At 36.0% G+C, this 69,502-nt stretch overlaps 4 protein-coding genes and 1 pseudogene across 6 annotated transcripts; 1 reads left to right on the top strand and 4 right to left on the bottom strand.

The window, feature by feature from the left end:
- Window positions 1–11,151: 11,151 nt before the first annotated feature.
- LOC146148679 (uncharacterized) lies at window positions 11,152–13,070 on the bottom strand. Its single transcript, XM_083388088.1, has 2 exons — window positions 12,395–13,070; window positions 11,152–11,591 (listed from the first exon to the last, which is right to left on the bottom strand). The coding sequence occupies exons 1-2, from the start codon at window positions 13,068–13,070 to the stop codon at window positions 11,152–11,154; spliced, it is 1,116 nt and encodes a 371-aa protein (XP_083244214.1).
- A 1,705-nt stretch (window positions 13,071–14,775) lies between these two features.
- On the top strand, window positions 14,776–33,740 carry LOC146148680 (LIM and senescent cell antigen-like-containing domain protein 1). 3 transcript variants are annotated; one of them, XM_083388361.1, is made up of 9 exons: window positions 14,776–14,906; window positions 26,080–26,242; window positions 26,312–26,378; window positions 26,442–26,634; window positions 26,823–26,900; window positions 26,967–27,107; window positions 27,182–27,333; window positions 27,446–27,521; window positions 33,396–33,740. In XM_083388361.1, the coding sequence occupies exons 2-9, from the start codon at window positions 26,087–26,089 to the stop codon at window positions 33,508–33,510; spliced, it is 978 nt and encodes a 325-aa protein (XP_083244487.1). In that variant the 5' UTR covers window positions 14,776–14,906; window positions 26,080–26,086; the 3' UTR covers window positions 33,511–33,740. The 3 variants fall into 3 exon arrangements, with proteins under 3 accessions (XP_083244487.1, XP_083244485.1, XP_083244486.1); XM_083388359.1 differs by lacking the exon at window positions 14,776–14,906 and adding an exon at window positions 21,357–21,972; XM_083388360.1 differs by lacking the exon at window positions 14,776–14,906 and adding an exon at window positions 22,432–22,814.
- LOC146148681 (ankyrin repeat domain-containing protein 39-like) lies at window positions 33,715–34,522 on the bottom strand. Its single transcript, XM_083388362.1, has 3 exons — window positions 34,190–34,522; window positions 33,923–34,129; window positions 33,715–33,859 (listed from the first exon to the last, which is right to left on the bottom strand). The coding sequence occupies exons 1-3, from the start codon at window positions 34,379–34,381 to the stop codon at window positions 33,815–33,817; spliced, it is 444 nt and encodes a 147-aa protein (XP_083244488.1). The 5' UTR covers window positions 34,382–34,522; the 3' UTR covers window positions 33,715–33,814.
- An 8,126-nt stretch (window positions 34,523–42,648) lies between these two features.
- On the bottom strand, window positions 42,649–43,645 carry LOC146148682 (uncharacterized; annotated as a pseudogene).
- A 1,012-nt stretch (window positions 43,646–44,657) lies between these two features.
- LOC146148683 (cilia- and flagella-associated protein 206-like) lies at window positions 44,658–59,030 on the bottom strand. The gene is made up of 14 exons (XM_083387080.1): window positions 58,759–59,030; window positions 56,388–56,560; window positions 56,134–56,240; window positions 55,915–56,073; window positions 55,767–55,851; window positions 54,777–54,906; window positions 54,039–54,158; window positions 53,855–53,958; window positions 51,609–51,703; window positions 51,383–51,532; window positions 50,923–51,116; window positions 50,297–50,437; window positions 46,712–46,855; window positions 44,658–44,980 (listed from the first exon to the last, which is right to left on the bottom strand). Exons 1-14 carry the CDS (start codon window positions 58,948–58,950, stop codon window positions 44,885–44,887), a joined length of 1,890 nt encoding a protein of 629 aa, XP_083243206.1. The 5' UTR covers window positions 58,951–59,030; the 3' UTR covers window positions 44,658–44,884.
- Between the last annotated feature and the right edge of the window lie 10,472 nt (window positions 59,031–69,502).

A 69,502-nucleotide genomic window follows, 5' to 3' on the forward strand; every position in this document is an offset into this window, starting at 1 on the left:
GTTCTAATCTAATTCGGATTTTTACAAAACTGCTACTTTGTCCAATGGCATTTTTATTCACTCAGTTGAAACACAGAATTTCCATTAAAACTCTTTGGTTGGAACGACTTGTATGTAATTTTTGCAGTCTAAAAAGCATAAAAATTAGCACACACATATTTACCATTCACATTCTTAGAAGAATAAATTGCGATTAAATTAAATTGGTGGTATGTGATTCTAGTTCAAATTTAAGGTGAAATTTGTTTTTTTAAGAATTCGGTAGTTCTAATTCTAATCTAATTTGAAAAACCTCAAAACAATATAATTCTAATTCTAATCTAATTTAGAAAAACCAAAATGCTCTAATTTTAATTCTAATCTAATTTTAAAAAGCTGAAATAAATCTAGTTGTCCAAGTCTGGCTAGATGGGGGAAGGCAGACATAGTGTTGAGAGTTGGCTGGCACTATCAGATTCAGTTTAGATAGGGCAGGATAGGTTTTCTGTGCCAGCATCATAATTTTAGCTAGGCGTTTATTTAGGATTTGAGGTAGACTACCGGGGTGTCGGTGCGATCAAAAAATGCACAGAGCTAGAGATTCCAGTTAAGATTGGGGAAAAAAAGAGAATGCCTGGCGAACATGCAGAAGATGCTGGCCTTAGTGTTGTTGGAGAAGTAAGACGATGCATGTTTCAAGCTTTGGGCAGATTTAAACTTGAAGCTGAAACTAGGTTTACCGGCATACACCAATTGAATGATATGTATGGATTTTTGAATCCTCACGCGCTGCTGCAAAGCGATAGTCACAATGGATTTACCAACGCTTTTAAAAGCACTTATGACGACGAGGTGGACTTTTTGGAGTTAGCTGTGGAAATTGACAGATTTAAGAGGCTGGTGCGAAGCAATAAAACCACGTTTGATCGTAATGCAACAGCGTTTGATGTTTTACAGTATGGTTAGCTAAATAATGATTGGACACCATTTATGCTTATGTAACTTTATCTTACCATTGGTGTTTTAATTGCGAGCTGTGAGAGGAGTTTCTCAAAGCTAAAATTGACTATCATATCTATCAATTCTTTCTACAGAAAGAGACTACGGTTCAAATTTCAAAAACGATTTTGAAGATATTATCACTGATTTTGCTTCGGCAAAAGCTCGAAAAGTTTTATTTTTGGCCTTAACGCTGAGACAGTGAGGCTTATTTCTCAAGCAATATAGAACTTCTGAGACGCGGCACATTATTTGTAATTATTTTTATTGAAAAGATTGCTTGAACATGAAACTATTGTAAAATTTGCTGCAGTCTACTTAGGGCGGCATTTTCAACGAAAGCCAGGGGCGGCAGCATATGCTCCTACGCCACTGCAACGGGCACTCTGGAGATTACGACGTAGATTGACTAGATCGAGGTTATAATTAGGTATGTAATTAAGCCTCTCGATTTGGTAGGCCTAGTTTTGGGCAGATCTAGATTAAGATTTGAGGATCTAACTGGGGCTATATGCTAGTGTGAGGCCTATTATTTTTTTAATAAAAAGCCTATTATAATTTATGAGGTCAAAAATTAGCTATGACGTCAAAAATTACGTTATAATTTCATTTAATATTATAACGTCTGCGTCATCGAACGCAGATACTCGCATTAGAAAGAATCTAAAACCATACCTTAGTAAGCTAAATGTTGAATGTACATAACAAACCTTCTGTTTAATGAAAACAGTACTAAACAGAGGTGAATTCAAGTTAGGCTATACGAAAATGCACAAATTTTACTCTCCGTTTTAAGGGAGTCTCCTCAGACCAAAGGTGACGTGCGCATGAGTAGCCTATATGAAATACTAGACGAAATACCCGGCGTTGCCCAGGTGAAATAGAATATTTACCGGTTATTCGTAAAATCTTAGTAAAAGACATAACTAATGGAAACATATTTTTTTAAATATCATAACAAATTTGCTTATGACTAAACGTTTGAACTACGTGTCACTAAATACAAATCATATGTTTCTAAGCCCTAATAATTTTCGATATTTCTTAGTATAAGTACCGTACGTTCACCTTCAGTCGCATATTTTTGCGTTTTGGCTGCAACTGCAGTGACTTTCTCTTTTTTATTCATAAACAACCAACTGCTTAAGCCGTTATTTGTCACGCACCGAAAGGAGCGCAATTGAAAAAAGTGATTGTTTGATCATAATTAATTACTACAGTTTTTGTAACAATGAGTTCAAGTCACAAGTTAGGGAATAATTATATCTGGAAGCATTTTGTTGCCGGAGTGGAGTTTAGAACTTTAGATACAAACGAATCATTGTGCGACGCCCCTGAAAAATTGAATCGACGACGCACCCGGGCGTCGCGACGCACAGTTTCAGAGCCTTTGGTGAACGCTACCAAAACAAATTTAGAAAAAAATCATTAATTTGAAAAAGGATTTTTAATTCTCTTTTTATTCATTTATATGTCTTGCTTGTTCCACATGCTACGTAAATAAAAAAGTTCATCAAAGCTTAAAACGCTTACTTTTTGTCAGTGCAACCAATACGTTTTAGTGTATACTTTGCTTCAAGCTGACAGTTCAAATCAAAGTTCATAGAAATTAGACAAGTTGTGCAACTCAGATTCATGCGCGCTCAAATCAGGGCTGCCACTCCTTGGGATTTTTCCCAAGATCTTGGGATTTCAGCCTAGACCTTGGGATCTGGGGATATCTGTTCCATATCTTGGGAATTTTAATTCATAGCAGGTTGAAATTACAAATACTTTTTTTGCTTGTATTTAAGGACTCATTTCCTAATACGAATAAGGAAATAGCTATTTACCAGCTCGTGGGTTTACTTATGTGACGTAACAGTGCTATTACTTGCTTGTTAGACGAAACTGTTCATTTACTATAGCTTGTGTGACGGCGCTAATTAAACAGACCCAATAGACGATGATAATGAGAGCTATTAGAGGGGTCGACAACCTACCGCCGGAACCGGCCCTCAAATGTAATTCATCCGCCCCGCCGCCTATTTAACAAACTAGACACGAGTCAATTTTACTTTTTGACTATTTTAACTATACGTTAGTGCAAAAAAGTGTCGCGCTTCGCGCGAATGATCTTTGTGCATTCGGTTTGTTTATGCTTTGATGCTGTCTTTTAAACTATAGAACTCAAGGCTGGCTATTGCGTTGCGGACAAACCAAAAACGGATTAAAAAATATCAACATTTTTGCATTTTTGGCAATGTAATGAAAAACTTACAAGAAATTTATAAAAAAAACACGGTTTACCTAAAAAAAAATCAAGCTCGCTTCGCTAGAGGTATAAAGTTATCGCGTTTCTTCGAAGTAGGTTTATTACACTTTTCATTAGTAGTATGTATGGCGAGGTGTGGACTCGAAAAAACAATTTACTGCCTCCTTGAATGCAATCAAACACGTCAATTAAGTGCAAAAAAAAAAATCGAGGCCCGCCTGATTCACAGTTGTTCTAACATTTTAATATCACGCTTCTTCGTCAACTTTGTGTGCGGCCCGCAGAGACCTTTATCAGTTTGGTATTGATCCGCGACTAGAAAAAGGGTTGCCAAAACTTGTGTTAGAGCTTCAATACACATGGGTGCATACCACAAAGTCCGCCACAGTCTCTTATATTTCAGCTTTTTTAATCTTGGGATTTTTTTCCAATTCTTGGGATTTTTAGACATGAAACCTTGGGATAAATTGAAAATCAGAGTGGCAGCCCTGGCTCAAATGTTTCCCAAATCGCCTTAATTTATAATGGGCGCTTATGGGAGCAAAATAGAAAATCGTCGTTTTTAACTTTGTTTGGCAATTTTGTAAATTGTAACGACCCAATATACAAACGCATATGTATAATGAACGGAATTAAGTTGAAAAATGTTACATTTGTGTGTTATATCGCATTAATTTGGTTAGATTAGCGTTCGAACGAAAAGGTAGCAACTATACAGGTTTAGACATTTTGTTAGGTAAGACTCTATTTACCCGGATCACTAAGTAGGTAAATGCATTATTTGGGTTAGGGTGGGTGAAGTATTATAACTAAATAAATAATATTTGACCCACCTACACCCAAACGCTAACTCACACCCTAACCCAAATTTTGTGTGTTAAATGCATAACTGTGGTACGATTAAAGTGTATGCCTACTCCAGTGTGCCAGGCAAATAGCCAATATGTACAGTTTTGGTTATTTACCCGGCTAACAAATTACTTAAATGAGTTAGAAAATTAATCATGAAAATAATGCAATCAAAATTAAAATGGCCAATTATTTTTGTAGTTTTCCTATGAATCGGCAACAAAATGCAAGATATCTTCACTGCATCAAGAGGGTTTTTTAAAAGAAATTATAATTTTACAAAAGAATTGCATTGTTTTTAAGCTACACTGTAAACATGAAAAGTAAACTTCCTTTCTTTAAGTTTGATTTTTATTGTTTATTTACATTCTTGAAAATTCATTTTTAATAAAATTGTGTGTTTATGTGAAATTATAACAAATGTTTGCAATTATTGTGATTTTGTAGTTATTTATAATGATTTGTTTATTTTAGTTGAAGATTAAAACTTGCCAATATAAAAACACAAAGACTGTTAAAAAAACAAACAATTTTTTTAGTTCATTTTATTATAAATTCCATTCTTTCACAAATAGTAAAAACAGTGCACAAAATAAATAACAAAATGCAATCACAAACATACTGAAAAAGGGGAAACCAAATGACTACAGAAGTGGTGTGGTATAAAATCAGTTGCAATAGACATTGTTGACAACAAGCATAGCTGGCAAGGTAAACCCACAAAATAAAAATTAAGCTTGTTGTAGGAGAAATTAACATTGACCTCCGTTGATAAATTGTTTCCTAGTGATAGGGTCTATTTGATCACTTACTTGATGCTTGCTTTGGCCACACCCTTTGCAATTTAGGAGTGTTGTGCTGTGCAAGTTCCACTCTGTTTACACTTTGAAACAAGCTTATACCAATAACTAAATAAGTCTTGTTAGACAGAAAAATAAACTGCAAAGGTTGACTAGGAACAGAAGACACTGTGCGATTAACCTTCAGAGATATGTCGTCCATAAATTCAGTTTTCAAAACTGTTTCATTTTTAGAGAAATTTTGTATAAAAAATATTGTTTCTTTTACCCTATTATCAACTTGTAAATCCATTGGTTTTATAATCCCGCTGTAAAAAGATGAAAAATAAAAGTTTGCTTACAACACACACAAAGCTCTTATCCATTACGGGTAATACTAATTTACGGAATGATGAATGGTCGGAATGGTCGGAACGCTCACTAATTTACGGAATGGTCGGAACGCTCACTAATTTACGGAATGGTCGGAATTGTCGGAATGGAATGAATAGGGCCGAAACTAATTTGATGAATGGTCGGAACGGAATGAACTGTCGGAATAGAATGTATGACGCTGTAGTAGCAGAATGAACTGTCGGAATGAAAAGAACGAAGCTGTAGGAACAGAATGAACTGTTGGAATGAAATGAACGAAGCTGTAGGAACAGAATGAACTGTCGGAATGAGATGAACGAAGCTGTTAGGGTTATGGTTGGGGTTAGGGTTAGGGTTAGGGTTAGGGTTAGGGTTAGGGTTAGGGTTAGGGTTAGGGTTAGGGTTAGGGTTAGGGTTAGGGTTAGGGTTGAACTTTCGGAATGAAATGAACGAAGCTGTAGGAACAGAATCAACTGTCGGAAAGCTTCGTTCATCTCATTCCGACAGTTCATTCTATCCCGACAGTTCATTATGTTCCTACAGCTTCGTTCATTCCATACCGTCAGTTCATTCTATTCCGACAGTTCATTCTGTTCCTACAGCTTCGTTCATTTCATTCCGACAGTTCATTCTGCTACTACAGCGTCATAAATTCTATTCCGACAGTTCATTCTATTCCGACAGTTCATTCCGTTCCGACCATTCCGACCATTCCGTAAATTAGTGAGCGTTCCGACTATTCCGACCATTCATCATTCTGTAAATTAGTGTTACCCTCCATTGCCAAACTAATAATTACAATCTATTCCAATGGACAGCACTGCCTTTTAATGTATCAGGTCTCCTTAATGCAGGCTTTAAATAGGAACAGTTACTTGAAAATTTAAATTCTTGTGTGCATGGTTAACCAAAGTATTGCATCAGGGTTGGTAGCCGAGGTCGCATATACGGGCGTTTATGTCGCATATACGGGCGCTTGTAGGTCGCATATACGGGCGGAGATGTCGCATATACGGGCGTTCGCATAATGTCGCATATACGGGCGAATTTCTCTACCGAACATACTGTGTGGTTTAAGGCGTCAAAACGGCGTTCGAATAAATTTTAGTTGGTCATTATAAGGTGTTTGTGTTGCCTGACAGTTATGACGTCATATTATGTCTTCATAATTACGCCACACTAATCTAGTGGTGTAGTAAATTACCATACTGTAATACTGACGGTCCTAACGATTCTTGCTAACAAAATACAGCAGCTGCCAATTAACACACTCAAAATACATTTGTATTGGATAAATAAAAAATATAAACAAAACTATAAAACAAGACTATAAATTAGCAAACGGTTTATATAAGGTTATTTTGTTACATCATACATTCGATTTTTGTTCTGGTAATGTATTTCACATTTTGCTTGATTTCTTGTCGGTTAGCTGACCGTCATAAAATATGGATTTGTCTCCATGGTAAATTTCGATATACAGCGAGCCAATCCAAAATTTGGCAGCAAAATCGTATAATCTTTTATTTAAAGAAAACAATTACTAAACAACTACAGTAAAACGTAAAATAAAATACCGCGAAATCCAAAAAAGAACGCAACGATATTGCAATAATAATAGTATACTCACTTGCGGGAGGCTATTTGTATGTTTAAAACAACAGATAAGTAAATGAAAAATAAATAACAGGCGTAGTATATATCAAACTAGATTTTTTCATTAAACACAGTGTTTCTACTGAGGACCGCGACTGATGTGACAAGAAGGATTAGGAACATAAAAAATGAATTTATTTAATTTTAAGTTAAAAAAATTATTCGAACGCCGTTTTGACGCCTTAAACCACACAGTATGTTCGGTAGAGAAATTCGCCCGTATATGCGACATTATGCGAACGCCCGTATATGCGACATCTCCCCTCGTATATGCGACCAACAACCGCCCGTATATGCGACATAAACGCCCGTATATGCGACCTCGGCTACCAACCCCTCTCAAGTATTGAGGACGACAAATCATGATCCTGACACATCACGCTAATATCGACTATATTTCGGCCATTTTTAGGAAAATTATATTTATTTTGATCTAAAATGTTTAGTTTGATTAGTATTAAGTATTGCCACTCATCCAAATGTTTTTAATTGGTCAAAATCGTTAATAAATTGCGATTTTTTGCTTTTCCGGCATAAGCGTCTATTGCAATTTGGGAAACAAGATGGCGTCCATGTCGCTATAACTAAGAGCGAGTTAGCTGCGCAACTTGTGATTTCTATAGAGACTTTGGTTCAAATAGTTGTACCTTGAGTTAAATATCAGGAAGGAAGGAAGCTGATCCATGGCTCAGTAGTTATTCTATTGCTGAATAGCTACAACTATACAATATAGGTAAGACAGTTACAATATAGGCGAGACAGAGTTTGAAATGTCGGAATGTTCGATAGCATGTTGCACATTGCGATATACAGCATTTTAAGCAACAATCAGACTTTCTTATAGTCTGATTTCATCCGGATTCCGTTATACCATATAGCTGAGCGTCTTGGACCTAATTTGATTTTTTGACTTACCTTTTAAAAGAAGTATATCAGAATAAGTAACCCCAATATCAGACAAGTATCCATAGCAAGATCTATCTTATAATATGATATGGGCATATGTGCAGTGTTTTTTTTTATATAGCTTATACAATAATTGTAAGCTTATGCTGTTATTTCGCATCCACCATTTATTGGCACTCTCAGATAAAATGTCTAGAAAATATTATCAAGGTAAGGCTATTTTCAGGGCTTGTCCTTTGTCACAAACTTTTAGGATAGATATCCTAAAGTTGCTTTTCTTTGATGGCAAACCTAAAACTCGTACAGCAAAAGCTTTAGATGGTATCCTACCTAAATGTATAAGTACAAAGCATGAATTACGGTTCCTCTCCTGGAATGTTTCGCAGGAAATTCCCGGGATTTCCTGCGAATTAACGATCCCGAATCCCGGGAAATGTTTTCTAATCCTGGTTATGTGGTGACCTAGGGATTGCTAGGTTTTTATTAACTGAATTTTAACTAAACATTACCTGCAACTAGGGATGTTCAAAGTAGAATCCCAAGGTATTCTAGAATATTAGGTTTCGAATCTAGAATAACGAATCCAGAATAGCGAATCCTAGTATATTTTTATGAAATTATCTAACCTTGGTTTTGTTTGGGGAAGGGATTAATTTTAATCTACCCCACAGGGCCTACAATCACAGCAATAAATCGCCCAAACAATTTGCTAACATGTGTACATTATAATAAAAAAATCTCCCATATGTTTAACATTCTTGACAACTGTCATTTGAAGCGATTCTGTTAACTGTATTATGTCAACTGTCCAGGTTGTTGCCAAAACTTATATTTTTGCCAATAGTGAGTACAATGAAACACTGCACACAGAAGTCTTAAGCAATTCGGTCCTGTTTTTGAAAGCATTGTTGGGTTTTAGTGCTTCTTTTTTGACTAACATGATCTATGCAGTCAAATAATTTACTGCAAAGAATACAAAGTTACTATTGACATAACGAATTCTTGATAATTACGCTGTGCATAACTGCATAACCTCGCTGAATATTGGCCTAAAGTGGACCTTAAGTAACCCTATAGCACATTTTGTAGACGGCCAGCACGTTTTACAACATAATATTACTTTTGCAACTTAACACGTTTAGGGAATTTGCGAACTCCACACCAGACATTACACGTTAGTCACTCGCCCAATAATGCTTGATTGACACATAATTATTAGACAAACGTTATCGCGAGACGCGGTAATTGGTCGCCCGAAAAAACGCTGACACTGCACTATGAGGTTACATTTAAAGCAAGCACTATAAATTGGTCACCGCAGCGACAGGCCAACTTACCACACGCGTTTGTATAATTAGGCGCGACAATCGGCGGTAAAACATTAAATTATATCGGTTCCAATTACCCGAAATAAACGGCAGAATTGGATTCGATATTCTACTTTAAATACCCCTACCTGCAACACAACATGTCACAAATAAACATAGCGTAATAAATAACATAGAATAAGGTACATGGCACAAATTTACCACATTTTTCTTTTCCGCTCTAAATAATGAAAGTACACTGTACACCCAACAAAAAGCATCGTTTCATTAAACAATTTTAAGGGTTCATTTTTCCAATCCCCAAACCGAGAAGGGGGTTTCTGAATTCTGGATGAACGCCTCACTTGCAAACCAGTAGGCGAAGCAGGTGGAAACGCATAAGGAGATGGTGAAGTAGGAGGTAACTCATCTGTACGATGAGCCAAATCTTCTACCGATGATCTGTCCAATACAGATTCTGGTGTAGTAACTGTAGATGGCCTAGTAGTATGGGGAGGCGAATTGGTAGAAATTGGGACTCAATTTTCAAGAGACTCGCCAAAGGATTCTGCATCTGGCAGTGGAGGGACTTCATGGTCTTCAGGGCAAGGAGCTAAATCCTGCACAGACACTGTCGATTCACGCCCCCCTGGAAGCCGAATATGTGCAAAACTTTGATTGGATTCCAGCAAGTCTAACTCATCAATTAAGGGATGTCCTTTATTTCGCACAAAACATCTCATCAAAACTTTTCCAGGCTGGAGCAGCCATGATGGTAATGATCTTCCCAGCATAGTTCTTCGTCCGAAGTTTAAGAAAAGATCTTACGGAATGAAGGGCCTCCACCAAGATTTCTTCCCATCTGTCTTCTCCCAGACCCCTGTCCTTTAAAAGGAACCGTTCGCCATATGGTTTGGTTCACTCTTTTACATTGGCTGTTACCAGTAGGATGATAGGGAGTAGTCCGACTTGGTACCACTCCTCTATCGGTCAAAAACTTTTAAAATTCACCAGAAGCAAAGGCTGTGCCCCGGTCACTGTGGACGAAAGAGGGTAGACCAAAAAGAGCAAAAAGCGGAGTTAGCGAAGCTATGACGGTTTTGGTAGTCATGTCAGAACAGGGAATTGCAAAAGGAAAACGGGAAAACTCATCCACCACAAAGAGAATGTAATGTCTTCTACCCCTGACAGGTCCTTTAAAATCAATGCTAATTCTTTCCCATGGAGCAGAAGCTTTGATTAAAGACTCATTAGACTTGCGGTGAAAACGAGGTTTTACTTCGGCACAAACTTTACATTCTGCACATGTTTGCCGAACCTCATTAATAGAGTAAGGTAAGTTGCGCGCTTTTATAAAATGAAGTAGGCGTGTTACCCCAGGGTGCCCCAATTGCCTATGGATTTGGACTAGTCCAGCATTTCCCATGAAACATAGAGAAGAAATTCTTGAAAGGGCATCAGGAGCAGTGTTTAGTTTACCAGGACGGTGGTGAACGCGATTTGAAAAGGCCCCCAGTTCAGCTCGCCACAGCTGGAACTTAGCATTTTTAATTTTACCTGGGCGCACAGGATCAAACATATAAGAAAGAGCACGCTGGTCAGTCAATAATGTAAAGGTGTTACCATGCAAGAAATGACTCCATTTTCTCGTAGCCTCCATAATAGCTGTAGCCTCCTTCTCCACGATACGGCAGTTGAGTTCGCTTTTTGTAAAGGTCCGTGAGTAAAAAGCGACAGGGCGACCACATTGGTTCAGAGTAGCGGCCAGTGCAAATTGGGAGGCATCACACTCCACAGTAAAGGGTTGACAAGGATCAATATTTTTCAGACAGGCGGAAGCCAAACTTTTCTAAGCTCTGCAAAAAAAGCTCTGCAAAAGCCATAGCTTGTGGTTTAGCCAATGGGAGAGCCTTTTCCTGAATGGCTTTGACAAGGGGTCGAACCTTATCTGAAAACTGATGAACCCAACAGGCATAGTATGCAAATAGACCCACAGCGCGTCGGAGTTCAGCAAGTGTTTGAGGCACAGGCATGTCCAAGAGTGGCTTCAACCGCTCAGGATCATGCTGGATTTTACCAGGTATCCCAACAGTTGAATTTCCTTCTTTGCAATATGTGACTTTTCTTCGTTGAAGGTGAGGCCTTCCTTCCCGGCAGCATGTAATAGGGCTTCAGGATTTCTGTCATGTTCCTCCTGTGAGTTTCCCACCACAGTTACATTGTCCAGGTAGGCAAACGTTTTTCTTAACCTATATTTTGAAATGATTGCATCTATTAGTCTTTGAAAAACAGATACTCCGTTGGTCAGTCCAAAAGGCAGTCTTTCATACTGATATAGTCGACCATCGGCCTCAAAAGCGGTAAAAGGTCTATTTTCTTTATGCAGGAGAATCTGATGATAGGCAGAGCGCAAATCAAGCGTGCTAAAGAGTTTACCTTTAGCAACAGCATTTACTTGATCATCTATCCTGGGTAGCGGATATGCATCTAGAAGTGTAAAGCGATTCACAGTTTGAGAGTAATCAATGACCAATCGACGGCGGTGATTACCACTCTTTGCAACCAAAACTTGTGCACGCCAAGGACTTCTTGAAAGTTCAATAATCTCCTCTTCTAGAAGTTTTAAAACTTCCTTACGGATAAAAGATTGGTCATCAGCTGAATACCGACGTGATTTTACAGCAATAGGTCTGAATCCCCTTTCTAGATCTTTAAAGAGTCTAAATGGTTTCACATTGGCTGCAGCCACGCTACAAGTGCTATTATTTGGGTAAGTAGGGAAAATGTTAAGAAGAGGATGAGGACCCTTAAAATGAAAGAACGCCCCTTTATGAAGGCCGAGAAATGATTGTCCCAGAATAACTTCAGCACATAACTCATCAACCACCTCAAATGTCAGAGAATAGCAGGATTTATTTAGCCACAATGCCGTACAAGTAGTGCCAATTACCTCAGCTGAAGCCTTTCGTGAAGCCATACCTACTTTGGATCTTTGCCCAGAAACAGGTAAGTGATGTTCCTGACATACTCGACTATCCAAGTAACATCCAGTTGCTCTAGAATCCACCAAAGCGTTTAGCATCCTGGCAGCAAGGGAGACTTTAATAAGTGCAGGATATAAACCTAAAGGTGGATCAGGGTGCCCATTCATCATATATTTGAAAGAATTTGTGATCCCTTCTTTCTTATTCTTGACAAGTACTTTTTAGCATAGTGACCTTTGCGACCACAGGAGTTACAAGTGGCTTCTCTAGCTGGACAAGAGGAGCGGCCTACAGGATGCTAAGAACCTCCACAGTAGAAACAATCTTTCTTAGCTATTGCAAAAACAGTGGACTCAGGAGTCTCTGAGGCTGCAATGGTCACATTTGTAGTTTCCTTAATAAAGGTCACGGCCTCATTCCTTGCTCGTTCTAACACCAAAGCTTTATCGAAGGCTTCTTTACAGGTAACCTTATTTTTCTCAAGAAGTCTTTGTCGGATGTCGGGGGCTACCATGCCACTAATAAAGTAGTCGCGAACCATTTCTTGTCGATAAGTATCTGCATCGACATCCTGAAAATAACAGGATTTAGAAAGCTCATGCAAAGCATACATGAAATCAGTTAGGTTCTCATCCGGTTTCTGTTTTCTCACCATCAATAAATGACTAGCTACTGTGATGTTATTTTCTTTCAGAAAAACTTTGTTAAGAGTCTCTTTAGCAGATTGAAAGGTTTCACAGGATTCTACATAGGAGTAGAGTTTGTGCGATATGCCATTGACAAGGAGGTCTAATTTTTCTTCTGATGATAAAGTAATAACACCACCTGTTTCTTGGCTGGTTCCACTCCGATGGCTATTTTGTGTTTTCTCAATGGCTCGAATAAAACCATCAAATGAACGCCACCAATGTTTATACATTTTAATGGCCTCTGGGTCATTAGGATCAAGTTCCAGACGGTCTGGCCTCATCAGTCTCTCCATGGTGATTGGTAAAGCGCAAGGTCAATGTTAACAAATCAGTTAATAAAATTGTGGTGACCTAGGGATTGCTAGATTTTTATTAACTGAATTTTAACTAAACATTACCTGCAACACAACATGTCACAAATAAACATAGCGTAATAAATAACATAGAATAAGGTACATGGCACAAATTTACCACAGCAACATACCAAAACTTAAAAAAAAACAGCGGAAAAAACATAATTAAATTTATTCTACCAATAAAAATGCGCCCTGCATGCGCTTTTTTTTAAATAAAAACAAATAAGGGTGCAGCTTTTAATGCGAGAAGGTCTTGCAAAATTGCAGAAGCAATACTGCAGAACATAAATGAGCTTAATTAAATGTTTTGAACTAATATAAAATAATTTTAAACATTATTATGACATAATTAGGTATAGTTTTCTCTTCAAGATTCCTGGGAAATTTCATTTTTCAATCCCGTTTCCCAGGAGTAAAAAAATCCGGGAAAAAGAGGAACCCTAGCGTGAATAGCACATAATGTTGACTATGATTTCAGATCTGGGATGTTTGTCAATAGGTTTGCATTTAGAACAATGTATTTTTTATTTGAGGTGTATTTTAATAGTGTACTACTGAGTTGAAACTAATTCTCCAGTCGTGTGCCAAAATTTGAACTTAGGGACCCGGCTAATTCTTCCATATGAAATGGATTGTGTACAGCAGTCAAAATAGCCTTATTTCTAATATTGAATCATCTACATGGCTGAACTTTATATTTTCATTATGATGTTAGGTCAACGGTTTATAATTATTTTTGTATAGGAAACCAAGATGTAGAATAAATGGTGTTAGTTTATATTGATTCCCAAGTAGAATAATTAGGTCCATTGGACACATCGCTGCTCGGGCCGTAGCATGAAAATATTGAGTTATCTTAAAATAAAATGTATATATAAATAACACATTGGATTCAATGAGCTCTAATAAATTTGGTTAAGCTCTTTCAGTTTTTTTTCAATATACCCTACTAGCACCCCGAGAAATCAAATATTCTCACCAATGACTTTCCTATATGTTACACAAGTTGGGTGAACTTCTGACCTATATTGCACACTTTCACCCCTCTTTTTTGGGTGTGCACACACCAACACTTAATCTGCCATATTTTGCAGGCGGGCCCTGCGTTGCAATATTGCTGACCCCGGTTTTACAAACTTTTATTAGACATGTAAATATGTACAGTACCTTACCTTGCAAATTTTCCCTTGTGCTGAGAATCAAAGTTTTTTTGTGAATAAAACAATTTGTGATGTTTATTTTACTAGAGGAGCTTAAACTTTTAAATCAGTATTTCGATCAGGCTAAGCTTGACATAAGGATACAAGAGCGCATATTTGTGATTCTAGATTCATCTGTTACTTAAATGATACAAAAAAATCTCCTGAACTGGGATTACAATGAATTTACATTTAGGTTCTTGAAACTTTTTCTGCAGAGTTTGCATTCGCTATGAAACAAACATACATGCCTTAATATATAAACTGGTTCTAAGTAAAAAACATTTTGTATTGCTCATTAGAAATAGGAATTGTTTTTTTTTGGCTGGTTTATATCATGTTATAATCACTATTTTGCTGGTTTGCATGATGTATTTGTATGTTAACAGACGTTTTTTATTGTTATAAAAATTGATAATGATATTTACTTCCTTTTATTTGTAAAGGCCAATGCTGCATTATGTTAGCAAAATAAATATATAATCCAGATTTAACATCAATTCTACTGTAGAAGATATTTAGCAAACCCTGGAGAACTTCAGAACATACTTTTCAAGTAAAGAAGAATAACTAAGTAAGTATAGGCCTAAACTGTTTTTATACCTTAAGCCTACTAACTTAACTTACGATGGAATAAAGGTCCTGATAAAAAAATAAACTACTGGCAATTGTGATGTGTATACCATGCAATGTAGTTGGATAGGTACTAACATAGGTGCCAAACGTTGGTCTGCAGAGCGATTTTAGACGCCCTACATTTCTGGCATTTTATCAAAACTGGATATCACTTTCCACCGATATCACTTTATTAATTATTAAACTATTATTTTGCACATTAACTTGGCGTGATGCTAAAACTCAATTTTTTTCATCAAAAAATGGGTAAGTTGTTTGTTGTACAGGAAAATTATATCATATTTTCGTACTAAAATATTGGCCAAAGTATCGGCCTACATTTACCGATACCGATATATCGGTAAAAGCCAAATATTGGCCTATATTATTGGTAAACTGATATATCTGTCTATCTCTAATCAAAACTTCCTAGAATTAGAACAAGTTACACCCAATATGTAAATCATCAGGCCTGCAACCTTTTTACAAACTGGGCATGAGGCCGTCCCCATATTTTTTTAGGTTGTTTACCTTTGTGTAAGTGTAATTTTTTACAAGAATTTTATTTATGCATCTGGTTAGCAGTGCCCTAGTTATTTTAATTAGACTAATTTTCAAATGTAAACAAAAACTTTTACTTGAAATTTATTATTATAATTTAACGTTGGGCTTTGACTCACATCTAGAAAAAGGTTGCTGAACCCTGATGTAGTCAAGCCTATAGGCTAATGAGAATTTTATGTTTGGGGTAAACCAAAATGTCCATCAAAAAAGCTAAAATATACAGTATTGTTAACCTGTTTTTTTCTTACTTTAATATGCCATATAACATACTGCTTAGGTGACAAAACAATTCCTAAATCTTAAAAACACTGTGACATTCGCACGATAAAAAAATGGTACGCATAGCAGGGTTTTTTTCAAGGTTTTGTTTGGGTGACCGCTAAGTAGTTTTAAGAGACCGCAAGTGTTTCATTTAAGTACCAAAAATGTGCAAGTCCAAAATTTGGGAAACCGCTGGAGAAATTTGGGGAACCGTTTCGGTCCCCCAAACACCTTAAAAAACACTGCGCATAAGCATTCAGTGAAGACCAATGTAAAACAGTTTGTCGTAGCAATTACAACAATAGAGGTATATATGCCACAAAATTCGAGACTACTTTTCAGACGGTATGCTACGACCAGCAACTTAATTGCTGTTATTATGAGTATTGTGAATAGTAATTGTGTTTTGGGTAGGTAGTATTTTGTTCACTGACAGACACCGTTTAGAACCTAAATCATTTCTCTGTTATGGCAGAGTACACCAACTATATGTTGTCCTTGTTGTTTTATCGCGCGCATTTGCAATTTGTTAGAGAGACACACTGGATTTTTTCATTAGTAATTGATATACAGAAGCGCTAAATCTGATTCGCAAGTACTAGGGCGATTTTTATCTTGTCTTTTTAAAAATAATTAAAATTTTGTCAAAATTTACATGTTGGATAAAAATTAATCAAAATTATCAAAATCATTTACAAAATGCCATAAAATCCTTACAAAATTAACAAAAACTGTAATAGGCTAGTTATGAAATTGTCGTTTGGTTTACATTGTATAAAAATTTTGTTTTGAATTACATTTAACAACATTTAAACTGTTAATGTATTATATTTGCATTAGAGCAATATACAATATAATATGCAGTGGTTCTCAACCAGGTTGCCGCGACACTCTGGGATGCTATTTCTAAAGCTCAAGGGTGCCACCAGATATTTTGAAATATTTATGAATTTGATTTTTGCTATTAATGCAAAGCCTTTTACTTTTTGTGTATGATTAGAGTACAATGAATAAAAATGCTTTAGGATCACCGAACTTCGACTTTGCTTTACTAAGTTGTGAATCTCAGATTTTGACAAATGTATTTAAGAGCATATGCTTTGTGTTCTTTTGGGTGGCATTTCCATGAGATATGCGTTTTAAACCTGAAAAAAACTTATTTGTGTTCCACTGATCATCAGTAAAACATCAAAAGCGAGTGACTGACAATGCAAAGACACTAATGCAGTGGTTCCGAAACTTTTTCGGCTCGCAGCACACTAAACAAATCTTAACAATTTCGCGGCACACTTTTAACAGAACAACAATAGGGGTAATTTTACAGTTGCCCGACAAGCGATATGTAAATGTCTCAAAATTATTAATTTGTAATGAATAGTGGCAGTGCATATTTAAGTCTAAAATATTTGCGTGTATGCCTATTGGTAATACAAATACTCTCTTTTCCAAAATTACAAAAAGTTTCGCGGCACACTTGACAATCTCTAGAGGCACACAGTTTGGGAATCACTGGTTTAAGGTAATATATTCCTAAAATATGTCAAAATTTTTCATTTTTGAAGTAAAAAAATTATCACCCCTAGGTAGTTATCACTAGTAAATAAGCATTTTGTACATTTAAAGAAAAAGCACACTATATTTTTGTTTGGTGCCTGTGGCACTAACTAAGAATGCTCGGTAATATCTGATTAGAGCAGATACCTGATGTTAATTGGTAGATTCGGTTCTTGTCAGTACTAGGATGGTATTTTGCCCATTATTTTCCAAATTAGGATAGGGATTTTAGCCATGGTTTGCAATCAACCACAGCTATTTTAATTTTATAGTCAATATAATAAAAACTAGTAGTTTAACAACGGGATAAAACTAAATTTCCTAATGCTAAAGCAAATTGATGCCAAACTAAGACTGTTTGAACAATTTTATTTTTATGTACTATTCTTTTGGAGCACTGTAATGTTGCTTCAACTTGGTTGGTATTGTATGGCATCGCTATTGTTTTTGTAATTGACTGAATGATTTTGGTAAGCCTTTCTGAAGACATCCAGTGTACTATATAATTAATTTGTGTCTTTATCTTGAGCCATTATGACTCAAGGGCCTGATTGAAGAATACACTTTGTGTGTATGTAGTTTCAGTTGCTAATATGCGCTGTTGATCCTCTTTGATGAGGTTGTATGTTCAACAGGATGCAGCAGGCAGTAGTGCTAATTGTCATTTCTGACTGTGCTCCCCTCTAAGCTCGTGTAGCTCAGTTGGTAGAGTGACGGTCCTTGCATGACCGGAGGTACAAACCTCAACACAGTTTTTTTTGTAGCCTGGCCTTGCTTGGGATATAATCCTGAATAGGCTGACTGATTTTGGTAAGCCCTTACAAGGCACCGGTGTAGTAAAAACAAGTTTATATATATAGTTTTTGTATTAATAATTTTTGTGCCAATGTCAACACTAGGTGGTTGGTTGGTAGCTAATGGTTACACCAGGCTGAAATTACTGCTAATTTGGATTAGCCATAAAAAAGATATATCAATGCCCAGCCAATTAAGTTCACAAAAAACACACAAAACAACAAATTTGTTGTAAGTATTAATTGCAAGCAAACAAAAAGGATCATCTTTGCGCCATGCATATCTCTAAATGAGTAAACAAACAACCTTTTTTAGGCCCTATTGTTAAGATCTGGAATACTGGCAGCAGAAAGAGAAACATTATTATGGTGTTTGAATTACGCATTTCAGCATTTTTTGTACTTTATATAAAGCAATCAAAGTTGGCTGATGTGCAATATTGTTAAGATGTACTGATCTACAATGTAGTGTTAATGTTTTTTTGGCAGGGGAAAACATATGGCTTTACTTCAATTAAGGTTGGATTTGAAAAAAATGTTGGAGTTTCTATGTAGTGTAGTCATTTGACTTGGATGTATTAACTAGAAAAGTGTGGTCCTTTTTATTTTATTCCGAAATGATACCCAATGCTTGGACAAAGGTATTGCGTCCCTTTGATAACAATTGAAGTCATTACTTTGCTCAAACTAGCAAACTGTATCATTCACAGGCTTTATCAGCATGTTTTTAAGCAAAAAAAAACAATATTGGATCGCTGGATTGCATTTTTATTCGTTGCTAATTTTCTATGTTATATTGGGATCTTATTTATCCAAACAATACGAAATACGTAAAATAATGCGAAATTAAACCATGTGTGAAATTAAAGTATCACAAACCTGTATTTCGGTGTATTCAGTTCATACTCAGTCTCACAAATTTAATTTTTGCATTCCTTTTATTTTGAACTGTTTAGCGATACGCTTGGCAACCTTCCTTGGCGCTGAGTGCTTTCTTTCTGCTCGATTGTAGTGCAGTTTCATATTGCGTTGTATAGCATTAACATTCGTCGGATGAAGACCAAGCGAATCACACGCATTTTGAGCACAGCTTGCAATCTCAAGTGTTAGAGACAAGTTGTAGCCAATGCGAGGACTTGGTGTACATGTGTTTTTGCATTATACTGATGTCATAATGTCCAATAAATGTCTTGCTTAAGAGGTGCACCTTTGTCCCGAGGTAGTCTGCGAAGACCGCGGAGCAGCCATAGACTCCGAGCAAAGCTAGGCCGAAAAAGCACAAAAGAAAAAATAATATCAGCTCGAAATAAAGAGATTAAAAGTTCAATTTACTCAACTTCGGTATTAAAAACCAATCAAAACGAAGCTCAAAGAATATGCAAAATACTTCGACTATTGTCAAGTAAAGACTACTGACGGAAGTGGAAGATCGACCAGTTGAATTGAGCAAGCCAGCGAAACTCTCTGAAGAGGTGCCCACCATAAAAAAATGTGTTGTTGAGATGCAATACACCGGGGATTTGCATCCATCCCTTGCCGAGACAAGTGTAGTAGAACAACCAACGAATTATCACGCCAGGTATGGAAAGCTCAGAAAGCTTGTTTAAAAAGCAAATAGAATGGGGAAGCTCAGTTATGCATCGAGGCATAGGAAACGGTCGGAGATGCCGAGGTTGTGAAGTGCGTGGAAGCATATCATATACGAATTGGTTTAAAAACAACGTCAATACACCATACGATCTTAACAGGTTGTAGGCGAACCGCAGATTGCCCAATACGTGCGACCCAAACCTTACGCAGACAAATTCGAGCGGCATGCGTTTAATAGGTTCATAGCGATGACCTGAGTTTTTCTCGAAAAAAATAATCAGCCATTTTTTGCCCTACAAGCATTTTTTTCTACCTACTTGGTCTGGTATGCAAATAACTATACATCTAACTTACAACCTAAAGTGGGGAATAACATGTGGCAGTAATTATAAAACAGCGCCTCGAAATGCCCTGACCGTGAAAAAGGTAATGCTTATGAAAGCAGTTAACCGCAAGCTATAACAACTGGTAAAAACTAAGTTTATAAATCAGCAAGTATTATTTTAAGAAAATCTAACAACAAACTGCGAGGTTGGTCTATACAATAAAAGTAGCACTCGAAATTGTGCCAATTGGAATAAGTGTAGTGTTATAGTGATGACCTGGTTGACCAGCACTGTTTTTTAAATGGTTGTGTACCAGATAACAAAAAAAATGTAAGAAAAGTTCCACGTAGAGTAGTGAAACGGCTTTTCATTCGTTTTTATTATTTTCTAACATAGAAAAGTCGAACGTTCCAATAGAATATTAGCACTGTGTTAGCATTACATGTTAGCTTTATATTGACCAACATGGACTCAAGCCATAAGACCGAGATTATAACAACATCAACGTCGGAATAAAACACAGTTCGGAATAAGACCGAAATAGGTGGTCGTCGACTCGTCGTACCGTCTAAATCGAAATAAAAAAAATCCGTCGGAATACGACCTGAATGGAACCGGGCCTAATACTTTACCTAACCCCAAACCCCACCCATAAATACTTTACTAACTCATCTTATAATTTCGACCCTAACCCATTTTCTAACCCGACCCATAACCCACCAATAACCCTTAACAGGACCTAAAATCCGGTGCCAAAACAGAGGCACCCTAATGGCGCTTGTCAAACTAGGGCGTCCAAAACGGCCGATGCCAAACCGACGGCCCCCGATCGTCACATACCTTCTACCTACAGTTCAGGTGTTATTTAGGACGTATTTCGACAGATTTAGGTCTTATTCAGCCGGTTTGATGTTATTCTGTACTGCTTTATTAGTCTCTATTATGTCGTTGGTCTTAATACTACGGTTTATAGATTTTTCTGGCTTAGATATTGTTGCTTTTTAGGTCTTATTGTGTGTTCCCGTTGTTAATTAAGTTTATTGTTGGTTAAAGGTAACTTTTGCAGAAAACAAATGACGGATAAATTGTGTATTTTGTGTTGTTGTTTTATTAAAGCGAACAGAATCAAACCACAATAGTATGCACGCAGTCGCAACGTCAAGAGTGTTGCCAGAATGTAACTTCCATATATGGTATAAACGTCGGCGCGTTTTGTGCGAAAAGAAATTCCATCGTGTCTGTTCAGCAAACCACTTGCGCCTAAAGTCACAGTCGAAAAATGGCAGACTGCAGAACATCGTTAAAGGGTTTTCTTTGTCGTACGGTTGCTATTTGCTCATCAAAAGATAATATGGTGGCAGTCGACACTGCTAATTGATAATTTTTTTTTATTTACTGCTTTTGTTAGGTACTGATACAGCTGTAATGGAGTGTTTCGAGTTTACAGCGCAATTGAAAACATTTATATGATGATTTTCACCAACCTAAATATAAAGTTGCGTTTTAAGTATGCAACTTTTACGTTTCTATGTTAACGTTTTCTATATTCCACATCAATCTAATTTAGACAAGCGAAATTGGCAATCTTGAGAACAATGACGTAATAAGAAGCGGAAATGGATATATTATCATGGATAGCGCCAATTATGGTCGTGCGTGTATTTTGTTAGCACGTTTTGTTTTGTTCTGTCAGGCTGTGAGCAATAAGGAAGGCTATTCAGTTTTTTCATTCGCTTAAAATGTATAACAATGGATCAAGCGCCGACGTTGTTGTTTTGTCAATCAACAAGGCAAAAGAACCAACCCCAGTAGTTGCAGCGGAAACGTACGAATTCGAGCAAGCCCAGGTAAAGGAAAAGAAACGGACCGCATCTCAAGGAGAGGTCGATGTAGGTGGATTGAGGCACATTGATTCGTTCAAACCTTTAATACCAAGGTAATCGCAGAAGCGTTATTTACATATTTTCCAACAACAGTATCTCTCTAACATGCGGAATTTTGCATGAATAGTATATATACCCAAATTAGGCTTCATAGGCTGTTATAAGATGTCATATTTGACCGCTAAAGGCAACAATTAGTGTCCAGCCTTCCAGTTATGGTATTCAAATGCAAATTATACGGGCATTTTAGTAATGTTTATCTATTGAGTGATTGTACCTAATAATTTCCAATATTTTTTAAGTGGTAATTGAAAGTTCTTCTCGAGAGTAACGGCACTAAACTAGTTAAGAACCACTACATAAGACTGTTTTTTCTGATGCGCGCCCTTTCGAGTGTGTACAATAGCGTCACTTTTGTTTGAAGTAAACCAAGCAAATACGTTCCGGTGCGTTGCTGCCTGTTGGCGTTTTTTCCTTGTCAGTCGTTTGCCAAAGTGTTTTTGTATGTGAACATCAATCGAGCGCAGTATTATATGCAACCTCTTCAGTGTAATAATACGCTGAATTTTAACTTATGTACAATATTATTTGAAGCAGAATATGTGTTAGAGAACAGTGACTGACGCACCAACAAAAAAACCCACAAGAACAGTTAAAATGCATTAGAACGTGATACCGTTATTTATATATAAAGTCTACTTAAAACAGTTGCAACTTTGCGTCCTTTGATTGATAATGCGAAATTATACATTTTCTACAAATATGCGATAAAGTAAATTTAACAAGGTATGTCAGTCAACGGCAACGCCCATCTAAAAAGCTTTGAGTTAACTGATTCAAACCTATTTCGAAGAAGAAAAGACCATGAAAGAGAACATAAAGTGGAAAGTTCAAGGTGTAGTATAAAAGCTCATTGTATGCACAGGATAGAAAATAATATATAATTTTAATGATTTCTTAAATGCGCACCCGTTTTGCCCATTTTTTGTGGTCGTTGCTATGTTCCTCGGTATTAGGATGCACAAAAAGTGTGTAGCTCAGTGGTGTCTTCAACTTTATTTGTGCAGTTTACGATAAGATGTGGCACCAGACCTAACAAGTTTTGCTACGTTTTGTAGTTTAATTTTTAGGTTTTTCGTTGTAAGTTATCTAAAAACAGACTTCACTGTTAACATTTTAACAAAATATTGACAAGCCTAAGGCAGGCCTGCACATCATACCGCCCGCTATCTAATATTAATTGTTTTATTTTCCTTTGTTAATTTTAGTTGCTTTTATAGTATGTTTTAGTCTTTCAAGGGGGATTAGTTCAGCCTAAAAACCCCGTGCCGTACGAATCGTTATACCTTATGGTAAAAGTTTTGTACCAACTCAGCTAATGTATTTGAAATATGAACAAACAAAGCTATAGGCAATATAACCCTATTTAAATCTCAAGTTTTTGCAATCCATAGCTTTCACGGATTTATTAGCCTAAAAGGTTCCTGAGGCCTAAGGGCATGTGAGACCCACGCTCGGCACCTATAGCACATTTATAACTAAATATTTGTAAGTCTAAAGCAATAATTCTCAAACTGTATGCGGCAGACCTTTTGTCAGTTTGCAAAAATAACCTATAGATTCGTATTACAAATAAGCATGTACCGTAGACAAGCATGCGAGACTTAAAAGTGCACCTTCCACGAAATAACCGATAACATTTTGGTATTTACTTACTACCTTGCTGCAAATTTGTTGTTCTTTTACAATGTGCCGCAGGTTGGAAAATGTTGCAAATCACTGGTGTAAGGCCGTATCGGACTCTACATTCTGCTATGCCTTTACTGTTAGGGAAATCTATTGTCGTAATAAAATTGCAATATATGCATTTTAACGCACACAAATACAAAATGAATAAAATTTTAAAATAAACAGTAGCACGTTGTGCTTCTATATATACGCTACTTAACAAAATACCCGGTGTGACCTAGTTTAATTAGGTTGTTAGGTTTCTCAGGGGCGAATATTTTTTGAGTCAATACTATATGCGCAAAAGTCGTTTATAAATTGACAAAAACTGTAATGGGCTTTTTAAAATTGTCGTTCAGTTAAACATTTTATCAAAATTTAGTTTTGATTTGCATCGAACAACATTTTAACTAGATTCTATATTTATGGTTACGATTGACCTACTCCAGTGTTTGTTAACCTATAAAATTGTGTCCCCGAATGCAGTAGTTAAAACGTGCTAGATTTATTGAGATCAGTCCAGGGCAAGCTTTCTGCAAAGTTTTAAGAAAACTGTAAAAAAATACGAAGACATGGCTCAAATTACTTTCTTCTGAATTTATTATATTATATATGTTATTTGTCATATTTTGTTCACTATTAAAGTTCAGTTTATAAATGCGGTCGCAAAAGCTTCGCTGTCATATTTACGATTACGATTCGGGTCGCCGCGAAAAAACTGTTGAGGAACATTGGGCTATGTGGTGTACTGAAGCCGGCAGAATTACCCACGCAAGTCTAGATCATCGCATTAGGTTGGAACCTTCAGATAGTTGTGTATCTCTGATTTGGACAAATGTATTGATCAGTATTTGCTGTGTCTTTTTTCGGTGGTGATTTGCAATTATCCCATTTCCTATTTCGATAATTTACTAGATTAGTTTTTGCAATTCTTTTTGCGTTGTGTTTAACATTTGTTTCTAAAATAACCTGAGTTTGGTTTTCTTTGGCATTTGTGTAACGATTTAGTTTTTTGATCTACTCGTTTTCACCAATACATTGTTAGTTAAAATTTATTACGGCCCGCCGAAATCTTTATGTATTTGGCTTTCTAAGGAAACACTATAATGTTTCTCCACAGCGACTCGGTTAACAGCAAAGAGCCACACCTTGCACATGAGCAGAAATGAATATCAATCTGCTTTTTTATCACTTACAAACACACCTTACATACTAGCAATAGTGCGTAGACTGCATTTAGCGATTGTTATTCATACTGCACCACTTATGCTTTAAATTCCATCAAGCTGTGTAAGTTTCTAAAGGCTTTTTGTCAGCAAACAACTATAAGATGTAGGCTACGTTTTTCTATTCTAAAAAAATTTTAACATACAAGACAAATTGTAAAGACAATCGAGTATCGCGCAAAACGCGAAACAATTTGTATTAAATATTTAACATCGGAAAGAATTATTACACGAAAACGAACACTGGACATTCTAAAAAACTCAAATAAAACCTAAACGTATAAGAGCTGCAAAAAAACTAGGTTATGGGTGGCCAAATCGCGTCACGCGAGTCACATGCGGTTTTTTAACGAGTTGTATGCAGCTTTTAAGTTCATATTAAGATTTTTAGGATGCCCGGTGTTAATTCGCGTGTGTTTTTTTGCATTTGTAACCACTGAGGTGTTTTTTTCCGGTATGTTCTATTTTTCCCTTAAAAAATGCTTAAATGTAGCCTCCGCAAGATTGTTAAGTACTGAATTACAGTATATTTTGCGAAGCAGTCTAGATCTCACAGGGAGTTTCGAAAACCTGTCCTATTAATTAAGTGAACATTATCTATCGTGCAACATGCTTTAAAGACAACTTGCTTGACTTAATTAATAAAGAATAAGGTTAAGGCAAAGAACGTCTTAAGATTATTTGTTTAGTGCAAGCAGGTTTTGATTTCTTACATACATGTGAATGATGTGATAATACAGGTCCTTTCCCCATTAAAATCAGCTGCAAATGGTAAAATGTCGCTAAGCGCCTTTACTATGCACAATATACATGTTTTTTTCGTTTTTACCAGTGAACACAAACATTGAAAAGGTTATAACTCACATTACCGGCAAGAGAAAGCCAGAATGCTACCTTGAATATATTATCATCTATGTTTTATGCGATGCAGTTATACATTAAGCAACGCTGGAATTTTAGCGTTTAACACAGTTGCTAACTTTAGTATTTAACAGCCTGAAAGTTGCTAAAGCGTCCCTAAACATTACTTACTAAGTTACAAACTTTTTTTAAATTTGTATAACACTGATAATACCCCATTCAAACTTTGTGGGATAGTTTAAAAAATGTTGACCTGGATTTTTACCGACAACAAAACACCTTATTAATGTCAATTTAATTAAAATATGCTTAATTAAACTCTAGTATTAACTTTACTGTTTGTAGCGTGAGTATGACAAGTCAACTTGCCCAGGCAGTTTGTGTACGATGCAAAGGCGGATTTTCACCTGTTGAACAGATGGTCAATTCAAATGGGGAAATTTATCATGAAGAATGCTTCGTATGCTCCCAATGTTTCCAGAAATTTCCAGAAGGGTTATTTTATGAGGTTTGTATTTTAGGTTTGGTCTGTATAGTATGACTTTATGTGTTATATAGAAACGCTTTTGTTTCACAGTTTGAAGGTGTCAAGTATTGCGAGCATGATTTTCATATGCTGTTTGCACCATGTTGCGGAAAGTGTGGTAGGTAATAGAAGACTAAAAATGAAAAAGTGAATTTAGTCAAATTTGTTTTGTATTCTTCAGAGGAGTTCATTGTTGGAAGAGTTATCAAGGCTATGAACAACAACTGGCACCCAGACTGTTTTACTTGCCAGCTTTGTAACTCGCCACTTGCTGATGTTGGCTTTGTGAAAAATGCTGGCCGTAGCTTATGTCGGCCGTGCCATAACCGGGAAAAAGCACTCGGTTTAGGAAAATATGTCTGTAACAAATGCCAGTAAGTTTTCCTGGTGTTTTAAGTTAGAGCAATAGGCAATATAACAGTTTTATATTTAAACGCAGAACAAAATAAATATTTCAGAACAAAATAAATAAATTTTTAAATATGTTGTTTCCCCTTAAGCAACCGTATTAAACGATGATAGGTTGCATAAAAAATAATTTAATGTTGTTTTTCTTGCATAGCACAATCATCGAAGAAGAACCTTTGCGATTCAAGGGTGATCCATATCATGCGTTCCACTTTAATTGTGACAGCTGTGGGTAAGTATAACCTACCACATTTGTTGCCTTCAAATGTCACCTATGACACTACCAATATTTATAAAGGAAAGAACTCACATCAGATGCTCGAGAATTACGGGGTGAACTGTTTTGCCTTCCTTGCCACGACAAGCAGGGAATACCAATATGTGGAGCGTGCAGACGGCCGATTGAAGAACGAGTTGTTAGTGCAATGGGCAAGCACTGGTATGTTTACTAAATGCAATTTGTTCTACAAATTTTATTACTATTTGTAATTTCATTTTGACATTTTTATGAAGGCACGTGGAGCATTTTGTGTGCGCGCAGTGTGAAAAGCCCTTTCTTGGACAAAAGCACTACGAGAGAAACGGTCATGCTTATTGTGAAATGCACTACAATCAGCTTTTTGGAGATGTTTGTTATCACTGCAATGAAGTAATCGACGGCGACGGTAATTGTTCAGTAATTTTTCTAGAGAACTGATTGACTTTTTTATTATTTTATTTCTAGTTAATCTGAAATAAAATGTTTTATATTTTTAATTTTTTCTTTTAAAATTTTAGTGGTATCAGCACTGAATAAGTCTTGGTGTGTCAAGCATTTTCAGTGTACCTGTTGCAACACGAAGTTAACCCTCAAGTAAGTAAAAATTCCAGTTAGTAAAAAACGCAGTATGCTTTGTCAGCTATTGTTTGTTTAAAACTATTTTAGATTATTATTAATATTTATGGACCTAAACAACCTAGGGTTTGGGGTTCATAAATAGTTCAAGGCGGGGTCAAGCTCTACTTCAATATTTAACTTTTTTATAAGGACTTAAAACGCAAATGTGCTTATTTCTAAGAAACGTGTTTATTTTAGAGTTGTGTGCTTATGTTGTCTTATTTTAGTTTCTAAAAGCGTTCTTTATCAATTTTTTATTTAAATATACCAAGTTATTTAACCCAGTGCTTTTCAACCTTTAAAATTTCCATCCGCACTTTTTTATTTCGAAAAATTTTCATCCGCACGAAACAAGCACAGTAAGTTTGCAATTTTTTGTTTTTTTCCTTTAGTTTATTTTCAATGTAAGGGTTTGTGTATTAAAACCATGGGCCTTGACCGATTTAAAATAGATAGCTTAAACTGCAATGAACCACTACGAGACTATATTACTGGATCTGTAACGCATAAGTGGGCATACCAGCTTATTTGATTACTGTATTGCACATACAAAATAATAAAATGCACCATTTTATCCGCACGACGTTTGTCATCCGCACTAGAATTTTTTTCATCCGCACAAGTGCGTACCATCCCACGGGTTGAAAAACACTGATTTAACCCAGATTATAACAGTAATGCATTAAATTACATAATAACAATGGATTGTGATTGTTCACTCTAAATCTAAAAAGTACATTGTAGCAGGTTGCTTTAGCAATCAAGTAAACTTTCGGCTTGACGTGAGGACTGGCATTTTTGTGTCAGTACAGACAAAATGCTAAATCAGCCCAGAGGCTATGGAAAACACAATGTTACTACAAAAAAAATTGCTAGATGCATTACAGTAAATCATTCAATAAATAATTTTATTACAAGCCAAATTCGCCAAGTGAACCAACTTAACTTCCAGGCAGGGTCAGAATTGGGCGTTTCGTGCTGCCATGCACCACGGTTTAAAAGGTGTATTACTGGTGCGCTCTGACGCGAAAAAAAATGCGCTCTGACGCGATAATTATCTATATTGATCATTCTTGCCCCCCATTTGGACCCCCATAAGAATGTAAAGAGGATTCGTTTAACTTTTGAGAGAAAGCATTTGGGTATATTAACCGGGACAACACTCATTTTAAAGGTTAAGATTGGAATCATGAGGGTCTTAATAACTGTTATTTTTCCGAGAAAAGAGAGACCCCTTGCGGACCAAATATTTGATACTATTTTAATTTTTTTCAGAAGTGGTGTGAAGTTTTTTTCAATTAGATCGGCGTCGTTACTCGAGCTAGTGGGAATTTCAACGCCTAAGTATTTGATAGAACCTGATGGCCATAGAAGGCCACTTTGTTCCATGGGTTTGTGACAGTTTTCACGATTTGTTCCGATAAAAAAGGCGTTTGATTTGGACATTTTTTGACCTTGCAGCCTGACATTTCGCCGAAGTCGTCGATAATCCGAAAGACTTCTGTAAATTCCTGATCACTACCCGATAGAAATAATGTAGTGTCGTCAGCAAATAGGGACACTTTAAATTCTTTGCTATTTATTGTGATGCCGTTTTGGCGGCCCTGTTTTAACGCAGCGGCAAGGCATTCAATGCACCGGACAAATAAAGTTGGAGAGAGAGGGTCTCCCTGGCGTACGATTTTGATAAAAAGTTGTTGTTAACAAACGCACGAAGGATTTTGATAAAAACATTCGATCAATTTAATAATCTTGTCCCCGAACCCGAAAGCAGCTAAGGCTGTATATATGAAGTCCCAGTTTACCGTGTCAAAGGCCTTGAACATGTCTAAAGACAGTATCGCGCCAGGAATATCGTAATAGTCGGCGCAGTCAATGATATCGAACAAAAGACGAATATTAGTGCCTATGTATCGTTTTGGAATAAAACCATTTTGCGCAGGCGAGATAATGCCGTTTAGTACCCCTCGGATCCTGGTGTTAACTACTTTTGAAGCAATTTTGTAGTCTACATTCAAAAGCGTTATCGGTCTAAAATTTCCCGGTTGAAGGTGATCTTTATAGGCTTTTGGAAGTAGAGTTACCACTGCTTCGGACTGAGAAGCTGATAGCCTACCTGTATTTACTGTATGTCGCCAAGCTGCCATATAGACGCATTTGATATTCTCCCAAAAGGTGATATAAAACTCTGCTGGAAAACCGTCTAGCTCAGGGATTTTATTTTTACCCATGTTGCAGAGAGCAGTGAAGAATTCCGCTTCTGTTGTTTCCGCTTCTAATAGTTTTGATTGTTCTGCCTTAATTTTTGGGAGATTTAGTGTTTTTAATTTTGAGGCGATTAAGGTTTTGTTCAATAGATCTCCGTTTTGTTTGTAGAGTTGCTTGTAAAAGTCAACTAGGCCGTCCAAAATGTTGTTTTGGTCAGTTATTATTTTATCATCTACAAAAAGTCTGTTAATACCCTTTTTTTCGCAATGTCTTTTTTCCAAATTTAAAAAGTATTTTGTATTTTTCTCGCCCTCCTTTGCCCAGCGAGCCCTACTTCGCGTTATAGCGTTTTTAGTTTGGCGCAGCATTAGTTGGTCGAGTTCCGATTTAAGTTTCAACAATTTTTCGTGCAAGGCGCCTAATTCTGTTTCAGAGTTCTTTAAAATAGCGTCTTGTGTCTCGCCAATCAGTTTTTCCAAATCGATTTGCTTAATATTTAGCCTTCGTTTTAGTTCGGCCGCATATCTAATAGTTTCGCCTATATGGTTTTCTGCTTTATAATAAGTGATTACCTTTCTTATTTTATTTTAAGTACGGCGAATAAATTGATGAAAAATTCTGGATCGTCCTTATTCGGCGCGTAAACATTAACAATTACTATTGGGGTTGCATTTATTGTCATTTCAACCATTAAGTATCGACCTTCTTGGTCTACCCGTGTGCCTGAGACGGAATAGGATAAGTTTCTGTCGATTAGTATTGCCATCCCTCTACTGCTTGAGGTGCCGTGCGCCCAAAACGCTTCCCCTCCCCATTTCATACCCCATAACTTTTCGTGCTTAGCACTAGCATGGGTTTCCTGCAAAAGGACAACGTGACACTTTTTACGACGTAAAAAATTAAAAATCGATTTTCTTTTCATAGCGATGTTTAAACGTCGAACGTTGTGTGAAATAATATTTAAAGACATAAAAATAGTATTTAAACGGGTCCAACACCAATATCTATGTCCCATTCGTACTCCATGCCACATTCACATCTAAACGCTTTATTGGGACCCATAGGAAATGCTTTTTCCCGCAACTACAGTTGACGGTCTTATACTTGCAGTGGGTATTACTACACGCTTTACACATGGTAACCTTAGGTAGCGAGTTAACAGTAAAACAATTACAGACAACAGAGTACCTTTCGCACTGTATGCACTCAAGCACATCTTCCTTCGTCTTGTATTCTGGCTGGAGCTCATCGCAGCACGGCATACGTCTCAATGTCCCTTCGCATGAAGGACATTGACATGTTTCTTTACCCAGAAATAACTCGTCCGTGCAGCACTTCATTGCTACGGAATACTTGTTGGAACAACTCCAGCAAACGAAAGTTTTCGACTGAGCCAAAACCACAGCTTCAGCTTGGCAGCCAGGGCATGTCAGCGAAATTCTGGTCGCACATAGGCTAATAGATTTGCTGTTAGGAAGCTCATCTGGGCTTCGTTGCAGCCTTTTCCTTGTTGTTTGCGTTGTTTTCAGAGTTGAAGTCCGGGGAGTTCTTATCTGCATCGTTTAGAATGCTGCTTACGGCTGTTGTAGAGTGTGGATTGTTATCAGCGTTGTTGACGCCAGCGCTAGATTGGGGGGCAACTGCGTTATCGTTTGTCTCTCCGTGTGCTTTGGCTTGCTTGTGCTCTTCTTGTCTTTTTGCTAGCCGAGGAAAATCTTTTTGGCGTTTGGGACAGTTTGCTTGTTTGTGACCTTTCTCGTCACGATACTTGCAAGTGAACACTTGCCCATGATATGTTACGTAAAATTCACAGTCCGCCATCCTAATATAATAAAGGGTTTTCTTCCACGTCCGTTGAATTCATTGTCAAGATTCTCATTCCGGTTAGCAACCCAACCTTGTCTTTCCTGTGTGTCACCTTTTCAACTTTTCCATATTTTGCCGATATTTCTTCTGCTATGAGTTCACTGGGGAAAGAGATAGGCACCCAGCCAACTGCGATGTTAATCTTGTCATTTACGTATAGTTTAACAAATTTAACTGATTCTGCTGTGCATAGCTTTGTGTAAAGTTCCAAAACATTTTGTCTATTGGTGCAAGTTATGTCGACGTTTTGGCCTCGCATCCATACTTTTTAAAAAGATTTAGAATTTCGTCTCTTTTCAATAAATTAACTGTCCTCATACTTTTTTTTTGCAATTCGGCCTCTTAAAGCTGGCCGCATTTTTATTCACTGCCTGAGCGTAACTTGCTCTGCTTGCCATTTTTCGCTCCGCACTCCACGAGCGCCAGACTTGGAATCTTGGCCATTGTGAGCAAAACCAAACTTTTACGCAAAGCGAACACGTGCGTCGAAACCTCTTAGTGTGCAATCGTTAACTTCAGGCGAAAAACTAAACCAAGACGGTATACGGTATGTGTAATGGATTTTGGTATCTTTAGACTATTATCAGCAGCGCATTTTCCTAAGTTCCATGAACTGGACCACGCTAAATTACTACGTCTCTCGCCACCTGCAATACTAAACGAAGATTGGTTTTCCCGGGTGTTATTATGCCACGATTAGTGCAACATCTGCAACATCACCGAGCTGTGAGTCAGCTAAAATACAAGCTGCGGTTGAGGGAAAATAAGTAGTGTCAATTGCACACTAAGTACGTGGTCGTGGTCTTGTAGTATGTTTATAGAGAATAATTTTGCGGTAATAATCACCACATAAAAAGGCCGCTTCGAAAGTAACAGTTAACCACCTTTTAAAAGAATCTGCTTCAGTTAAAAAAATACCGCGATAAAAAACTAAAAAGCTTGACTTTGCGTAGTCAATTGTAGAATCCACCATTGCCAATCAGCCTACCTGAACGAATAACGAAAGAGAAAAAATATCGTACGTTTACGGTCGACTAAACAAAAGACGGAAAACGTCGATTTGAGTTTGCATTATCTGCAGACGCGTGACCCAATTACATGAAAAACATTTTACGAAAAGGGAGGGTTTCGTACACCCAAACCTCCTCCCAACCCCGCCACATTTGCTAACATGTGTACATTATAATAAAAACATCTCCCATATGTTTAACATTCTTAACAACTGTCATTTTGAAGCAGTTCTGTTAACTGTATTATGTCAACTGTCCAGGTGGTTGCCAAAACTTATATTTTTGCCAATAGTGAGTACAATGAAACACTGCACACAAAAGTCTTAAGCAATTCGGTCCTGTTTTTTAAAGCATTGTTGGGTTTTAGTGCTTCTTTTTTGACTAACATGATCTTGTTATGCAGTCAAATAATGTACTGCAAAGTATACTAAGTTACTATTGACATAACGAATTCTTGACAATTATGCTCTGCATAACCTCGCTGAATATTGGCCTAAAGTTGACCTTGAGTAACCCTATAGCGCATTTTGTAGACGGCTTTTCAACCAAATAAACACAATTTTTTTCGCACTTCTCTCGATTGAGCATCAACTTTTGTATTTTTATATTGTCTTACTGATATGACATAAAAAAATAGGGGGCGCAAGGTACAGGGCAATTACCGAAGGGGAGTGCAGCAGATAAAAAAGGTTAAGAACTACTGCTAAAGAGGTATTAAGACAAAACCTAGGTTCTAAAAAAAAAGTTTATTACATTATTTTCTTAGGAACAAGTTTGTTGAGTATGACATGAAGCCGGTGTGCAGAAAGTGTTATGAGAAGTTTCCATTAGAGCTGAAAAAACGGCTTAAGAAGGCTGCAGACTCTGAACGGCGTCAGTAAAGTAATATTTATCTGAAATGATGTTGCGCATAGTATTTTTGTTACATAATGCTATACTACTCAAGATAAACAAGTTTTCTTCTTTGAGAAATTTAACATGGTTGAATAGTGTTCAACTTTATTTGTCAAACTTAATATTGTTGTAATTATTGCTGCATGCTTACTACCAATTACAGTTGCATAAATATTTGTACAATATGCATATTACACAATAAACAAATATCATTTATTGTTTTTGTAATTAAGAAGATAAACATTTCAAATAAGTTAGAATTGCAGTTTTTGTTAATTACATCAACTGTTTTTACGTTAGCATTTCAGCTATTTCTTCTTCATTGTTTTCCAAAGCCTGCAAATAAAATAGTACGTTGGTCTTGCCATTATATACTGAAGTTATATTATCATTTATTACTTTTTGCAAAGGACTTTTTCCATCTGCATCAAGTTGGGCTTTACATGCTCCATGCTGTAACAATAATTCCACAACAGTTTTGTGTCCTTTAGATGCTGCTCTATGAAGAGCTGTAGATTTACCAGCCCTGGTTATAGAATTTGTTGATGCACCATGTGCAAGCAAATTTTCACATATTTCATAAGATCCTCGTGAGGCTGCATAATGCTGTGAAAATGCCATGCAGTTAACTTAGAACACACTTTCTGGCTAGCAAAACCAACTTACTAGAGTTGTATATCCAGCTGAATCTTTTGCATTGGGGTCCCCACCATTTTTCAAGTATTTTATAACTGCAAAAATATCACCAGTAGATGCTGCATTCCAAGGCCCTCTGGCAAAGTCCATTTCATTTAAATTTTGATAAAGACCACCAACTCCATTTTTACAGCTGCAGCTATTACCATGCTCATTTTCCATTATTCATCATATAATTTAAGTATTTCATTTGTTTGCAAACGGGGCCTACTAAAAACATAATAAATGCTACTCAACTATCTGTGCACATGTGTAATGTGTACAGATGATCTTACACTTCCAGAGTCAAGACTTGTTAGCAGCATATATATATATATTTAGTCTTATCTAACTTAAATATAAAGACTTATTACCAACTAAAGGCTCCTTATTAGCTAGTTTTTGACATGTTGTTCGATGTTAACTTTATACTTGTATTGTAAGCTAAAGTCAGGGTTATACCAGTTATGTCAATATTATACAAATTGAACTAACATGTAGGACAGTGGTTCCCACATTTTTTTGAGTGCAAGCTAAATGTGAGTTTTGTGAACACTGAGACTGAAAATAGTAGGGAATATGTTAGTTTTTAGTTGAATTAATCAATTATTAGCGAAGAGTTAAAATTTAAAACATTTCATCAAAATGATCCACTGACATATTTACTAAACTAATCAGCTTTAATAATGTTCTATAATCAGCTAACCTTGACTTAAACTTACATATGATTTTTTTGAAGGGAATGACTCTCATACTTAGCAAGCAATAATTTAATTCAATAAGAAAAAGTTAATAATGGCAAGGGAGAAATAAAGAGAATGCTTAACCAACCAAACCCCAAGCGCCAACTTAATTAATGTTAGAAAAACTAAAAAATGTGGTAGGATTCTAGACCAGCGCCCTCGTGATCACTTTTTCTTTGGTTAACTTTTATTAGATTATAATCACGCCTGTAGGACCCTTACTTTAAGAAAAACTGTAGTGTACTAGGGAGACAAAATTAATGACTTAAAAAGTGTTATGAAAAGTCGAGTTCAAGCTGTTGGCGCTCTTTCACTTATGTACGTGAAAATTAATAAAAAAAAAACTTTCTTAAAATGCCGCATACCACAAGGCATATTGTTTTGGGTTAGCGTTTGGTTGAGGGTGGGTCAAGTTATTATTAATAATAAACATAATATTACTTGACCCACCCTCACCCAAACCCGCACCCTAACCCAAACAATATGCGTTGTTTGCGGTATAATTTTGTTTTTTGCATAACTTTTCACGTTCAGAAGTGAAAGAGCGCCAAGCTGTTTGGTTTTGGTGTAGGTAATAGGTAAGTGTCCAGGGAGTCGAACCAACTTTATGAACCGGTTTTGGGTCAATTTTATCCGAACCGTAACCGAACCTGAACCGTTTTTTATAAGATTTGAGGAGCCGAACCGGAACTGAACCGAATAATTTGAAAGTACCTGAACCTTAACCGAACCCGAACCTGTAAATAAAAGCGGTTCGCTCCTCCATGACGTCACAACTTGTATTTTACAGAGTCAAGTTACGCCATATTCGAAATTTCATGAAAAATATATGAATATTGAATGATCAAAATCGTTGATTTTTTATTTTTTAGATATTTCAATAATGAGTTGCTGTTTTTTTAATACGTCACGTAACTTTTACAATTCAAACTTTATTCTCTACATTTATCGACCCACATTTTGAGATTTAACGCAAATTAAATTGTATCTGAACCGGAGCTTTATGAACCGGTTTTGAAATAGCGATGGTCGAACCGGAGCTGAACCGGAACTTTTAAATTACTCCGAACCGAAACCGGAGCTGAACCGGATTCCGAAAAAATCCTTGAACCCGAACCGAACCTGAACGGAAAAGTCAAACGGTTCGACTCCCTGTAAGTGTCAGTATTAGTAATAATTTTAGTTTTTATACTGGCAAAAAAAAAACGGTTTTACCCGGAAAAAAAATGCCAGGACACAAACCCCACAGTGATCCGGTTAAAGACCGGCAGCGACTAAACTAAATGTAGTGTGAAAATGTATTTCTCACTAATAAGTCTACCGAAGTTTAGCAGTTAATCATCAAAATATGGGAATTCCCCTATTGTGAAAACAGATAATTACTCTTGGATATTCTTGCATTTTAGGTTTTAGTGTGTGTAGCTAACGGCGATTTGCTATATTTGAAATAATGTTTTTCCGATACATTTTCGGCGTCCAAATGTTTTGAATAGATAATAATTTTTTTTTTATATTATTATTATTATTACGCGATAATAAGTTACAAGGCGGAAAAAAAGACGCACGAGAGATAAAAGGTGGATAGCACTAAATAAGAAGCGACAGGTATACGTCATAGTTGCCATTCTAGATTATTTTAATCTAGATTTAGATGTTTTGGTTTTAATCTAGATGTAGGATTATACAATCTAGATGTTAGATGTTTTTTTAGATTATTATAAAAAAATATTGTATATGCTAAATTAGTGACAGATTCGCTATTGACGATAAATATTTCAGTAATTTCAAAAGTTTTTTTTTTTGCAAATTGAAAAAAAAATGATGAGATATAAATTTGAAATTTCAGTAACTCGCCATGTTCAGTAAAATGTTTTATAAAACTGAAATCTTTAATCTAAAGCATCAAGCAAGTCCCTTTATGCAACTTTATACGACATTAAGCTGTTGATTTTTTGATTTTTTGTCCAAAAGTATTGAATATGTTCAAAAATCATTTTTAGATTATTTTTTAGATTTCTCCATAAAAATCTAGATGTTTTTAGATTATTTTTTTGGTAAATCTAGATGATTACTGTCAGAAAAATATGGCAACTATGGTACCGGTATACGTTTACAGACTGGACCATTTAACTCGAAAAGCAGCGAGATTCTTATTTTCTAGCGCGATATGGTATTCTGATTTTTTTACTGTTTTACCATATGTTCTTAAACATTAATAAAGAAGGAAAAGTTTTGGCGTATTTACATTGTAACTACAGTGGCCATTTTAGATGTTTAATTTATCGTTTTAAGTAATTAACAAATAACAAAAACATGCGCCCCTCCTTATTCCGTTGTCTATTTATCAAAATTGTTATAATGCATCCTTACCAAAACATCCTGTTGTATATTTATCAAAAATGTAATAATGTATCTATTTATCAAAGATCATTATGTGTCTAAACTGGAAAATGTAATGTTTGACGAATCGTTACTGTGTGCGTTTTAGTAAAAACTTCCGGTATTGCCAGTGCCTTGCGAAACAGCTTGGCCACTTGTTCACAGATGACGAATAGCAAAATTGACATATACATCCGTCCTTATATTGTCCTTGAATGTGCGACCTAAATGGCCGTTTGAGAACTAGCACGATAGCCATATTTCAAAACAAAGATTTGAAATTGTGTTTACTGTTAGAGAAGCTGTTTTTGTGTACTTATATGGATAGATTCTAACTTCCTTGTAGGAGATATGTTGAGAAAGAAAGGCGATAAAGCCAACACCCGTGTGACGTAATTACTATTAAATAATATAACAATTTGCCGTGTCATTGCTGCGTCATAATGTTTTTCTCGTACAGAAATTTCTCTTCTGAATTTTGTGTATAAAACGGATTGCTTATATCCCGTCGTGTCCAGTTAATAAACAGAATGGTTGCTGCTGCAAGGTCGAGTGATTGTTTTCTGAGCTAAGGTTTAATACGAAGCATATTAGAAGTATGAAGCAGAAGATGAACAATTCAATTTGAATGCAGTATCTACATTGTAGTTGTGAGTTTGGTACATCGGGCAAAAGACTATTAAATGATTCTCATTATCAACCACATCTACAACATCGATAAATCACAAAGCGAGCACAAATCAGTAAACAGTTTAGCAAATCATTCTCATTTACAGTACCAAAAAGAACAGTAACTGGAATGGTTTGTAGGGATATAAAATTTTTTGATGAAATCCATGCAGTGACTTCTTCCCAAAACTTTACAACATGTTCGCAATAGAAAAACACATGAGAAATTGTTTCAAACTTTAAATTGCAAAATACACACCGGTTGGTTTCACTTATATCAAAAGAGAATAGCGCATATCATTGGTCACAATCGCACGAAGATTAAGTTTAAATTGAAAGGATCGCAGTTTAGCTTCAATTGTGGCTTTACAAGTGTTTTCATATAACCTGTCCCAAGGAGTTGTGTTCGGTACCGGTACAAGATTTAAATCCCGTTCCCGCGTTGTTCTTTATGCGGACGATCAGTAGTGTATGTTTTGATCTCATTGTATAAAGTTTTTGGTGAGTTGTACCTATCTGCCTTAAAGTGGTGACTAGTTTAGTATCGGCTGGGGAGCCTGCCGTGGAGTGGTCCCGCTCAGGTGGGAGAGCAGCGATCATTTTAATAAAGGTTTTAAAATCTATATTGTTTGGGTGGAATTTGTACTTAACTGCCAGTTGGTCATAGGTCAAATAGTGTCCCGAGTCGTTTAGTAGATTATTGTGGTCAAAAACTCCTATAGTGGCTTAGAACAGTGAGACAATTTTCTGGGACCGCGAAGCACCCAACAAAAAATGAACACGACGCTCCTAATTAAAGAAATTACTTCACCAAACCAAGTTGATTATTATTAATTGTTTATTCACGCTATTATACGCTTCAAGTTGAATTGTCCATTGTCACGTCATAGTGTTGCATTGCGCTAATGAGAATTGCGTTTTTACAGCTTGCTGCGCTGGCAATGTGGGCTGTACGAGTGTACGGTCGTGGTTTTAAAACTGTTCGTGATTGCTTCACTCAAATAAAGTGATTCGTTAGACTGGTTAGAGGTTAACATAGCCGAGCTGATAGCAAAAAAAGCAAGTGCACCCGTCCCTCGATACCATTCTTATTTTGTGTGTATTTTTAAGGGACCGTGAGCAATTAAAAAAATTACTGGGGGACCGATGCGTAAGTTTGTAAAAAAAGTTTGAGAACCACTGAAATAGAACGTTTCTGTCTTGAGTCGGACGTTTTTGTTTACCCATAAAGGACGGGTCTTGAGTGTTTGCAATTGTGTTATTGTCATATACTTCCTATAGCAGTGATTCTCAAACTTTTTTGAGCACGACCCAAGCGTCAATCATCAAAAAAATATACCTTTTCTGATATGCATGAAATAAAAAAAGACACAGACAGCCAGATGTAGTACACAGTTCTGTGAAACAATGATTTATTTATTTTAGTGTGATTGGTGAAACTGAATTTTTTCCTTTATAATATCAGCGTGGCTTGTTTGGTGACTAAAAGCTTACACCAGTCTTAGCAGCTACTGTAGTTGGCTATGGCTGTACTGTAGCTGGCTGCCATCAAACGTTCTTCAAACCACTTATGATGCAATAACCCATGTTTGGGTCGCGACCCATACTTTGAGAACCACTGTCCTGCAGACTGATATTGCCTTTCTAGTAGTGCGTAAAGGTATTAGTTTAGAACAGTGCTTTTCAAACTTTAATATTTCCATCCGCACTTTTTTATTTCGGAATATTTCCATCCGCACAAAACAAGCCCAGTAAGTTTGCAACCTTTAGTTTTATTTGTGAAATAACAATGAAAGGGTTTGTGTATAAATAAGTGAGCGCACCAGCTTTTTTGATTACTGTATTACACATAAAAAATAATAACATGCACCATTTTCATCCGCACATCCATCCGCGCGACGCTAGTCATCCGCGTTACAATTTTTTTCATCCGCACAAGTGCGTACCGTCCCACGGGTTGAAAAGCACTGGTTTATCATTGCCTCGATGCGACAGATAAGTCTCCTCGCAGCCAGCATTCGAGTTCTTTGTCTGTTAGAACACCATTTTCAAGCGTTTTCCACAGTGCATTATACTCGTCGTCAAAAAGTTTTGACACCCATTTAATATTCAGCGACATAATATATGCGTCAACGTCCAACATATTTGCTCCTCCATGTTCAGTATTTGCGCATATTTTTGTTCGCTTAACTCTCTCCCATCTAGATCCCCATATAAACTGAAATAATTTCGTTTTAAGTTTACGCACCCATGATTCGGGCAAGTTGACCGGGAGGACACCAATTTTGTAAATTAGTGTGGGAATCACTAAGCTTTTCAGTATACAAATTCATCCCAGAAGAGTTAGCCCCCGAGAGGACCAAATATTTATAATTGCACTAATTTTATTTAAAACTTCTCCAAAGTTAAGCGTAAGCAGTTCCTTTGGGTTTTTTAGTAGAATTTTCATACCTCAGTATGTACTTAAGTGAGTGTTCTGGCCACTCGAGGCCTTTGTTCGCGTAAGGTTTTTCTGTCGAAGAGCGATTGGCTCCTACATGAAATGCAAGCGATTTTTGCATATTGATTTTGCATCCGGACATGTCTCCAAATTTATCTAGCACACCAAATATTCGTTCGAAATCTTTCTGTTCGCCTCTTAAAAAGACTAACGTATCATCAGCAAGTAGAGATACTTTAAAATCGTCTCCATTAAGTAGTAGTCCTACAAATTCGTCTTTTCGCAACGCCGTTGCTAGACAAAAAAAAGAGTCGGAGATAATGGGTCGCCTTGCCGGTCACCTCTTTCGATTTTAAATTCGCGCGACAAAAAGTTATTGTTGGTTATTTTACAGGTAGGTTCCGCATAACAACATTTTATCCAGTTTATTAGGTTATGGATTATCCCCAATATATCTACCCTTCATAAAGCCATTTTGGTCTCTACTGATTAGGAACTCGATATTGGCTTTTAACCTGTTGTTTATAACTTTTGACATAATTTTATAGTCCACATTAAGCAAAGAGATGGGGCGGTGATTAGTTATCAGCGAAGGATCTTTATGTGCCTTGGGGATTAGTGCTACTACACCTTGCGCTTGACTTTGACTAAATTTACCGGTTTCTTCAGTATACATCCCAGCGTCGTAAAACAAGGTTTTTATCTCATGCCAAAAGTCTGATAATATTCTACCGGCAATCCACCAAGGCCCGGGGACTTATTCCTCGGCATAGTGTTAATTGCCGCTAGAATTTCCTCAAGCGTGATTGGGCGCTCGGTCGATTCTTTCTGTATTGCGTCTAGCCGCGGCAGATTTACTGTCGAAAAGTGTACGTTAATTTGTGTCTTAGTATACTTAGCATCGCATATATTTAGCATCGTTTGTATAGACTTTCAAAAAAATTTGCCAGTTCTTTTAGAATGTTCTTTGGATCTGTTTGGATTTCATCACCCACTTTTAGGCGGTTGATTGATTTTTTTGGACGTGGCGTTTCTCTAAGTTTAGAAAGTACTTTGTGTTTTTTTCACCCATCTCAGTCCAGCGCGCTCTGCTTCTAATAATAGCACCTTGTGTACGTCTTTCAATCAAGTTATCTAACTCCAGTTTTAATTTGACCGACTTATCGCCTTGAACCGTGTTGGGTTGATTTGTCAGCGTTAATTCTCGTTCAATTTCTTCTATCGCCCGTTCTAAATATTGCTGTTGGCTGTATTTGCTCGTTTTACTTTGGCGCTGTGTTTAATGGACTCCCCACGGATTACTGCATTAAGAGCATCCCACCGAATGTGTGAATTCACCTCATGTTTAGGATTGTTAGCCACATAATCACGTATTGTGCGCCTCGTGTTTTTTATGATTCGTTGTTGAGCAAAGAGATTTGTGTTTAGCTTCCAGTATCCTTTGCCACGAGGAGAACTCGAGACTGTCATCGAAAGGGTTACTATTTTATGATCTGATTTAATGCCTGGTGTGATGTTTGAGGAATTTAGGTAATTTAATAATGACTCCGATATTAAAAAGAAATCAATACGCGTCGCGGTCATGGGGTTTACCTGAAACCTTGAGTATTGGCGGGCCGTAGGGTGCAAATATCGAAACGCATCACTTAACTTGTAGGACTGCATGTGCGATAAAACTCTGGCACGAGAGTTTCGGTTAGAATGAGAGGGACCCTGGTTTTTATCTAAGTTACCCTGCAAAATCGTATTAAAATCACCCCCCAAAATTTACTCCGAGTTGTCAATAGATGCCAGTTTCGCAAATATTCGATCAAAAAACTTGGGATCGTCGTTGTTTGGGGCGTGAACGTTGCACAATTTAAACTCTTTGCCTTCAACCGTTAACGAGGCAACCAGATACCTCCCTTCGGAGTCTATTTCTATAGCTCCTTAATCGACATCGAGGTATTTTTTGTCAATAGAATGGCAACTTTTTTACTGCGAGTAGAGCCATGTGCCCATAATATTTTAAATCCCCACTCCATTTCCCATAATTTTTCGTCCCTTACTGAGGAGTGTGTTTCCTGCAAAAGGACAATATTAAAGTTTTTCTCTCTAAGAAAGTTAAAGATTGGCTTTCGTTTGCGCGGATTTCGAATACCCCCACATTAAATGATGCGATATTGAAGCTCATTATACAACAACAAAAAATTTACACCAAAATAGTTACCATAATACATCTAATTGTTTATCTGTACTCCTAGTTCGATATCCCACTCATATTGGAACCCGCAACTGCAGTTATATGGCCGGCTCGGTTCAATAACCTCGGCGGATTTTTCCCGCAACTGCAGTGTATCAGTTTATATTTGCATAGATGATTTAAACATTTCTTGGACATGGTAATGTTTGGAAGGGCATTTACAGTGTTACACACACAAGTTATTGCGTACCTTTTGCATTGGATGCACTCGAACATATCGCCGTCCATTCGAAACTCCGGTTGTATTTCCTCACAGCAGGGCATAAGTCTCATTTTGGCCTGGAACTTGAGCCAGTTGGCCACTGTTTCCTCCAAGGGCACCAAACACAAGACGGTGTCATCGCAGTATGCGTTGGTAACCCTGTATTCTTGTTTGCATTTGCAGCAGTAAAAATGACGGCATTGGGGACCCAGAAGACTGTCCGTGTGACAATTTGGGCAATCCTAAAATTCACAATTCCTAAAATTCAAAATAAAATTCACAACCGTTCATTCGTATATAACTTGGTATTGGATTTTTTTCTAAATCCGCTTTGTTCATTGTTGCAATTCTCATTCCCGTTAACAATCCTTCTTTGTCTTTTCTGTGTGTCATTTTTTTTACTTCTCCAAACTGTTCTTTAATCCGGCTTTCAATAACTTCATTCGGGAGTGGAATTGGTACCCAACCAATTCCTACATTAATCACATCGGACTCGTAAAGACGAACATTCCGAATGTATGACACATTCAGTAGTCTTCTATGAAGGTCAAGTACATTTTCCCTGGACGTACACGTCACTTCTACTAGAGTTCCTTTCATTTCCGCTATTCCTATAATTTTTTTCAGAGGAAAATCAACCTCTTTCATTAAATTCCAGAAGTCTTCTCTTTTAAGTTGATTAGCTCCTCTTAAAGCTTAAACAGTTAGGCCTTTTCAGTGCACTTACTGCACTTTCGCCTGCCGCTTGGGCATAACTAGCTTTTTCACTCATTTTGCTCCATGCTCTAGGAGCGCCAGTCTCGAATGCGAATATTGCTCTTCAAAGCGTTTTCCGTGACCCCTGGCCATCCAGTGCTCAAAATCAACTGTGACGTGTTTAAAACTATCTGTTTTCTCCAAGTCTAAAATTTCCTACGATCAAACAAATCCAAGTTAGTTTAGAATCTGAAACGGAAGCCAAAATTAGCAGTCTCACTGTTTACTTGTGGATATCCAGATCGCGTACGTTACGAAGGTAAATCATTGTACCTATATCGTAAGTACCTGTAACTGTAAGTAGGCCTACCGTCACTCGTTTGCAATAAATATTTTATTGTGGCTCGTACCCAGTTTCAAGCTCCACACTAAAAAATCATTTCAGCCCAGCACCTGTCGAGTTGCACTACAACTGGATATTACATATCATAGCCATATAACTTTTAACGGCAATACTTACCTCCGTATAATTAGGCCTATATATACCTCAGGAGCCATAACTGTTCTCTATGGGTTGTATAACATTTTAGCCTATATTGTCAATTCTGACTGGTTATTACTCTTCGATTTAAATAAAACTTTTGAATCATTCGGACGTCATGCATTGTATTACCAAGTTATCAAATTAACGTTTTACGCTTGTGTGTTTTGTCTTCACATGTAGCCACTCTTAAAGTGCCTGCGCCACATTGCGAAATTGACTTTTTTGTTAAAGACGCCCTAATGACGTCATAAATCCGTTTAATCGTTTTGGCCCAACAGACTTTTAGTAGATATATTCCTTTATGTGACACCAATCTCTGGCGTTTAAAAGCATTTTCGATGAGGTCTTTATGATATCTCGTACACGGTATTTTTCATGGGGACTGTTTTTGTAAGTTTCAGACATATTTTCAATGACTAGAATAAAACCTTTTTGGTATTACTTTTGAGGTTGAGTCTCTTTTGTACCATTGCTTTACAGGCCTATAAGCTTCTTAACACTAAATCAAATCTTATCTTTATAACCCTAAAGTACATTTGGACGTTCAATTGACGTCATTTGGTATCGGATCAGATCGCGTCACATTTGGGTATCGGCTTAAAATAAAATTAAGTATCGGACGGACATCCCTGCTTCAGACAACCTTAAAAAACAAAGCGAACCTTCATTATGTTTTGATATAGTTCGTAATAAAAGGGTTACAGTGCGATAAAATGCCGTTATTAATATAAAATAAAGTTACAAAACACCCTTGAAAAAAGGTGCTATATATTAACTATCCATGCAGTCCTCGCTCACATCACGGGTCAGATCAACTTTGACCATAGTTCTGATACCACGGATACCGCGTAATCCAGCAAGAAATATCTACAAGATAGAAAAGGTATAAGAGATGTTTATAATTGTTTCTTATAACTAACGATCACGTGGTTTTTGCATCTTATAAGTGGTTGAAAATTTTTAAGGTATTTTATCACTTAACAGTGAACTGCTTCCATTCACTAAAGGTAAACGAAGGTGTTTTTTGATGTTATTTAGGCATTATTCATTATGACCGACCAAACCTTTGTGTGCGCATCTTTAAAAGTCTAAAGTACCTTAATAAACGTGTAACATAGTTTCAGTCGATTTATTTGGTATGGTAAACTACAAAATTTAACATAAAAATATAGCATGCGACATTAAACTGTGAAGTATATGTTTCATAATTTGATTCGCCGGGATATTCGCGCATGCAAGAAGCTGCGCCGCCTGCTCCAAATGTCAAGAGAAAGGTTTTTGTCAAGACTTTATAAGAAAGTTTCGCGGCGAATTCCCTTGTAATTAAATGTATCGTGCTTAGCGAAGTGGAGCGCGATATAGCTGAGTATTTATTCGATCTTTTTTAACATACAACACAACATTAATGTTTGGTTATATGCTAATTTGGGATTATACAGTGTTTTAACAAAAACGCATGCTTAAAAATCATAACCTTACATAAAGTCGATCCATTTCAGATACAACACACAACATTGCATTTTTGTTAAATGCTTATTATTTTGCAATCTGCACTGCTTTAACCAGGGCTGGGGAGTCGGAATCGAACTCGGAACTCGAGTAAGACTAGTCGACAAATTTGCACATTAGGCCGGAGTCGGACATCACGCTAGCCAGCCAATTGTCACTTTTTCGCTTAACGGGAAAGCGCATTGTACCACGCTATAACCGACCGACTATTGTTTTGTATTAAGCTGAACTTCCAAAGAGTAAATGCTAGTCGTCTATGACTTCTACTAACCTACACAATTGTTATCAGTGTTACACTAGCCATTTGTTACCAGCGTCACACTAGCCAACGTAGACGTTTTTGTTAATCTAGCTAAGTTCTCTGCTGTGGCTTTATTAGACCTTTCTCGCAAAAATTTATAACACGCCAAAAGAAATGTCGTGGTGCAACGTTAAAGCATAAGTGAAAATAGTATACCAGTTTACTGTCGCATTGTTTAGCCCTCTAACGAAGATGTCTATCAGTAATACAATTTTTTGTTTACATGGTAAATGCCACAATCATTTTATTTTGCAAGCTTTAACATGATGCTTCAGCAAATTTTTACGGACAAGTTACAACGTACAATAGTTATAAGGAGGCCACAGCATAATGAACTTATTACGTTTTGTTCAACTACGAAATTCAGGTAGAATTAGCAATGTATCGAGTTTATTGTCGCGGTAATACTTATGGCTGGACAACGCGAGAAGTCCTTCACCAGTTTAACTGTCAGTAAACACTCTATTTAACACGGTTTTTTTTTCTAGTGATCATTAAATGATGTATTGGTTCGAATTTTTTGTTTCAGGATCTCAGTTGGGATCCTACGGAAGGGAGCAGCAGTAATGGAAGGTTAAGAACCACTGTTCAATTGAATTCACACGAACGTGTTTGTAAATGATTAAAAAATGGTATTATTTGCTGTTCTGTGTATGCTCTAATTTATCGCATTAGACGACGCGTATCTGTATTTATGGTGCAATGGAATTACGTATGATGCTAAAACCTTTTAAAATAATGGCAAAACAAGTTCGCGATTGAGCATAAAAATAGTGCGTATCTCTTACTTGTGGCCTCGATACGTTACTTTGGCCTTCTTCTTTGGTTTGTGAGGACTGGTCTTTTGGAAGATAAACTTGCGTTTGGTTCTCTCTTCTTAGGTTGCTCAAGTTAGTTTGACTTCCTTTGGTTGTTCTAGTTCGTAGGTTGGCCTAAACAAAAAGCGAACAGATGAAAAAATGTGTTTTTAATGCATACCTTATGGAATTTTTTTTAACAATAGCGTAACATGCTTGGTTTACATAGTTTCCAGCATTGCTCAACTTTTAAATGTGGGAATTACATGACAATATACAAGCTTTCCCTTTATGTCAAGTCTATATCTTAAAGTTAAAAGCTTATTAAACTGTTTGAGAATACTAAAATCGTACAACGTCGAAGGCTCCTGTTATCGCCATTTATTTCAGATACTGTAGGCTAGTACCAATCGAATTCCTTACAGAAATAAATTAAATGGTAGCCTAAACCACGTTTACGTTGTAGTACTAACTTTTCTTGAAAGCGCGTGACATCGGAAATATTGTGCAACGTATACCTTCTTGAATTTTCACGAGAATTTTAAAGTCAACAGGTGTAAGACAATTTGGCAATGTGACGGTCAACTACTATTTAAAGCTGAAGTTGTTTCACGATCACTAAGATGTAATTAGTTGTTAATAGCGTCGATTATTGTAACGTTTTTTTGTCTTCTATGAAACGGCAGTAATGCAAGCGGTAATGGTAAGTTGTCTCAAATTAACAATAGGGTTCACTTAAAAGTGGTATTTAGAAAACTTTCAACGGAGTTGTGTTTATTTCCAGTTACTTTACCACAAACTGTGCGTTATGAGTTGTTCTAAATTGGACAATAGTAAAAGTAATTTGGGGCAACTCTTTTTAAATGTCTAAACTTTTTTCGGTAAATTAAACAAAATGTTGACCTACATTCGGCCTATATCAGCGGTCGAAAAATTATGGTCCGCTGCCCAAATGTGACCATTTAGCCATTTTAAGTGGGCCGCGAGTTATTTTTTAATAGTTTAGTTTTATCATGTATATTTTTGTGCCGCTAACAGCTGTACATAAGGTAGGTGTGGCAAAGGGCTGCAACCTTAGCTCATTGTTGCGCCATAAGGCCTTCCGACCAAAGCCCCCCTAAATTATACTTTTAATTTAAGTTTAACTATAGTAATAAAAAATTCGCGCTTCTCGCAAACTTCTATTCATTTTACTTAAATCAATTTAGTCCAAAGGCGATATGCATACCATGGCGTGTTGCATCATGCGGACTTATAAGAACAATATTCGAATCTCTTTTAACGACCTTATGCATCACGTATCCTTTTAATTTAAGTTATGCCAATTCAAAACAAATTAATGCATTTTGCATATTTTTGATTCGATTGGTTTTTAACTGCATATTTGAACACGAGTTCTCTCGATAATAACAGATGTGTTTAGGATTAAATGTTTTATGGCGTAATTTTTTGATGTCTGTATCAAATTTTTTAAGACCATAAGCCGAACAAAACTCCTGGATCCTCCCCTGTTTTCGTATAGTGGTATTACGTAGTAGGCCTTCCATACCTGTCCAATAAGCTTACCCAAAACTGGAGTGTGCACTTTAATATTGCCTATAAGTCTAGCATAATCTTTACAACACATTGTTCTAATTACCAGCGATCTTTCCCTGGAACACGTGTGGTTGTGCAGAACCCTTTGAAACTAGCTTAGCCGAATGTAGCGCCTTTGCCAGAAACGTTTTTTCACGCTTTTAGCAACAGCAATTAAATGCAAGACAGACTTTAAAACACGACAGTGTCATCACAATGACACGGCTACGGTACAAAATAATAGGTAAAAGTGATTTAGGACAAGGCATCTTAACTTCTCAAATAGCGTTTAACTATAGGCTACAAACTTTTGGGTCGGTCTACTATTTAAAAATTTCGCGGATGTTAACTTTATCGGTCAAAGGAATTACCCACAACAATGCGGCTTGTTTTAAAATTAAACTGTTCACAATTTTTATACTGGGAATACATATTCGTATTTTTAATATGACACAAATCCATGAATGCCGCTTTCACACGAGTCCTAAATATTAAAGTTCAGAGTTGCCACAAACTTTTAAGAAAAAATAAACACACATTAAATACTTTTCAAAGAAAAAATTGATGTTCAGTGACAAAATCAAATCACTTGAGAAAAACGGTTTTACAATGGCATTTTCTAATTTACAGAGGGATTTTTTTTTTTGGGGGGTCGAATAGACACAATATGAGTTGTGACTCTTATTGAAAAAATCCACAAATAGCTTGCTTTGACAGTTTAGTAAGATTTAGGGGTGGATCTAGGATTTTTGTTGCAGAAAACATGATGTTTTAGAGCAGGAGACGTCATAAAATCCGTAACCTTTAGATACATGGTAGTCTAGTTGGAGTTGTGCGCAAATGTGCAACAAAACTCTGATTTGAAGGGAAGACGGGAAGGCGTCAGGCGCAAAAAAACTTTCAATGTTGACGAAGAGGTGATAGATTTTGCACATTGCTCGATTCAATATCATTTATCAATAAATGTTGCTGCCAGGCATTGTTTCAATTGTTTCAAATGTTCAATTGTTCTTCCGGCAAAATTTTATTAAAGTGCCAACATTTTGATCACCTTCGGGCAATCTTCTTCAGGGCAATATAATTGCAACTAAAGGCGAAAACATATATATACCAGTCTTGGCTGGAAGAACAATTTTACAAATGATCATTTATCCAGTTAATATTCGCTAAAAAGTTGTGGGATATTTTACCTATTAGCTTTAAGGCCATTGGCAGATCCAGATTTTTTTGTGGGGCAATGGAATTTTTTTGTGGATAACGCCTCAGCGAACTTGTGGGCAAATATGCAGTATATGAAAAAAAATGCGTTTTATTAAAACTTTCAATTTAAAAGAAAACTATATTCGCATATTGCTCGATATAATGGCTTTATAGTCTAATTTAACAGAAATTAAAAAAAGAAAAGAATTTCTCTATAACAACAATGCACGATAAAGGAGTGTTTATCACGAGTTGTAGGAAATATCCAATCAGAGTTGCGTCAGTAAAACGTATACGTTTTGCCTTTGATGTTAAAAATGTAGACTAAACCGACAGCGAATAAAGGAATTTATTGTCAGTCAAGTTTCGATTTTTTATTACTCATTATTATTTTTTTTACCTGAATTTGTAGTCTTTGCAGGTAAAAAACATGTTGGTTAACATTAACCAGTTTACAACACTTTGTAGACTTTGCAGCTTTTGTAACAATTTCTAGTTGTAATCAGCAATTGTCGCACATTCTACGATTGTGTTTATTTTTATGACAATGATATGACAGTGAGCTTCTAGTTGGACAGAAGTTTTTAACGGAAAAATTAACCAATCCGTAATACATTGCAAAAAGTAATTCTGCTATGCCGGATTTTAAATACATCCAAGTAAATAATACAGCTTACTGTACTAGCGTTATACCAAAATCGAATTATGTACTGTAAATTTACAATGAATCACTATTGCACAAAAAAGGGCAAAAAATCCTAAATTAATTATATATCTAAACAGCAAAATGCTAAAACATACCAGTTTAAGTGCCTTTCTTCGTAGTTCCCATTCATTCCATTCATATTCTTTGACAACATTCGATGGCAGGATATGTGTGTCTGTTTGAGACCCACTATCTGACTTCGTCACAGGCTTTTCTATTAACTTTCCAGTTTCACCCTGAATAATATTAAAGAGATTAATACATCACATAGCATACCACAAAAGAAGCAAGTTAAGGAAACGTCTAGCTGTTTATCACATGAATCACAAAACTTATCTTACAAACGGCCACTCTCAAAACATTCGTTTTTATTCAAAAGAAACAAATAAAAAATGTCATTTATTTTAACTTTCATAAAATGCAGACTAAACAAAGTTAAAAAAAAAAGTATTCCAGGTTGGCTGAGGTGGTACTTAAACTTCTCTTTCTTTTCAAAAGTTAATTACAAACATTGATTGATCATTTGGAAAGTTAGCCTGTAGTGAGGTTGGAACTCGACCATCCGGGGCCGGTTTTACGACTGAGCTACACATGCTTATAGGGGGGGAGTCGAGAAACAACCATCGGACAGGCCGTACCCTGTGATCGCACTACGACAACTTTATAAAAACTATCCTCATTTTCAAATCAATCAACTTAATGGTCGTTTTTTTAATCTGACCTGAGAATAAGGTGATATTGCGGCAAATTGTTGATGTAATTCAAGCAACTGTATCAACTCCGGGGATTTCTTGGCAGCCTCGCCAACTTGAGATATGAAGCGCTCTGCATTATTGGCGAACTCATATGCAGCTGGCTTCGAACTAAATACAAACAATTTGTCTTGATACTGCAGAATTCCAATGTCAGGATTACCTAAAAATATTTTTGTGCATATTTATTTAGTATTAGATAGTTTTACAGTAAGTAAAAATACATAAAGTCTAAAAATGGATTGCTAACATGGTTTAATTTTTATTTTAATTAAATACAAAAAATATTCCTGTAAAATTATAATATTCAAAAACATAAAAATAATGTTTATTCGGATCTGAAATAATGTCAATATAAGATCATATAACCGGGTCTGTGTTTGCTGTTAAACATGATGTGCCATAAAAAACTTTTTATTTTTTACGTACCTGGTAAAAGCAATCTATCATGTTTCACAATAGCATGCCCACAACAGCCCCTAAACTGCAGTAGTAATCTGTCGTAGTTTTTAGTGGTTTCGGGAAAAAGCCACTGAATTTCTTGATTTTCTTTAAAGTCATCAGGGTCAACACGATTGCCTGAAACAAATGTAGAATATGTTATAAGATGTTACCAGCAAGCCTGTATTGTTTTACATGCTGCATTCATACAAACCCATTGTTTCTAGAATCCTCTGCTCATCAGTTTTAATTATAATATTTTCCAGAAGGGGTGAAATGAGCTCTTCTGGAAACAAATCTCTTTGTGTCCTGCACATTAAACATAATTAAAAGCGTTGTAAAATAATTAATTGGAAAGCGATATCGTTACATCTTCGTCGGAAGGCTAAATAATGCCAATTTTTACAAATGACATAATATTTTTACTTATGTCTAAACGTTGCACTACGTGGCACTACACGCTCGATAAATAAAAATTCCATGTGTTTTTGTGCATTTCGCGTTAATTGGAAAACATGTAGCCTACATTGTAAAAGAGCAAATGCGCTGGTCGCCCCTTAACTATAAGCCTCTAATTATGCCCTAAGTGTGTTAACTAAATGCTTTCCCACATTAAGAGTAACACCTTATAAGAATACGGCCTGTGAGGCAGCGGCATTTAATCTACAGTGTGAATAAAAAATTAAACTATTCGTCTACGACTCTACGTAAACTAAAGTTATTATAAAAAAAATTGCTAAATATATGAAAATGCAGTTGGCGTAACAGCGTAAGATTATCAAATAAAGTTAATGCAATTATTTGCGTGACCATATCTTCTATTTGCAAAAAGATTTTTGAAACTGTTTTTTTCCGGCGTAAGACATTTGCGAAGTTAAATCGTTTAAGCCAGGGGTCGGCAACCTACGGCCGCCGATGTAATTCATCCGGCCCGCCACCTCTTTGACAAATTAGACACGAGTCGATTTCACATACTTTTTGACTATTTTAACTACGTAAGTGCAAAAAATTTTTGCGCTTCGCGCGAACCATCATTCTACGTCCTGTTTGTTTACGTTTTGCTGCTGTGTTTTCACCAAGATCAACGCTTTTTTACCGTTGCGCCGTGGAAGGCCGCTAAGTGCATCACGGAAAACGTATTCAAAATGTTGGAGATATATTTTTTAACATTTTTTTTACAAGAAATTTAAAAGAAACGCCAGAATACCCTAAAAAAATCGCGCTCGCTTCGCTCGCCAGGTGGGTCTTCACTTCAAAACTAACAAACACCGACCTACATTAACTATAAATGTCATCGCGTTTCCTACAATTACTTTTATTAGTAGTATGGATGACGACGTGTGAACTCGAATTTTAAACCAAACCAACGCGTTTTTTTCGCGCTTTGTGCCAACACTTCACTGCCTCCGTAAACGTAATTAAACACATTTTAAGGGCCAAAACGATCCGAGGCCCGGCTGATTCACAGTTGTTTGAACATGTTAATAACACAATTCTTAGTTATCATTTTGTGCGGCCCGCGGAGACCTATCTGATTGCCGACCCCTGGTTTAAGCCCATGACGCGAGCACAATCTAATTTTAATCAAAGCGTTCAAGCTGTGGCCTTCTAATAATTAATATATGTTGTCGCATCCCTGTGTAAGTTCGCTGAAATAATTATGACAATTGAACATGTAACCAGTTTGTTTATTGTGTGTTGTTTCTCAAATGGATTGACTAAATGCGCAGCTATAGCGCGCTACACTTCGCTTAGCAAGTCACCCATCTTTTACGTAACAAAAAACAATGACATACGCCGATCGGCAAACATAAAAACTTAAGAATGATACGGCCCGTAATCCAAGTGCCACACGGCGTTTATGGTAAAAAAAACGTAACTCGTAACCCGTTCGAAATTGAGAACTGTTACGTGTTAACGCCGCTGCAATAAGCGCGATATTTTGCGAACCTCGCGTTCCAATAACAGTGTTTTAAGCAAGGGGCCTCGAAACCGTCAGAGTCGTTTTTTTTTTGTTTTCAAGAAACTTAGGCCAATTCGCTTTCTATTTAAGAGTATCGCGAGGCTCCTCGCTTACGACGAGCGAAATTCTCGCGCACATTTCTTCGTCATTCTCTTGCTACAAACAACTCGCGGTCTTTCAGCGAAAAAAAAAAACAAGCCAAAACAAGCCAAATATATTTAGAGATAATTCCTTAACCCAATAAGCCAGTGATTATTCACCTATTTTTACTATAGGCCGTGTATATTGACCTCCCTTGAAATGTTTGTTTACAAGACGGCTTTATAATTTTTACTAAGTATACAACATAACCTATTAAAATTAATAACTCTTTAGCCTCTCTATACCATCTAATTAATTTTTTGTATCAATGAAAAAACATTTGTTTTAAGGTGTAGTTTTTTTGTATGCGTTTTTTAACATATTGTTTAACAAATATAGTTGTTATATTTTTATACCTTGTGAATGGCTCAATACTGGCCAGTATGTTGCTAAGAACGCTCAGCAGAACCATCTCATCTTGAAAGCATGTCCATAAATGGGAAATACTTATAAATTGTGGCTATAAATATAATACAAAATTTAAAACTTCGGTTTATTTAGATCCAGAAAAACATGTAAAAATAAAAATAAATAACTTACATAAACTTGAGCAGTGGGAACAGCAGTTTTAGACTGAACAGTTTGCTGCAGTTGTTCCATTCTTGCACTTAGTTGGTTTACTAGCATTTCAACTTGTTGAGCACATCCAATTATGTCATTCTATGTGTATATTAAAACATAATTATTAATGTTGGAATAAAACACAGTTTGGAATAAGACCAAAATAGGACTATTACCTAATAGTTGTAATAGCGTCTAAATATTAAAATCCTAAACATGTTGGAATAAGACTTGAGTGAATCAGGCCTATATAACCTTTTACCTAACACAAAACTAGGGTTAGTTCAGATATTAATAATTTTTAGTATCCCGATAACAAATATATACATATATTTGAACCTAACCTTTGAACCGTTAACCACATAATAGAAATCAATTATCAGACTATTAATCTTTCGCAAATTCTAAAATAAAAGCACCGTTCCAACTTCGCTTAAACTAGAGTGCTCAAATGTTGACACCAAACCGGCCGATGCCAGACCAATGGCCCTGGTCGTCACATACTCACACCCAACTGCTTCAGGAATTATTTTGGCCATTAGACCTCATTCCGATGAATTTAGAACTTATTCTGACAGATTAAGGTCTTATTCATATGATAAAGATCTTTGTCTGTTGTGGATATTACTGCATATTATCTTTATTACATGCCGTTGGTCTTTTTTTCACAATACCATAATAAAACGACAATATAACAGTATATATAAAAAAGGTTACCAGAAGAATCCTTAATAATGCTTCATGTTGTCTAACATTAATAAGAGAGTCTTTTAAAAGCTGAATTGGAATTTCATTTGGAGATGTTGGTGGATCATGAATTTTAAATCTCTCCACAAGGGCAGTAAACCTTAACAAGTTGTACAAAATATTACAAACGAAAACTTCATGGAAAAAGGCCATTGTTTTTAATAAAATTTTATCTGATAACAAAAAATAGTTATCTTCAAATACCAAAAAATATATGTAACAAAAACACTTATATCCTCACAACATTGAAAGCAAGATCAGTTTAACCCTGTTGTGTAAAAACAGTCTTATTGGTGATAAACAAAGCTTTAACAATTTACATGTTTATATTGAAATAATGAGAAAATTAATTCACATTTTTCTGCAAAATCATTTCATTACACAATTAAAATATTTCTGTTGATTTTTGTGCACCAGTTTAAACATATATAATTATTGCATAAAACTTGGCATGTTAATATTTTTTTTTATTTAGTTATTAACCTCTATATATTTTATCAACCAAATGTAGGTTTAAAAATCATTTAATCTGTGGCCTGAATTACAAGTGAATTATGTAAGCTGATATCTGGCCCATAATAAAGTCTTACTTGTGCGGTTTACAAAAAAGTGCTTTTTCCATTCTGCTGGCTAAAATCTCTTGGTTTTAAGTAGGTGTTACGATTAAACAAACCAATATAAAAAAGATTTACCACAGTTCACATTTTTCATATTAAATTAAACCATCAACTTAATGTGTGGTTCACAAGTAATAGAAAATTGGAAAATTTAAACCATTGGATGAGTTTGCAACTGCCGTAGACAAATTTTTGTCTAAGCAAAACATATTTTTAACATGCATAATTTCATTTAGGAGACAATTTAAAAAAAATTAAAGGTATTGTTTTTGTTGTATTTTGCTGTATCAATATAAATTATGTATACGTTTTCCATAATTTTTTATCCATGAAATAATTTTACCTAAAAGCCGCTTGTTGACTGGTTTGAATTTCAATATCCACATTTTGAGTAGTTGCTGGAATAGCTTCATTCAAAATACCAGGCACTTCGAGTGATATATTTATTAAAATTCAATATATTATATGTTAAAAATATTTACTAGACTTACAGTCATCAATGCCCTCTCCACCTTTTCCACATTCCTTATTAAATAGTCTAATGCCAGACACGATCAATGTTAGCTCCTGCAACTGTCGTTCTTTATCTCTTTTTGTCAAGGACATGAATGTACCAAGTTCAGTTTGTGGAAATACACTTTGTAAAGCAGCTAATTAAATGATTAAATTTAAAGTTGTTTTTATATTGCAAACATACAATTTTTATTTACCAGTAGCTTCACGGACAACTGCAATATCGGTTGGTGATCCTAATCCTGAACGTAATAAGACATAAGAAACGATTTTCCGATATAGACTTTCCAACTCTTCCCTTGTTCTATTTTCAACCAGTTTTAAGTTGGTTAATAAATATAAACATGTTTTTTTAGACATGTAACTTTATTTCACCATTTAACAGAACTATAGCGTCCAGGAAACCTATTCTAGTATCAGAAAAATTAGTCATAATTTTATTCACAATTACCTCGCCCTACTATCTGTTATTTCTCTTGTAACAGGAGTTAATCTGGCCTCTAAAACTCGTCGATGTTCATCCAAAAATTCTCTTCTACTTGTATAGTTCATGTCAAAATAAACTTGCATCTTTATGGTGTCCAAACTTGGTGATCTGACATCAATCAGTCTTTCAACACAATGCTAAAAAATAAAAACAGAAATTAGCATAAGGTCAACCCACAGCTTGTGACACACAACTCTTTATTCAATTGAATGCTATTTTTTCTGTTAGAATAAACAGTTTACAATATAGAACACCAATTTTCAAGATCTCATTACATAATTTTACAAAGTGCACCAGTTGAATTTTGTTTTAATGCTAAATTTGCAGATACCATTATGTAAAATGCCAAAAATTAGTCATGTCTTGCGCTAATCATTTTTTATAATCTGGGATGTGTTAGACACAGTTGAAATAATTTTTTCAGTCAAAACTCACCGTTCATAACACAACATTTTTCCGTCTTTTTAATACGAACATAACACCTGAAGTGCAGCCCTATTTTAATTAACATTTTATGACCAACTTAAATCAGATAAGTAATAAATATTAATTCCACTTCCCCAAAATATTTTCTTATCTTTCTGTGTGACTACATGCTAATGCCCAGTGAATACACTTAAGAAATTCAATTTATGCAAATTACTTAATCACAAATTTATAACATTTTGGCAGTATGCTCTCTTCATGTTGAGAAAGACTTTTTAATCAAGATAGATTTTTTGGCAGTTCCCACAAACTTACCAGCTGTGGAGGTAATAGCCTTTACAACTTGTTTGTCAAAATCATCTTACTAGAATGCATTATTTAGAGCATACGTGCCTCTGGGGGTGCTTGAGCAAGTTTATTAAATTGACACTGTAACGACTTTCCGGAACAGTGCTTGAAAAATTGTTGCTTTTATGTGACAAGTAAGATAAGATTACCAAGTTCAGCCTTGAAGTTAAAATCACCATGCTGCACACGTTTATGACTTGTTGCTGGACATCAACAAATTGCTGTTATTGAAATGCATATGCAAATAGCAAACTATTAAATCTTTCCACAACAGCTAAAGTTTTCTATTGATACTATTTTCTTTGCATGAGTTACTATTGTCTGTTTCATAACAAATAAGCTATTAAATTGATTTGTGATGTTCCTTGCTACAACTGCAGTACCTCTAACAAACTTTAGTTTGTCTGCTCTGTTTATGATGTAACCAGGGTTATTTGAAAAAAAATTGGCAACTATGTGCTTATAGGTCGAAATTTATTTTGGCTAGGGTCTGTAGTTTAAATGCAGATAGACCAAAGTTATGGCTTCCAGGCCTAAAAACATGTGTTTTGTGTTTTCAAATTATTATATAGGCTGACGCTATACATGCAGATGATTTAAAAGGGTAGGTAGGTCAAAAAAGTTTGAGAACCCCTGACCTAATATGTCATGTATAATTCTTAAATCTAAGTTCTGTTTTAACAAAAATTCTTGTTCCACTTAAAAGGACTTAACTTACTAGGAATATCAAAACTTATTTAGAAGTAGATAACATTTTAAAGCTTATTTTAAAGTTATCTTTTTATTTATTTTTAACTTTATATAAGATGTTGAAAATCGGCCCTATTTAAATTACACAAAAACAATTATAAACAATAAACAATTTATTTTATGATAAACAATTTATTTTATGGTGCTTTTTAAGTATTTATGCTACAGCCTTCTCTTTTGTTAAAAACACAACTTTTGTACTAACAGTGGTATTACTCTCCCCAACATGTTCGAAGCTGCGCACTGATGTGCCATAAAAGGTTGAAGTCTAATAACAAATGTATTCTAGCTAAAGCTACTAGCAGTCAAGTGAGTTGGTGTCAACTAGCACTTGTCCCGAGTAAATTGCACTTACATTGACAAGAGGGCGAGTAAAAAACCTCAACCCAGTTGCACAAACTGCATATAAATATATAGCATAAAAGTAAAAAAAATGTCATAAAGCATGCCGACAAAAAACTTAAAACCCAAATATACCACTAACAATGTTTAGAAATACAACAACATACATCAGTGTTAAAAAATATTCAGAGTCAACCAACACATATTTAGGCCGGTGTAGTGTAGTAACAGAAGTATAGGCATGTTCAATGTTTGTTAATCTCTAATATGATTGTAAGCCCAAACTAAGTTTCAGAACAATGAAAAACACTTAATTATTCTTGTCGGTACATAAACATTAATCGATGCAACAAACCAAACAAAATAGATATCAGATACAACAAATATTGATTTCAAAAGCATTATTTGGGCTTTTATGTGAATACTTGTGGATAGAAATATATAGGATTGTCAAACAAATGAATTTTACCTTGATGAGTTTCTGGACATCATCCTTTGTAAGTGTTCGATCAACATTAAATTCATTTCTGGGATCGAGGACAACAGCTTTTACCATGAATGCAACCAGAGTTTCGGATAGACTATGCCCTTTACTTGCACATTCTTGAACAATTTCTCTGATGATGTTCTTTATTACACTTTCTGCTTGAGCACGTGACATGATTCAACAGTATTATTCTTTTTCAAAAATTGAGTTTGTGTACATGCATTCATGAAGTTAGCAGTATAATATAATCATAATATAAAACTAAAAAATAAACAGAAACTCTCCGGTTTATATCTATGGGTGATATGTTACTATTTGTAAAATTTATTAGTTTACAACTTTATTTATAGCTTGGATCTGGGGTTATTAAAGTGTTTTTAACGCTGCCCCCTAACTAAAAAAATTGGTTTGCGTGGACCAGGGTCGGTAAGATTTTTTCCAATGTGATGCAATAAATTGACATCTTAAAACAAAAAGACTTCAAAAACCTGCTGTTTTCGGTCCAACGAATGTAAAACTGAAAGGGAGTCTAAACACATTTAAGAAGGCGCCGAAGTGTTTTTTTATTTGGAAAGATTTATTTCTATTTTTAATTACATGCTAAGAATTAATAAGGCCTCCATGGCACATCTAAAACTAGTACATTAACCCCAAGGGGTCCATGCCCCATGGCCTCTGTTTAAAACCACTGGCTTAGAGTTTGATATAAATTTCCACAAATGGACACCTTAAACTGAAGTGGTCTGTGGCAGTATAGTCAATTTATTAATTTAGAACACTAAGATGATATTTTGATGTGAACTAATCCAGAGGGAAACAATATAAATATATTGAAAAACTTTTTTAAACTCTTTAAGTTTGCCAAAAGTCATAATTTAAAACAAGTTAAGCACACAAATAACTTCTAAACAAAGGGGATCAAAACTTTACTATTGGTTTTTAAACTCAAAACAAGGACAAATAACCTTTAAAACAATGCAATTCATATGCCTTTTAGACAAAATTGTATTTCAACGTGAAGTAATCAGTTACAATTTTTGTGTAAATATTATTGGAACTCATTAGTTTAAATAATTGTAATTTTCATGCTCACACTTTTACTAGTGACTCAAATTTATGTGAACTGTTCTTTTAAAATGACTTGACTTAAGAAAAACTTGTGTTGCAGTTGAATACAATTTTGGTAAAATTAGAGTATTAACTACATATTTCTGTGTAAAACAGTTTTGACATTTGATTTGTTTGTTGTTAAGGGAAATAAAGCTAGAGAAAAAATAATTTTGCAATGTTCAACTATTGAGGTGTGCAGCGTATTTTCTATAAACACATGATCTTAAAATGTAGTTGTTAATACTTTATTAACAAAATGTTTGGCGGATTCAAAAATTTTATTGAAAAATTGAACTTAACTATAATTTCAAAAAGCTTAGTTTAAATTTTTATTTTATCTTTTCTTTGTTTTTAATAATTAATTCAATAAAGATAAATACCATCATACCTTTATCCAGCCCTAGAGTTATCCAGTGCTATAGCAATACCTTTGAACTACACTTGTTGTTTATTTAGAACGACTTGACTTGAACTAAATCATTACAAAAAAAATTGTTTACAACACTGAATATTTAATTATTTAGATCCTAAATTAGTTATGTTTGCAAGATGCACATGCTCCAGATTTCATGGATCTTCTATGCTAATTGTGCTTAGCACAACTATACATTTTAAAAATATAAATTTGATGTTGTGTTTGTGGTTTAAAAATCAATAGTTTGCTAATACCCGCCAATCGACTAAACATTTTTACGATACCAGCGCACAGCCAAATCTTTTAAGCCCAAAGACCTTCCGCATATCTGGTACTCTTAAAGTAAAAGTTATCACAACTTTGTTGGTATGCTATATATAAATGTATTTGGGCACATTTAGCATTGAGAGTATAATGGTCCTAATAACTTACATATTCTACGAACTTGAAAAAAGACAAATGACAATATTTATCCTGCTTGTCAAAATAATTTTTTAAACTTTTTCTATGTAACTACAAACAAACGCCGTTGTGAGTCAGACTATTGTTATAACATAGTTTTTGCCAACTTAATATTGTTTAACTTACTGATGCTTCATGCAAATTTATATTTTTATTGCATATTGTTAATTGCATATTGTATTATAGGTACCACATCTCCAACATGATATATATACACACTGTATGTTTAATTGCCCTTTACACATTTTTTTTTCTATGCAGCTACACTACTCCATTGCCCTCCCAGATTGAATATTTGCAAAATAATTGAAATGAATGCCATGGAAATGTGCAAATTAAAAAAAAAAGTTTGGGCGCTCTTAGCAAGTGGGGTTGCATATCATGGCACTTTTTACCAAAATTTAACCGTACAGGGTCAAATTTCAAGACACGGGTATATTTTTTGCACACCTTAGGTTTACAATCTTATTATAATTCTGTCTTCTTTCTTTTTTCACGATATTTAGCTGTTAATTTACTAATTCAGGTGTACTCTCGAAAATTTTGTGTGTACACCAGGTTGAAAAGTAAGGATAAATCCCCCGCGCAGTTTCCCGCTCAGCCGCGGTCATAGCCGCGCATTTCATGTAAAATCAATGTAAAATGCATTCACCGCGAAAAATCGCTCAAACGCGCAAAATTGTTTTGCTAACGATTTTTAGTATAGTACTCCATTTTCAGTCGTGCAAATCTTGCAAATACCGTTATTACAGCCGCGAGAATTTGGGCGGAAATGTTGTTACAGCCACGCAATTTCAAGCTGCAAAATCGACTCCCCCGCGCAAAATCCAAAAGTTCCAATCTGGTGTGTACAGTACATAGGTAGGCATTTTATAGCAAGTAGCGTTCAACGTTCACTAATTGTCCTCACGATAATATGCATAATTAACAATTCGCCAGAAACGCTTAACTTTTTGGTGAACAAATTATTTTTAATACAACTATGGAACCATTGATTTTAGGAATGTAAGAATTTTTGCTTAAATAATAACCATCGAGAATAAAACATATAAAACTAGGTCACTATGCTAATACTAATAACAGAAAATTGCCATAGAGATTGTCAACATGTTTTATACTAACACTGATTCATGAACCGTAATGTTTATTGACTTTTTATTATTACTTATATGCTGTGTATACCTATGTACAGGGGCGGATCTAGAGGGGGGCGATATGGCCATGCCCCCCCCCCCCCCCCCCAATTAAAAAAATGAACATTTTTTTAACTTAAAAGCAGCTGATTTTCGCGCTTCCCTAGGTAGTATGGCCTATTTTCGCAAAAACGCAAAAGCGGCGTTTTTCAGATTTTGCACTGATGGCATATGTGGCCGTACGCTGACCTCGACTAAATAATAAACGAACTTAAATCCAAGTAAAATTGAAAGCTTTTTGGTGTTAATGCAAATCTGTATCAGAACCAGCCCGCCAATGTAATTCATCCAGCCCGCCGCCTCTTTGACAAACTAGACACGAGTCCGTTTCAAATACTTTTTTGACTATGTTAAGTGTGTAAATGCTAATAAATTTAATACCGGTATACCAAAAAAATCGCACTCGCTTCGCTCGCCAGATGTGCCCGGAATATATTTAACAAACACTGAAATACATTAACTATTAAACTTATTGCGTTTCCTCAAGGTAGTTTTATTACACTTTTTTAATAGTAGTATGGATGACGACGTGTGGAATTTTAAACCAAGTAAATGCTTGGTTTAACGCTTTGCGCCAATACTTTACTGCCTCGATCCTTATAAGTAATTATAAACACGTTTTTAAGGTGCAAAAAATATCCGAGGACCACCTGATTCACAGTTGTTCTAAAGCTGTAATAACACAAAATCCCAGTTAACATATGTTTATGATGTCACAATAGACATCATCAACACTCTATATCAGGGGTAGTCAAACTTTTTCTAGTCACGGGCCAAAACCAAACTCAGAAAGGTCTCTGCGGGCCGCCCAAAATGATAACTAAGAATTGTGGTATTTTCATATTAAAACAACTGTGAATATAGCGGGCCTCGAATCTTTTTAGCACTTAAAAACGTCGTCATTCATACTACTATTAAAATGTGTAAAAAAATACTTTGAGGGAACGCGATAACATTTAAAGTTAAACCAGCTTAGGGTTTGTTAACCTTTCTAAGTCATGGCACACCTGGCGAGCGAAGCGAGCGCGATTTTTTTTTTGTATATACCGGCATTTCTTTTAAATTTCTTGCAAGTTTTTATTACATTGCCGAAAATAAAAAAATGTTAAATAATAATATATGTTCAATATTTTGAATACGTTTTCCGTAACGCACTTGGCTGCCTTCCACAGCGCAACGGTAAAGACTAAAGAAACGCCAATCTAGGTGATAAGACAGCATCAAAACGTAAACAAACCAGACGTAGAATGATGATTGCGCAAAATTTTTTTGCACTTAATACGTAGTTAAAATAGTCAAAAAGTATGTGAAATGGACTGCTGTCTTATATGTCAGAGAGGCGGCGGGCCGGACGAATTACATCGGCGGCCCGCGGGCCGTAGGTTGCCGACCCCTGCCTAAAAACAACTTTCGTAATTAGTGGCTCGATCGACCTCTCTCTGATTCACTGCATTTAAAAAAATATAAGCATTTTTCTTTGTTATGAAATACATTTAAAATGAATGATTGTACAACGTTAAGTCAGGCCATAATCCCGTAAATTTAAAAAACTTGAACACAAGAGTTTATTTTACGAAACCAGAAAATTGGTGTCACCGCACGCATATAGCACAAAAACAATTAAGGGAACAAATAATACTGACTACAGGGCGAAAACCAATCGTAAGATAAAAAGTTAGAAATGGTCGAATTGACAATTTTTAAACGGAAAGCGCAACCTAAACTGCAGCAGCAATATTAGCGAAATACTTTAACCAAGATTATAAACGAAATACTATCGATAGATAGGTAATACGAAAATGCGACAGAAAAAAAAATAACTATAACCTCAAATGACAAAGAAAAATGAAATATTATAGTAGCCTAAAAATAAATTAAAGATGAACAAAAAATGAAAGGCTATTGAAATAAAAAAATTAAAAATCAATTACACTGAAGGGAAATTGAAGACGAACGTAGAAAAATGCTACAGAAACATAAAAAATATGGAATGTTAGATTACAGAAAAAAAATAATTAGCCTACTGAGAATAAATGGAAAGGCATGCATTTATGCATAATCCAAAAATATAAAGAATCAACACTACACAACGTTTCCAGCTTTCGTTTGCATTTTTTCCACATTAATTAATTGCAAATTACAAACCTAATTTTTTGGCACGTTAGCATAAAAACTTACTGCAAAACTGAACACTTAATTTTTTAGCTCTGCACCTGCGTGCATTCATTTTCCTTTTCGCCAAAGACTTCGAGCAATTAATGCTCGTTTAACAGCCCTGCAGGTGACATTATCTGACGTGGCATGCCATAGCATTGTGATTTTACATTCAAATATTGCCTTTCGTGTTTGTAATTATATATTGCAGAATTTCTCATACAATTTAAAGTAACAAAAAATCTGGCGAGATTGCGCGGTCCTTCTCCACGGAGACCGTTTTTCTTTCAATTGTATATCTTCTGGTAAGAATTTAGCAAGTACCAATCCTACATCTGCATGTCTGTCTGTTTTTAATTTTTTTTTTTTTTTTTTTTTTATTAATAAAATAGATAGCGAAAAAAACGAACAAGAAAAACAAATCAAAATAGTGAAGCTCTCAAGCAGCTAACGACCATTTACTTTTGTGTTTTGTCATACTTCCTCTTTTTAAAGCCGAATATCGCTCGGAAGTTCGCACAGAAGATAACAACAGTAAAAAGCGTAACATAGTCGGGACAGTGTCGGCATATTTACATTGATAAATAACATATCGCGCGCATAAAAGGACACAATTCACAAATGTTTTGCACGGTTCGTTTTTGTGCACTCCAAAGAGTAATTGCTCGCAGGAAAAAACACACGATATTCGTAGTTTAGTACTTAACCACACACTCACGTTTTCCCAGTATAGACACGTAACAGGACACAAATAAAACAAGTGGTACAGGGTTTCCGTGGCCTTTTTGCAAAAAGTACATTGGTTAGATTCGGTTTTACCAAACGAATAAAGGGAGTCATTTGTAACAATTGCGCCCAAGTTAAGCTTTATCTGAAAGCTTCTTAGTTTGTTTTCGATTGTTGAATTGTAGAGGTTGCGGTAAATTTTCTCCCATGGCAGACGTGCACTCCCGCAATTTAAGGTCCAGTGCCATTTTAATTGAGCTTTTGGAGGAAAGAGAATTGTTGTTTGTATTTTTTCGTAAACCGATTTGGTGGAGTTATACTGCTGGATAAATAATTTTAATGTTTGGGTTCTATACGATCGGAACGTTGTTGCGCTACCCGAATCCCATTCTTCTGGGAGACTCGATATTAATTTTATGAATTGGACAAAATCTGTGTTGTTAGGTGTAAAGTTAAATTTATTTACTAATGTGTCATATTGTAGATCCTCGCCGTTTCTATTCAATAAATCCTGGTGAAAAGTTATATAGTATACGCCTTGTGATTGCATTGTTTGTTCCCATGTTCCCATTAAGAAGCGCTTCTAATCTGTTACCTTGGATAAAGGGGCCTTCGATTTGTTTCCAATCAGCTTCCGCGTTTTCGTCAAGTAGTTTAAAGATCCATTTCGTATGTAAGGCTAACAAGTAATTATCTATATTGATCATTCCTGCCCCCCACCCATATTTGCAATACTCGCACTCAAAGTCTCTCTTTTCACGATCTCCCATTTGGACCCCCATAAGAATGTAAAGAGGATTCGTTTAACTTTTGAGAGAAAGCATTTGGGTATATTAACCGGGACAACACTCATTTTAAAGGTCAAGGTTGGAATCATGGGGGTCTTGATAACTGCTACTTTTCCGAGAAGAGAGAGACCCCTCGCGGACCAAATATTTGATACTATTTTAATTTTTTTCAGAAGTGGTGTGAAGTTTTTTTCAATTAAATCGGCGTCGTTACTCAAGCCAGTGGGAATTTTAACGCCTAAGTATTTGATAGTGCCTGATGGCCATAGAAGACCACTTTGTTTCATGGGTTTGTGACAGTTTTCACGATTTGTTCCGATAAAAAAGGCGTTTGATTTGGACATGTTGACCTTGCAGCCTGACATTTCGCCGAAGTCGTCAATAATCCGAAAGACTTCTGTAAAATCCTGATCACTACCCGATAGAAATATTTTAGTGTCGTCAGCAAATAGGGACACTTTGCCATTTATTGTGATGCCGTTTTGGCGGCCCTGTTTTAACGCAGCGGCAAGGCATTCAATGCACAGGACAAATAAAGTTGGAGAGAGAGGGTCTCCCTGGCGTACGCCACGTTCAACGTTAAACGATTTTGATAAAAAGTTGTTGTTAACAATTACGCACGAAGGATTTTGGTAAAAACATTCGATCAATTTAATAATCTTGTCCCCGAACCCGAAAGCAGCTAAGGCTGTATATATGAAGTCCCTGTTTACCGTGTCAAATGCCTTGAACATGTCTAAAGACAGTATCGCGCCAGGTATATCGTAATAGTCGGCGCAATCAATGATATCGAACAAAAGACGAATATTAGTGCCTATGTATCGTTTTGGAATAAAACCATTTTGCGCAGGCGAGATAATGTCGTTTAGTACCCCTCGGATCCTGGTGTTAACTACTTTTGAAGCAATTTTGTAGTCTACATTCAAAAGCGTTATCGGTCTAAAATTTCCCGGTTGAAGATGATCTTTATAAGCTTTTGGAAGTAGAGTTACCACTGCTTCTGACTGAGAAGCTGATAGCCTACCTGTATTTACTGTATGTTGGCAAGCTGCCATATAGACGCATTTGATATTGTCCCAAAAGGTGATAAAAACTCTGCTGGAAAACCGTCTAGCCCAGGGGATTTATTTTTACCCATGTTGCAGAGAGCAGTGAAGAATTCCGCTTCTGTTGTTTCCGCTTCTAATAGTTTTGATTGTTCTGCCTTAATTTTTGGGAGATTTAGTGTTTGTGGGGGATGTGGGTCCGATTAATGAGTCTTCATTTATATAATTGCCAAGATGAATCGACCACACTCCTACAAGATTTGAGATGGCCTGTCTTCGTGAGGCCATTCAGGTCCAATTCTTTCCTTTAGTTCAGATACATGAACAGTCAATTTTGCTGTCTCAGTATTTTCTCTCTGCACTAGGCAGTACTGGGTGATACTGGTTAATTTATTCGATTCTGCGACTATACTTATTGGCGAAAATATTTCTAAAATGCACAGGAAATATTGACGTAGATATTCTTACGATTTTCAATAATAAATCACGTGACAACAAGGCGTGGTCTAAACCTTTTTCTCACTTATTTCTGACGCGAAACATACAAATTTTACGTCAAAATGCGATTGCGAAACAGCTTCTGACTCCAGTTAAATGTCAACAGTTTGAAAATCACACGACTGGGGAAACCGACTAATGTTCAGACCGCGGTGTTTTGAAACATATACAAATAAACGGATGTAAATACCTTGACGCATAAAAATTGGTGTCAGCAATTTGAATTTTTGCAATTCGCTGCAAGGATATCGCAAACATTAGCATGTGGTTGCAAGAAATCTACGTAACGGAATTTTATCGAAAACTTTCCGCTTATCGTTTGCACATTTGCTGCAAGGAGTAACGCAAACATTTAAAGGATTGCAATAAATTTAGGCCATAGATTTTTACTGAAAATTTTCCGTTACGACACATCGATTAAAAACAAAAATTCTCTGTGTAAACACAATATGACGAAGTGGCTACTATAAATATTCCCACGCTAGATTTTGGAACAGCTTGCATATCAAAAGCTGGTTATTTGTTTGTGAAATGTGTGTGGACACGTGGACGCGAAAATTGTTCGATCACATAACGCATTTGCGCAATTGTTTTAGTCAGATTCCTGATTCCTCGAGAAAGTTTTCTCTTTGGTGCCTGAATTAGCAACCGAGGACTTTGATGTCAGCGTTCGCTGAGTTGCTCGAAATTGTTGTGTGCTTGACACACCATTGCATTGCTGTGGATTGAGCTTTTCAGGCGATCTGTGCGGCAGCAGGGGAAACTCCCTGTTTGGTGCGTTGTAATTTTGACGTCACCGGAAAGCCATTCATTGTGCGCTGCGCTGTGCTGTGACCTTTCGCTGTCCAACGTGCTTTTGTATTCTGAAAAATGCGAAATATTTTTCGGCAGATGTGTGTTCGTATGTCTGGAACATTTTTATTGCAACACTTCAAACTTAGGTTATTAACATTTTGGTTATAGACACACATATTTTCTATACTTATATATATATATAGGCGCGACAGGTTACACTTAAAGTTTGAGACAATTAATTACTGGAATATATATTTACTCACGTTACACATCTTTTGCAATTCAATACAATTTTAAATTCTATTGATTTTTAACATTGAGCAACATTTCCTTAAAAATTTGAATTTTTTTTTTAGTTTACACCATTCGTTCAATGTAAGTTTTAAAATAACGACGCATCACAAGAAAATACGCTTTGAAATTGCTGCTTTTTCACTATTAATTTTAACAAAGGCAGGTAATGGGCTTATCCCTAATTCGTGTTTATAGACTTACACGATTTTGAAGCATATATTTCGCGTGTGGAAAAATCACTATGCTTTTCTTCGAGGTATTTAGACTCGTGTTTGTTTTTTAACTACCTAACTAAACGCGGCTGCGTATGACGAGAGTTCCCTAAACTAAAACCCAAAAACGTACCAAATGTTTTAAAGAATTCGGAAATTTAACACAAAATTATTTCGTGCACAACAAAATTAAATCGTGATTCACAAGTTTAACGCGTTGATTTCAAACTATTGAGCTCCAAGCACAAAATTAAGCTCTTTTAACATTTATCAAAAGATCGTTGCATCGATGTTTAAGCTTAGACTTCATAGATATAGACTATACATAATTTGCGAAATGCGATACATAATGGTTTAATAAAAAGTCGCATTAAAACAATTTACAGACCTTTCAGTCGATATTTTTACTTATTATATATATAATTTTGTTTTTTTGTTTTTAAATGTATAATAGATTTTTCACCTGATAAACTAGGCAGAATCAGTTATTGTGAAATCCATAATTCCGTTTCGTTTTCCATGATTCCAAACAGTGGTGATGTCTTTATCGGCAACGCTTGTTTGTATTTCGTGTTTCGAATTCCAAGCAAATGCTTTGCTGACGCTATGGAGCGTCTCTTCACGTATCTTTCGATGAGATTATTTTCTTCTAAAGCTGGCTTCTTGCAAGTTCCAAACATGACAGTTTTTAGGCGGTCGCTTGTAGCTGGAAGGCACATCTTTTCTTGTACATATGCGTGAAAATAGAGTTCGTCGTCCGGCTTCTTGGGAAAGCAGTTTGCAAGTGGTCCGCGTCGTCGATTGCAAAGTATTTGTTCGATTTGAGGTCCAACTTTTACTTGAGCTTCGTTTCTTCAGTCTTCTTGGGAAAGTAGTTTGCAGGTGGTTCGTTCGTCACACGCGGGCATCAATTTAGGGGGGATGTGGGTCCGATTAATGAGTCTTTATTTATATAATTGCCAAGATGAATCGACCACACTCCTACAAGATTTGAGATGGCCTGTCTTCGTGAGGCCATTCAGGTCCAATTCTT

This window comes from Ascidiella aspersa, chromosome 4 (assembly GCF_963924565.1).
Source record: "Ascidiella aspersa chromosome 4, kaAscAspe10.2, whole genome shotgun sequence".
In the NCBI taxonomy this organism is placed as follows: Eukaryota; Metazoa; Chordata; class Ascidiacea; order Phlebobranchia; family Ascidiidae; genus Ascidiella; species Ascidiella aspersa.

Bases quoted from the DNA above. Each gene is read 5' to 3' on its own strand.
- LOC146148681 (XM_083388362.1), bottom strand. From the start codon at position 34,381: ATGGAAAATGAGCATGGTAATAGCTGCAGCTGTAAAAATGGAGTTGGT. The intron at 34,130-34,189 runs GTAAGTTGGTTT...GCATTTTCACAG, and splicing joins CAGCTGGATATACAACTCTA to CATTATGCAGCCTCACGAGG. The intron at 33,860-33,922 runs GTAATAAATGAT...TTTTATTTGCAG, and splicing joins GAAAAAGTCCTTTGCAAAAA to GCTTTGGAAAACAATGAAGA.
- LOC146148679 (XM_083388088.1), bottom strand. From the start codon at position 13,070: ATGGAGAGACTGATGAGGCCAGACCGTCTGGAACTTGATCCTAATGAC. The intron at 11,592-12,394 runs GTTCTTAGCATC...TTACACTTCTAG, and splicing joins AGATTGTTTCTACTGTGGAG to ATGCATATCCGCTACCCAGG.
- LOC146148680 (XM_083388359.1), top strand. From the start codon at position 21,776: ATGTATAACAATGGATCAAGCGCCGACGTTGTTGTTTTGTCAATCAAC. The intron at 26,243-26,311 runs GTTTGTATTTTA...TTTGTTTCACAG, and splicing joins CAGAAGGGTTATTTTATGAG to TTTGAAGGTGTCAAGTATTG. The intron at 27,108-27,181 runs GTATGTTTACTA...ATTTTTATGAAG, and splicing joins AGTGCAATGGGCAAGCACTG to GCACGTGGAGCATTTTGTGT.
- LOC146148683 (XM_083387080.1), bottom strand. From the start codon at position 58,950: ATGTCACGTGCTCAAGCAGAAAGTGTAATAAAGAACATCATCAGAGAA. The intron at 54,907-55,766 runs GTAAAATTATTT...CAACTTGTTAAG, and splicing joins AGTCAACAAGCGGCTTTTAG to GTTTACTGCCCTTGTGGAGA. The intron at 53,959-54,038 runs GTAAGTTATTTA...TTATATTTATAG, and splicing joins TTCCCACTGCTCAAGTTTAT to CCACAATTTATAAGTATTTC.